General features: G+C 35.0%; 2 protein-coding genes across 2 annotated transcripts; one reads left to right on the top strand and one right to left on the bottom strand.

The window, feature by feature from the left end:
* Positions 1–15,474: 15,474 nt before the first annotated feature.
* Positions 15,475–28,621, bottom strand: LOC127839482 (CUB and sushi domain-containing protein 3-like). The gene is made up of 11 exons (XM_052367877.1): positions 28,612–28,621; positions 27,705–27,893; positions 26,385–26,579; positions 25,816–25,995; positions 21,631–21,804; positions 20,743–20,821; positions 19,622–19,716; positions 17,882–17,966; positions 17,301–17,392; positions 16,214–16,393; positions 15,475–15,836 (listed from the first exon to the last, which is right to left on the bottom strand). Exons 1-11 carry the CDS (start codon positions 28,619–28,621, stop codon positions 15,556–15,558), a joined length of 1,560 nt encoding a protein of 519 aa, XP_052223837.1. The 3' UTR covers positions 15,475–15,555.
* Positions 28,622–38,984: 10,363 nt separating this feature from the next.
* Positions 38,985–64,811, top strand: LOC127838205 (uncharacterized). The gene is made up of 7 exons (XM_052365796.1): positions 38,985–39,180; positions 53,357–53,923; positions 54,671–54,777; positions 56,651–56,729; positions 57,783–57,919; positions 58,967–59,036; positions 62,456–64,811. Exons 1-7 carry the CDS (start codon positions 39,079–39,081, stop codon positions 62,570–62,572), a joined length of 1,179 nt encoding a protein of 392 aa, XP_052221756.1. The 5' UTR covers positions 38,985–39,078; the 3' UTR covers positions 62,573–64,811.
* The last annotated feature ends 7,278 nt before the right edge of the window (positions 64,812–72,089 follow it).

Here is a 72,089-nt window from a genome sequence, read left to right as displayed (position 1 = left end):
ACAATACCAATAATATCAAGACAGAGATTAAATACTTGAAAAGTTGGCTGATAACAACCGTGAAAAAGAGGCCTCAAAAAATATATTCCACCGCCAACAGTCACAGCAAGCAGAAAAAAGGAAATCCTCAAATGTAGAAGAATAAAAGGAGAAAGCACCAGAAATTAGAGAACAAACGATGAAAAACAGCAGACCACCAAAATCTAAACCCAAACAATGCACTTCTGGAGTCCAAACCAAATACATTATTGACCAGCATGAAGAAGCCTCATTAGATGACAGCCAAAACAGCACTTATACAGAGGAAGATTTGTGTTGTGTGTGTCACAAGAGATTCTCAGCAGCGTTGAGAGGTTGTACATCCCTCGTCATTGTAAAATGCTATTAAATTAAATATGACGTTTTGAAAGATAGCAAAAGTTCTGTTCTATTCAACGTTTTCCCAGTTTATATCCCATGCGAAATGCTTTGAAAATGTATGTACACCAAAATACCTTTTGGGACGATTGAACTTTACGGTACGTAAAAAGAATGGAAAAGCGTATAATTTTATTGTTGCTTAGCGCGCAACACATCATCATCCTTTTTATCCTATAATATATTTCTTTAGTATCGGGGGCTATCGCCCCAAACCCCTGCTCTGTCGATAGTGGTAAACAACTGCGTACCGGTAAAGTTCAATCTAGCCTACCTTTTAAGAAATATCTTGTTAATTTAAAACGAAAATAAAATAGTGTTGCAAGAGGAAACTAATTGTCCATACATTTAATTTCAGAATAATTATTATTTCATTAATAGTGTAATATGAAGGCGATATTACTGATAAAGCATAGAAATAATAGTATTTAAACTTAGTATACTAGTATGACGAAAGATGCTTTCTAGAAATTACATGATGCAGGAACACTAGTCACAATTTGCCAGGTCTCGAAATTTTGCAAAATTTACCTGAATAACATTACAGCCACACTGGATCCACTACCGTTGTTTTTAATACAACTCAGAAATACAATAAGGATTGAAAACTTACTTATTGCCATTAGGAATAACATTTGTAATGTGTAAATCCTCCATGATTTCGAATTAGTGTTGCTTTCGGCTCTCATTGTAGCTTGACAATTTTAAAGTTGTAAATTATGTACGCTAAAATATTGAACCTTTCTGTTGTGGTTACATTGCACTATTGTTATTGTCGAAAAAGGGAGCTGAAAATATAAGGGGCTGATTACTTTAAGTATATTTGAATAAACTTAAGCACCAAAACTAAGAATACAATTTCAAAATGGCGTCCACAATTGTCGAAATTTTAGATTCTCATATAAGGTCGAGTTTTACCTGGTTTCTGATTGGCTGAATATCGTATTGGCCGACCTTTTAACGTATTTGCCGTGTATTTTCATATTGGCCGCCCTTTTCTCAAGGCGAGTTTCGAGCTTTATTGGAGAGGCTAAACTTGTATTGGGCGAACACATTGAAATCATTATCGTCTAATAATATAAAGTTAATAAATAAGTGTATATATTACAATACACCGTTAGCGGTCGAGCGCAGAATACTGCACTTGGCCGCTGAAAAAAAAGTGTATTGCATTAAATTCCGATTGTATAAGAAAAAACTGCTATTATATAAATATGTCAAGCACGTACAATTATTAAATGCAGAATTTTGCAAAAGTAAAGCGCTTTATATATAACAATGTTTTATTATTTATTTATGGTTGAGTAAAAACAAAACAAAACAATGTATAACATGTTATGTTTGTAAATAATTTATAAAAAGAAATAAAATGATACACGTGATGTTTTATCATTTTGTTAAGTGCGCGTGCCATTGAACGCTGGGTTAAGCGAGAGATGCGAATTAAATTACACATTATTAAAAACTAATACTATTCTGTCACCTTGATTTATAAATGGTGTTCACTCGCGCCAATATATTCACTGTTTCGTGAAATTGTGTAAAAAATAGGGATGTCAACGAATATCGGAATATCAGAATATTCAGTCCCGCACCGAATATTCGAATACTATTTTCCGAATTTAATATTCGGAAGAAAAAATCGAGTAATTTCAAAGAGTATTAGTAAAATTGGCTTCAAACATTGTTAAAAAAGTTGTTCCTCGTGTCATAGTGTTTATTCCGGTAGGCGCGATAATACGTCGCTATGGTGACGACAGTTACCTGTCATAAACCCCGCTAATTGCCTTCATTGAGGAAACTTTAATTGACCAAAGACAGTCACTTCGCGCCGGCAATTAAAACACCGACCCGCACTTGATATAATGACTCGAATTACATTTAAAATGATCAAAGATTAAATGAGTAAGGGAAAAGCCGACATGGTGCACACAAACAAATAAGAACTTATGCAAAAGATTTTTGATTGACGAAAATCGAGTTCTCCAATCGAAAATGTTTTGTTTGCTCTAATTAAATTGAGTAAATGCGTATCGTATGGTTACAATCACGTTGTCCAATCAAAAAAGCTTTTAGAAAATAATTTTATTTACTCAACCCCTTATGAGTATTTGCCTATTGTATGGTCCAAACTTTAATTTATTCAATCAGGTACTTTACAAAAATAAATGTTTTTGGTATTTCGCCCTCATTTAATGGAAATTATTATCATTGCTACACGAATGAAGTTAATCTCTGTCAAATCAAAATGCTACCCTCACCTTCTGCTGCTTGGAAGTATTTCACGAGATCATCCGATAAGATAAGTAGTCGGCAATGTGTAACTTGTGTGAAGCTAATCTTAAATGGGCGGTACGTACAATCTTCTCAATCATGTGAATACAAAACATCCATCTTCTGCATCTTCGGATTTATTTAAATGTGCTTAGTGGTTGAGGATACCGACAGTTCTCTGATCCCGCGCGTTAAGGAGACAATAAGTGTTGAACTAGATAAACGCTATCAGCCGACTTCAACGGAAACCGCGAAATCAACACCTGTGCTCGCATCTCTTCTAGATCCACGTTACAAGGGTCTCCCGTTCTTGTCACGTGATCAACGTAAGATCGCGGAGGAGACCTTAAAGAGTCGTATGGACGAGGTCACGTTGAGATTGCCGTCGTATATACTATAAAAGCAAAAACGATTAAAATTATGTCAGAAACCCAGCTTTTAACAGTAAATGACCTTTAACATAACGCCAGAAGACCCTAATTAATACACTTCATTACATACAATCAGTTAAATAACAAATACAATAATAAAACAGGGTAAGTCTACACTATGTATTAGCAACCAGCTGGTGCGATCCCTATCTTATCATCTCAATACACCTGGCTATTGTACTGGACAATTTGGATTTACTTCCAAAATAACTGATTTCATTTATTGCTAAATTGTTGTGTACATTTAAAATTAACAACGATAATGGCTTAACATCTAGGTTGCAAATTGTTATTAAGTTCACAGTAATCTGTTCTTTAAATAAAGATAGCCTAATTCACGACGGCGCTAATAAAGAATAAAGTGTGAAGCTGGATATTAGGAAATAAGATCCATTTTCGCATGACACTGGCAGTATAGCATGTAGTCTTATATAAATAAGACAAATTTAAGATATGGATGAAATATAAATAAGACACATTTGAATCTTTCATTTCTTCAAAAAATATGCACGTAGTCACATATAAATAAGATAAATTAAAGACACAGAAATAATATAAATAAGACACATTTGCAACTTTCGTTTTTTAAAAAAGATGTGAATCTGAAGCAATACATTTAAACGTCGACAGACAACATAAGTTCAAAGAGGGAACCACAATTAAATAGGAACCATTTTCGCATGATACTGGTTGTATAGCAAGTAGTCACATATTAATTCTAGTTTGCATTCGTTACAATAATTTTGGTAAGTACGCGTGCCATAGAACGTTGAGTTAAGCGAAAGGCGCGATTTAAATTACACATAATTAAAACCTGATACTATTCTGTCAGCTTGAATTGTGCTTACATCATTAACTCAATAGTGTCAAATCACATAAAATGCGCGTACCATTGCACGTTGAGTGAATACTGCATAAGCGAGATATGCGATTTAAATCTCATAGTATTACAAACTGATATTATTATGGCAGTTTGCATTGTGCTGACATCTTTAACTCTTTAGTATCATCTAATATAAATAAGAGCAGTAGAATCTGACCGGCAGAATATTATTTTACACTGGCTAATGTAGTATTGATCGGTGATAGTTATATCAAAAGTTTACGTGTTTTTTTCGAAGATAGAATAGGTCTACATGTGCCTTATAATACACGCTAGTATGGAAAATGCGGATTGAAAACTGACATAATGGACAACGATCTGTACTGCATGATGCTACAGATAAAAAGCGTAATCGTAGCTGTCGGCGGAAATGACATCACAACATCAAAACCAAAAGAGATTGTGGGAAGAATAACCGAAATTGTCTATAAACTACATCGCAATGGCAGTAAGCACGTTTACGAAGTAACTAAATGAAAACGAAAGTGATTCTTCGCGAAATGTCAGTAAAACTGCTTTATGGACAGTGTTTTAAATTGTCGTGATTGTTATCTTGCTTAGTTTACTGTATGCAAATATGTCACCACATCTAAGACCATTATCGCTATAACTATATAATCGCCGACAAACATCACTATGGGTGGATTATAATGGCATTGTGATATTAAACAGTTACTATATTTGACAATTAATATACCTATTGATTTTTGTAGACCATGTATAAAGTTTTCACTTTATCCACATCAATGTAAAAATGTAAAAATCCGACCGGCCTAACTGACCGACGAACGAACAGCAACTTACCTTCAGAGCGCAGCTTTTGCATCGTAATTCCCGTTGTGAAATGTACATTTCTTACATATGAACGCACATTTACTTTCAGTCCATTATCATCGATCTGCACACACTTTGAATGAGTCCAACATGAACATTTGCTACATTGACTAGTGTCATTTTTGCACTTTAGCCTACACACAACACAGGGATTGGCAGCCATGGTGACTGACGATAAATTCTGTGATTACAATCCTACTTTATATAGGGTGTTGTACAATAGTCGGCAAAAAGGTAAGAATGACTGCGTTTGATCGCTCGGATGTGATTGTCTTTTACACGCCCGGTCAAATTTAAAGCATCGAACGGACAATCTTTTTCAAAACTGAGAAACACATTTTTTTAGGGTGCTGAGTTTCACAGTTGATAATCTGGCCATTGAAAGAAAGTAGGTGCTAATAAAGCATACAACAGTTGTAATTTACACTACCATCGTACTTGCACTATTTTTATGTTGTACAATCAACTGCAATTGTGGCTTATTAATTATTTTCTTTTTCATGAAAATTGAATTGTTTATATTATACATAATGAACCTTATGTCAAGGTCGTCCGCTGTACAATTTCTCGAATCCAAAACGAATTGACCTACTTGTCTTCGCAAGCTAAGCAATTTCAGCCAATCATCGCCATCGATTAAGAAAACAGTCAACCAATAGAAACAATGCTTTCTTAGCAATGCTATATGAAAATATTTGTATTGAGTATTTCGTTTATAACGCTTTTAATATATTTTTAAATGATTAGATTTTTATTAAATCCCCTAATGTATACATGGTTAAGCCCAGTAAAATCGGGCTGGCCACATGGCCGTATGCGACTTTTTTACCGCAGAGTTTTTATTGTGAGCGTTAGAGCATTTTTTGCAAATTAGTATGTGCTTAGAAGCCTTAACTACGCTAAGAACCGTACCTCACTATGCTAGGAACGATTACCGCTGCCTGTCTGCACTACAGACGACGAATGCTTTAGTATACCACTGCAGCGGGTGTATTTACGAGCTTGTAAGACGATATTGGCCAGTCTAGTGTTTATCATTGAAATCTGTACATATTGGCTGCTTTCAGGGAAAACGGGGCTTAATGCATGTCAAATAAGATTAGTCTGTGCAAACTGATTAGCCTGTGCAATGCGCACAATTTAATCAAGGACGACAACAGCGAACAACTTTAGTGCCTTCAGCGCTATGGTTATGTTAAGCAGTGTGCTCGGGCAATGGTTTTTAACCGAAGTCCCGAGGGGGTAAACAACTCCATTAAGTCGAAAGTTGGGACATGAAAAAAAAAGTTTTCAAAATGTACTATATGAAATTTATGTAACCATAATTATTAGATACGAAAGGTAAATTGATTTTACCTAGGGACCGAGCGCAGTTTTCAGCGCTTGATCGCAGATACAGAGTATTACAATATTGTAACGTATTGTAATCTAAGTCAGCCATCTATAACATAGATCGGATGTAAATAATGTTGTCTACACGTTCCTGCATCATTGAATTAGTACACTTTCAGCGTTTCAACAATTCAACAATTAGCACATGTGGATACACACTTATGGCCAATCAAAATTATAGTTAATTTTTTTGCAAATTAACCTGTCAATAAAATGTTCTATCCTTATATCCGCAGTGTTTTGATCAATAATTAATATTAAGGAGATTTCGGGGGATTTTGTGGGATTTCTGTAATTACAGGGATTTCGGTATTTCTACACACCGCTTAAATATTTATAGTGATGATTGGAGATAATAGCATGAGATATGGTGAGTAGTTTTGACAATCATTATGTATATCTGATTCAGTTTGATTACAAGGTTTTGGAAATCGAAAGTAGGTTTGTTTATCAGACTATACCTATAGTAACACAGACAGGCCAAATTTTCTCTTTCATCAAGTGCTATACATCATCGGAAAGTATTTTGTTAGAAAAGTAATACTGTTCAAATTAAGACTGTATCTTACCTCCGCATATTTTTTTTAAAGATTTATTAAAGAGGCCTTTTACAGACTTTGGCATGTATTGAAGTTTGTCAAAACTGCTTTATATTGATAAATGTAAGCATTGGATCTAAAAAGATCCAGAAAAAAACAAGGAAAAATAATAAAGAAAAAAAGTAACCCGCAACTGGATTCGAACCACTGACCTCTAGAGCAAAAGTCTATCGCTTACACCACCCGGCTATCTGTGCTGATACAATAAGTGATGTATGTTATACTTTATATAGGCAATTTTTGTAGTATCACAAAATATAACGACAACAACAGAACTCTCCAAATTATTCAATCGTTTCGCGTTACATCGCTTAATAATTTACAGCTTTTCATTTGAATCGTCAAAAGATGCATATAATTTATATTTTAGAGCATGGTAAATGTTCAGTTTTACTGTTTTCTCACAAATATCATACCAACAGCAAAAATTTGCGAATCTGAAACAATTTTTGTTTATTTTGTCGATTTACCAATACGTGAAATGGCCACTTTAAGGTGTGGTCACCATTTTAGTGAGGTCAAATCTGATCCCGAAAATTTCAGTGATGTAGAAAAAATGTAATTAATGTATGTTTGCAATAAAATGAAAGATTATTTCCATAAAATTTTATCTTTTCTGGTAATATTGAGCTTCACCTTCATGTAATACAAGGTGGCGCTTTTTGCCACCAGTAAAACAAGATGGTTAGGGTATGACATCACATTTTCATGATACTTGGGAATATGCTGGCATTGTTACCAATAGTCTTAGGTAAACATACTCATTTATCGTATGAATATGGACAGTTATAAATTTTTCAAACTACCACAACTACTACAACTACTACTACTACCACTACTACTACTACCACTACTACTACTACCACTACTGCTACTGCTACTGCTACTGCTGCTGCTGCTGCTGCTGCTGCTTCTGCTGCTGCTGCTACTACTATTACTACTACTACTACTACTACTACTACTACTACTACTACTACTACTACTACTACTACTACTACTACTTCTACTACTACTACTACTACTACTACTACTACTACTACTACTACTACTACTACTACTACTACTACTACTACTACTACTACTGCTACTACTACAACTACTGTTACTGCTACTGCTACTGCTCTGCTGCTGCTGCTGCTGCTGATGCTACTACTACTACTACTACTACTACTACTACTACTACTACTACTACTACTACTACTTCTACAACTGCTACTGCTACTGCTACTTTATCATTAAAATCAAAAGTATACCAAACATTTCAAACACTATGTTTCAATTTAAGCGCTAGACAGATAGTACGTTTACACAGCAGTATTAACAGAGTAGTTAATTAATATTGCAATTTCCTTGTAAACATATACTCCGACTTAAAAAAAATTGTTTAAATGTTGGTTTAAAGAACACAAACATGAACGTCATCAATAACCATACAATTTATAAACACTCAAACGAAAGAGTAAAAGGGAATCGTGATGAGTTCTTCCAGTTTTGTATTCATCGACGTTGTGTCTTTAAAAATTGTTAAAATATCGTATATACTTGCTATTCATAAATAATTTTTTAAGTGAACACACACTCTTCAAATAATTCAAAGGCCATTTCTTGCACAGGTGGAAGTAACGTACCCTGCATAGTATTTTTTTTTATTTATTTTTTTTGGAGCCCAATATATTCAAATAAATATATAAAATCATGTTTAATGAGAAAAAAAATGACAAAGAGCCATGAAAAAAAAATCCCCACCCTCTGATATTGGAATCATAACAAGGTCATTAACTAGAATTTATCATAGACCTGTCTTCGCTGGCCGCAAAAATGTCAAAAGTAGCTTTAATCAAAAGCATCCATTGATCCTCCTATGGGCAATTGGACAACCTTTCAAAAAAAGTTAACTTCAAAAATATCTGTCCAGCCGTTAACTCACAGTCGGTCAAAAAACGAGCAATATTTCGAGTCCGTTTGTCAACCCGAATAAATCTTCTACAGACTTTCAAACAATATTTTTGAGTTTTTGCCCCTTAATCGATAGCTCGCGTCCTATTCCTTTGAAACAACGAAGCGTGTCAAATAATGCATTCATATGCAACCACTTACCTCTAAAAACTAATTCCAAAATGTTATATTTTCTTTGCAACAACTGTTTTAACTCTAAATTTGATTTACTTGAAAACGAAAGAAGCCATCGCTCTTGAACCCGGCTTAGCAGTGAATTACACTGACAGAGCCAGGCACATAAATATCCAATCAACAACAACAACGATGTTTTAATAAATGTGAATAAATGGAAATTACTTATCATTCTGATTGTATTGGAATAAGTTTTTAGGGGTGTGTGGTTGCATATGCATGCATTATTTGACACGCTTCGTTGTTTCAAAGGAATAGGACGGGAGCTATCGATTAAGGGACAAAAACTAAAAAATATTGTTTGAAAGTCTGTAGAAGATTTATTCGTGTTGACAAACGGACTCGAAATATTGCTCGGTTTTCGACCGACTGTGAGTTAACGGCTGGACAGATATTTTTGAAGTTAACTTTTTTTGAAAGGTTGTCCAATTGCCCATAGTAGGATCAAGGGATGCTTTGGATTAAAGCTATTTTTGACATTTTTGCGGCCCGCGAAGACAGGTCTATAATAAAGTCTAGTTAATGACCTTGTTATGATTCCAATATCAGAGGGTGGGGATTTTTTTTTCATGGCTCTTTGTCAATTTTTTCTCATTAAACATGATTTTATATATTTATTTGAATACATTGGGCTCCTAAAAATATATATATGAAAAATACTATCCTGGGTACGTTACTTCCACCTGTGATTTCTTGTTGAACATCGCCTATTAAGCAAAATATTATTGTTCACATGAACATCGCCTATTAAGCAATATATAATTGTTCACATTAAACAGTACAAAATGAAGAAAACTATCTCCAATAAAACGGTTAATGCTTCACAAATATTTCTTAATACGAGATTTTTGACGCTTACGTTTTTATCACGATAATTGGTCGTTATCAGCTAGCATTTGGAGTGATTCCGCGTAATGTATGTGCGGGCATCACTCGTTGACAATAATTCGAACATATGGTTTGCTTTAGTCAAATTAAATAATAGAAATAATATATCGTTAAATAAACATATGTTACATATCGCGTTATACCATGGACTAGTTCTACGGATAAACCAAAACTGAAACACATATAAGTATTATAAGGACGATTTGAAACAATATGTTCGGTTTGGCACATTAAATACGCAATGCTTTTTTTTAGGAAATGGCGACCAACTGGCAGTATTCGGAATCCTTCGCCGAAACAAATCTTACAATGCTTGAGAATAAAGCACTTTGTGACGTCATATTCGCTGCCGGAAACGAACAAAAGCAGATAAAATGTCACAAATTCTTTCTCGCAAGTCGAAGTCCAGTTTTTTATGCCATGTTTTGTGGCGGCACCCTGGCCGAATCCAAAGACATCATCTACGTTCCAGATATAGAGTCAACAACCCTAGATCATCTTAAACGGTGGATATAAGAAGAAGGTTATGTTTTAAGCCAGATACAACATGTATTGAGTCAGTATATATTATGTATTTATAACATACACGTATAGTCGTCTCTAGACCGGAATTGTGGTGCTATTCAGCTATTTGCCCTTTATAAACTGCATATTTGAAGCGCTCTTGATTATCTAAGCAATACTATAATATTATATACAATATCACTCGTCGTTTTGTATAGTGTACTGAGAAATATAAGAAATTGATTCACGGTTCAATTGGTTACCAGAGTTGTTTTGTTTATTTATATACTTTTGCATGTTGATTAATAATTAATGTTATTTAACAGATATCTGTACAGTGGCAAGGTCGAAATAAACGCAGACAAAGTCTGCATTGCAAGAAGTGCTTAAACTGGAGACTTTTAGCGCCAATGAGTGCGAACTGTATCTTGGATGTGGGGAAACGAGAAACAGATAAACAGAGAAGACAGGAGTTGGGGGACGGACTTATTGACCTGATTAGGTTCCCGATCATGACGCTGGTAGAGTTCACGGATGCTGTAGCTTCTGGAAACGTACTGAACAAAGATGAGTTGCTCAGCATTTATGGGAGCATTGCAAAACAAGAAAATGCTTCAAAATTCAAGAACAAACCACGACTCGGTTTAACGATCACAAAAGGTTTGTTTGTAAGATGTGTAAACATGGAAACCGATTGGACTTATGACGGGGCACAAGACGGTCTTAGTTTTAAAGTGTCTAAAGACTGTGAACTCAGTTCAGTGGATATGATTTTGCCTGTTTCTGAAATTTCTGTGACAGGCGTATTTGAGCTCTTCGAGGGTACTGCAGTCGTTCATACTAAGAATGTAACGTGTCATTACAATAAATGTAATACTAGTGTGCTCGTTTGTATATAAGCATCTTACTCTTAAATCAACGAAAGAATATTCCATAAGACAAAAATTGAAAGGCTCAAAAGTGTTCGACTGTGGTTCAACCAATACCAATATAACGATGGGAGGTTTGACTATGACGCTCAGTGACTTAAAAAATGGAAAGAGTGATAACCATACACACGCCAAAAATGAACAGTTTTATGGCTTTGAACTTTTGATTCATACAAAGAAATACAATTACATACGATGATGACATCAAACATTTTTGAAAACATATTTCACTTGATTGGACATTATATTATTGTATTAATAGCAAAAGTATTGTTATTTTTTATGTTCTTTATAAATAAAGTTGACAGCAAAAGTGTAGCAAAACAATCGCAAGTATAATAAAACTATCAATATTACTGCTTGTAATAGATGATTTCACTGTAGATACCTTATCGATTATTTGATATGTTTACGTCGATGTTTATTAAGATAATATAATATGGGTGAAACGATGTAATGCTTTTTGTGGTAGAACATGAATAATAATTTGAAATACATTTAAATTATCAACGGTAGTAACTGTGTACATATATAATTAAAGTTGCACATTTGATTTGTAAATGTATGGTATTATTTAAAAAAACAAGTTGCGTTTTTGGATCACTATGTTCTGTTTTCAGATGAGGAATTTCCTTCAAAACGATCTGTATTTGATAGTTTAAGGTATGTGCATCAACAGCAAGGCGTGTTTTGGATTGCACAGATATTTTTATGCAAGGGATATCCCTGGAATTCATTAATACTTCATTAAACTGTATTAAATAGTATTTCACGCGCGTCCGCTAACGACGAGATGGTCGTTTACTATTATATTCTTGACGTTATTCACGTAAGTTCTGCAAATGACCTTTATGGTGTCTTGACATTTAATGCATCGTTAAATCTTATCGATGGAACTTTATATTACTTCGTACGTATGCATAGATTAAATTTTACTGTTTTGCAATAAATATCGTTTAATGGCGCGAAAAAAATACGATAGCTTACCTTTATCTGTTTTTCGGAGCGTATTTTGTGATTCCATTGTGTTGTTAATAATAATGTAAAGCCGTGTTTGTTTAAATAATAAGACATGATTGAATTTGTATAGAAGGCGATGCAATATAAACGAAGATAGAGTATGTTTTTATAGGTGGTATTTATGTACTTTCAGACACTTTGATTCCCGATAAACGACACTTTTAAAGCAGAGACTTTTATCAAATTTGGCACTTTCATAACCGAATTTACCTTCTAACTAAAATGCATTTATGTATATTATGGCTATTCTAACCAAACATTTGGAAGTGCGAATCAACGAAGCCTTTTTTGTAGTCAGCAGGTAATATATGAAGCTCGCAGGCCTTACATGATATTAAATGGGTGTAACAATTAAATAAAGTATTCATTTGAAGTACAACTTACACCCATGAAAACATTTCATTATCAGATGTTTGTGTGTGAGCATCATCGGGACATAATTCAATATGCAATTAATTATATTGATTATGGCAATGGCATCAGAACGTGTTTTCAATCATTTGTTTTTTAATCGAATGGTGTTTACTAGGTAACTTTTGAAACCTAAAATCATTGCAAATACAGTCGTTGTGTATTGAGTGCTGGTGCCTTTATGTGTGAGATTGAAACCATTAACAATATGTTTGGAGAAAGGCGTGAGGCATACATGTTTTACACATATCTCTTGTTCAATTTAGAAATCACGAAGAAGCTGGTAACCATAACGTTGTTCAAATGGAAAACAATACGTCCTGTAGGGTTGACCCTTAAATCATATATGTATTTAATTTAATAGTTTGGAAACTTTAATGCTTTATTAATTAATCTACAATTTATGTGTTAAATAGAAATAATGACATAAACATCAAGTTATAATCAATAACTTTGCGAGCATGTCCTTCGACACACATTTGGTATATAATAAATGTGTATGCTCACGGTTAATTTTAACCTATTGCATGGCCTGCATGTATGTAAAAAAAGATTGACAAAATATGTTTTTATTTAATTAAAGAAATATGATTATTTGAATTGTCTTTGTGATTTAATAATTATCTTACATTAACTGTAAGTGATTATTCAGTGATCATGAGTATTGGGTTATCCTCTTCACCTTTTGGGTTATACTGTATCCATGTTAAGCGTTTGTTAACTTTTCAGATTTGTTCTTTCTCACTTAAATTCTGTGATATACAATTATGTTGCTTAAATATGTTCTGCTCTTAAAAAACGGTATAACCTTGCAATGATGTTCGGGTATACAGATTTATAATGGTGAAAAAGTTCATTAATTAATGTGTTTGAGGTTACAATCAACTAACCTCATGTAGATGCATTGCTATAAATTAGAAGAAATAAATCTCCATATTTATGTATCAATTTGGTTGCCGTATTTAAGGTTGAATGAGTTTGACAGTTAGATTATTTCGTTGTCAACATAAACAAGGCAACAAACAAACAAAAAGAAAAAGTAATGAAATATGCTGGGATAAATATATGCAGTTATAATACGATACAGTTTAATAATGGTTATACAATTAATACAACATGTCAAACACGCCGTTTATGATTCTTTTCTACAAACACAACAACTTGTTGATGGTAGAACAACTAATAATAATGACGCACTTCTCACCTTCAAACTTCAAACCCGGCCCCCGATCCCGGCATGAGTGTTTTACATATCTTCATTTTTGGCGGAGGTCAGGCTTGCGTTTTAAGCCGTTTATAATCACTTGGTCCTTTCTTACGAATAGTTCAAGCCGGCAGTTTCAGGTTAATAACTTTAGTTTGCATATACCTGTCTTGTTTAAACTTAAGATATAATATGCATGCATGAAGACAAAGCTTGGAATTGTATATTGAGCGTTCAATGTTAAAGTAAATATAACGCAAAATAGAAAAAAACAAAGCCTACCTTTTTATTTGCCATAGTAAAATTTTCGCACATGTTTGGATGTTTCGCACCCATGCACTGGGGCCGTATTCCAGGAGCTTCTTAAGTTTTCACTTAAGTTAAGAAATTTGTTAAATAATTTTCTTAAGTTAAATTTGAAATGAAAAAAACAAAATATGAGACGCTTAGTATTTCTCTTTAAGAAATTCCTTTAAGAGTTAAAGGAAGTTAACTTAATTTTAAATATATGAGAAAAAATACACAGATTAAAGAAATGTATTAAGTTTATGAAGCTACCAGAATTTAACTTAAGTGAAAGCTTATGTTTAAAGAAAAAGTGGCGGAGAAAAGAAAAACAATATTGCGCAATATTTCAACTAAAGTTATTTTTTAACTAAAGAAGCTACTAGAATACGTGCCCTGGTCTGGATAATCGCTTTTGAATGATAAAGTGGGACGTGGAGTTGGAGCGTATCAAGGACGTGCCTGAAGAGGCAATGTTCTTCAGTTTGAAGATCCTCGCGGAATACCTTAACGAACAAATACCACCCCGACCACTTATCAATGAACAAAATATCTCGAAAGTAAACATGCTTTTGAAAAATTATAAAATTATAAAATATAATATATTGGCAAGTGTTGTATTTTCTTTGTGAAACAAACGTTTTACTAAAGGTCTTTTGGAATTTTTTAAAACATCTTGTAATATTCAATGTTTGATAAAACATACTCAATAAAAAGCACGGATTTACATTCCGCTTTAGTCTTTGTTTATTTCCTTCGAAGAAGTTTTACTTGTTTCAATCTCTCAAGCTTGAGTTCTTCCTTAGAGTCCTTCTACGCGGCCATATTAACGTCTTCAATTTTTAATCGGTTACTACTACAGGTCAGCACATAAGGTAGTCGTGAAGACGCAGCGATGACCTGTAAATAAACTCTGACATTCACACTCACACACAATCGGTTACTACATCTGGTGTTAAGGGGATAACAAATGATCGTCATTTAAAGCTGGTAACTTGCCTACCACAGTGACCAATCGTAGTCGCCAATATGAATGTCATTTGAACATTTCATACAACTGCCCTCATATAGTCTAATTGTTATATTGTTTTCAATCTCAGTGGTTTATTTGTTAGTGCACTAATGGATTATAACCACGCGATCTCATGTTAATATCATATAACTATCGTTTACGGTAAATGGATGTTTTTACAAGAAATCGCTGTCAAATAAAGTCAAGGCTTTCTATATCAGTAACCGCATTGTCAATCGAAACTTGTCCCTCGGTAAATTGGTTTATTTTTTAATTTTCTATTTTGTGCACATACCATCGTTTTCAACCTTATTTATTATGTTCCTTCTGTGATATTCTTTATCATAATCTCTTATTTCTTATTGGTTTCCAGAGATTTCTGAAAGGTGGATGAATTGCTACAGCACAAATTTCTTCTGAGTCAGCTATCGGTGGCTGCCACACGCCATCTACGCACGTTGCACCTCCCGGACCCTTTAACGTGTATCCCACGTGACATTGAAATACGAGCTTGTGACCATGCTTTATTCGTTTGATATAGGACTCAAATGGTGCAATCAAGGTGTTATCAATTTTCTTCAACACTTTGCCATGCGAAATGCTCCCTGGGTTAGGACAATAATCTGTATGAAATGACCACCAAAATACAATTACATTTTAAATACAAAGAAGATAAATAATTTAAAACAAAGCCATGCAAATATGACGCGTATTATTAATCACATTCTATAAACTGCCCAAATGTTTACTATAGATTTTTGACATTTTCTTTTTCACATATATTTAAATTAAAATTGGTAGAATGTGAACGATAAATTCTTTTAAAATAATTGAACTATTGCTCAACAACATTAATAATACATTTTTCGAATTTTTTTTTTCGAGAGCATTAAATTAATAACAAACGTACGTTTATTATTTCTTAAAGAACAGCTATGGATTGTAAGTTAGAGAAGTTCCAGTACACAAAGATGCATTGAATGATCGCGACAGATCTTACATTCTTCACAATACGGACTTCCTCCGACCCAATGGCCCAAACTGCACGTCAAATATGTGCCATTTATTCCTGCTAATCGGTAACCCGGGAAACAAATATATCTTGCTTGGTCGCCATCTTGGTTTCCAAAGAACACTCGCATACCATTGTGAACGTGCGGTGGTTGTTGACTGCATGGGGCTTGAAAACAAATCAATACAAACTAGTGTGAATCTTCCCTTGGTGCCAGACATCATACACCACGGATCGTTCCTGACTTCAAAGACAATGAAAACAATTACCTGGTAAACACACAGGAGAGGCTGACCAACTTCCATTTTCACAACGCATGCGCAAGTGGTCGTCTTGGGTTCGAAATCCTGTTTTGCAGCGGTATTCCAGTGTAGTGTTATGGTTGACCCAGATGTCAGGTTGAACGTTTAGAATCGTGGCACTAGGGATATCGGGCACCTGGCATTGGTCTGTAAAACAGAGGTGTTGATAGGTCTAAAGGATAAGGTGTACAAGGCCTGTATCCCCTTTGGAAACACATTTAAGAAAATCCTTGAATTCATACAATTACTTTTAAGAAAATAAATAAATTCATAGCATAAATTAAGTTTCTGTGTATTTCGTGTGTAGATATTTACATTTTTTTACAAGTTCTTATTACTAAAACGCGTAACTAGCTTGTTTTTACTCGGTTAAACGTCCAACAATGAGGATTTGACGGTTTTCAGCTTCGACCCTTTGATTATGTTTTTTATGAATTGTACAGACAACCGATCATTTGTGTGCAATTTAAAACTATTGGAACAAAAATATCTGTCTTGATGTTTTTCGTCTTTCAAAATTACAGGTAATAATGACCTAATCTACGACGTTTAAATAATCTGTATCATATCATTTACTATTTTATCAACAAAAAATAATTAAAGATTGTTAGCATAAAGACCATACCTATCTTGCATTACGCATTAAATTCACACCTTTGTTGTGGTGTTTTAACATTGTATCTATTTGCGTTGTTAAAATAAATGTGTTATATACAAAATATGTTATGCAAATACGCTTAACAATGAACAGTAAACAAAGTCAAACTTCTTACTCCAGCAGATTGGTGGAGGGTCTGACCACTGCCCCGTCTCCAGGCAGCGCGTCTGGAATGCGTGACCATCGAACGTGGCGTGCGTCTTGCAGCTGAAAAATAATTAAGAGATGTTGGATCGCCTCGAATTATTTCCTTTCCCGTATTCATGATCGTTTAGAATGTAATATATATTGTTCGTTTTAACCTTTATATTTTAGTTCGATTGCATCGAAAGCCTAAGGCTTATATGAACGCTATCGAGTCTGTTTCCTGGGCCTAGAACCAGTACTTTTGGGGGAAATCTAAAGAACGCTCCCACGGTGAGGAAAATAACATATTGTTGAATATGAAAAGTCTGCGTTAGCAAACTCGTTCGTGCTATTGATAGCAAGAACATTTTACAATGAACCATTTACATATTTCGGTCAATGGATTAAACGAACATATTCCCTAGGTTATTGTTATTGTCATTTACATTTAAGTACTTATAATAAATATTGTACAAGGGTACAATCCATTCATACGGCAAGTTTGGGATTCAATACAAACAATTAATGTGTCATTGATATTGGAACAGTTAAATATTTGAGAGAGACCACCTGTAGAAGATTATTGAGCCAACTTTGGTGTTTCCTCCGATCAGGTACCCGTTGTAAAAGGGCCCTGGCCATCTGCAGTTTATTTCTGCAAAACATATACCGTGTTGTTATCGTTACTATAACAACAATAGTTGATGCACGCACGTCAGCAGCCTCTTTGTCATGTTGTTGGTTTCGCAGTTCGTTGATTGTTATGAGATTTTTAATTTCTTCCTCCACAAACATAGTTTATAGTACATGAAGCATCTCTCTAAAAAACCTTAATAACTAGCTATTATTTGGCTATCAGCACACGCAGGGTCAAAGAAAGTTCTTAACCCCATTTTAGACATAAAGATGAAGAGCATATGTCAGCGTTTGTAAAGGCTAAACGGACTCTTATTTCTAAAAAAGCATTATCATATCAAATCTGCAGTTCACCTGCTTATATGGAAAATAATATAGAGCTAAGACGTGTCCAGTCTTTAACTAGTTTGCATTCAATATGATACAATTGTGTGATTAAGCGGTTTATTTTTTAGACAATAACAGACGGCATAGCTTGGACGGACGTCTATTATCGGCCCGCTGCCGACATAACGGCCCGAGGGCCTTTGGTCATCTCTGCCGTTGGCTATTGTAAGTATGACATTTCATCCTATTGTGTCCCTTCACTTAATTTAATATTTACTTTACTTACTTTTATGTGCATTATATATTGCACAAATCGACGGATTAAAAAAAAAATGAATTAATGTAACTTTTTTTTATTTAAAAAGCAATTCTCTTTAACTTTTGCATATTGACAGATTGCATACATCTCAACCACCTGTCAACATTTTATAAAGATATCTTGTTTTATAATACATGGTTTGTTATTTCAAAACTTTTGAAGCGATTTTATCAAAATCACTTTTGTGGACTTTCGTGCATTAAGAACTAGTGCGACGAACGGATTGTCTTTGTTTTATGAACGGATTGTCTGTGTTTTATGAACGGATTGTCTGTGTTTTATGAACGGATTGTCTGTGTTTTATGAACGGATTGTCTGTGTTTTATGAACGGATTGTCTGTGCTTTATGAACGGATTGTCTGTGTTTTATGAACGGATTGTCTGTGTTTTATGCTAAATTGGAACATTTATGGAATAAAATAAATCTCTCCGACATTTCTTTCGATTTCGTATTGCTTTTTTATCAGAATGGTTAACAAACATTTCCAAAAACAAAGTGTGGCTCAAAATAAAGAGGAAGAACAGAAATTGGAAAAATAAAGCTGCGTATCGTTGTAATTGTATTGTTTTATTCGTTGGATTAAAGTTTTCCTTAAAAAAGATTTTTGTTTACTGAATTTGTTTTGTCATGACTCATGTTAAAGCTAATCTAAAATACAGTTTCAGATGCAATCGATATCTTAATTATCCCAAATGTGTGGTACGTTTAATTATCAATATTTAGACACTTTCGTTGATTGTGTTTTAATTCTATTTATTACTGTTGGCTAGGAATGAACGTGAGCACCATTTGTTCAGATCTATTCAGGTATGAAAATTCGTCCAATGGGCCAATACGAGTATATTGGCCCAATAGACCCAAATAACCGCAGGCTTGTCGCGTCAGTTTCTTGCTAATTACATTAACCGTCTAACGACTATTTATAGTAACGATATTCAATACTTTTTAATACACAAGATAACAGTATAGGCCATGATTTGCAGCGGGGAAGGAAAATAATGTTTTGAAACAACACACATAGAAATACCTTCACATCTTGTGGGAGTTCCACTCCAGGTCCGGTCGGCTTGACAACGCCGTTCGCTCGAACCAACAACCCGGTGTTGTAGATCGCACTCGAATCTGTGGGAATATTGGAAGCATGAATGAAAGATTCATACACAAAATATAGTGTATAGCGTAATGATGTTACGCCCAATATACATCTTATATAATAGGTACAAGCTAGTTTTGTTCCCACAATCGCATCAAGGTCAGATGTGTTTAATCTATAAATTGGAATTATTATATTAACATCAAAGAAGAGAAGCACGCAATTATTATTGTGTAACAAATTTGCAATTTTCTAACTAAGACTAAGCACATTTGCCATAGTAAACAATGTATTTCTGTTGTGTGCTTTTTTAAATATTTTCAAAGATTATACGTTTTGTAATAGTTATTGTTATTTTGTTGAAGATGTTATTGCGTCTTTGAATTCCCCGTCTAAGGATTTGTTGTATTTGATTATGAAATTCAGATCATTACTTGCCGTTTTTGAAAAAATACTGCTGATTTAGAATAAAGCACATGTAAAAGTTTGAATCGTTTTGGTATTCTCAAGATAATTGTATATAGGACATAAGTCTTTTGTTGTTTCCATCAATTTAAAAATCATACGTATTGTCTTATTTCCATCTATTTGCAAAATGTCACTTTGCCACTAAGGTAATTAATATTGTTTATAAACAAAGACGACTTTTCACGCATCCCAGTTAAAGTGTGTATGATTTTATTTAAATCAATCTTCAAATACGGATGTATTTATGATTGTCACACAAATTACCCGCAAAAACTGTGCAAAATACATAACCTGCTAAAGGACACTTTGAATATATCATATACATGTAGTGTCAAATGCGTATGATATATCAATTAATCGCTTGATTTCTTAAGATAATCATACACAATTAAACTATATAATCAACTAAAACGAAAAAGTATTATATATTAATTATATGATATATATAAAACACATTTCGATTTGGAAATGGCATAAACTCATTAAGCATTTCGTCACGAACAGTGTAAGTAGATTCACCGACCGCCGTGATGTAACTGTTAATTAGTGAAAACAAGCGAACAAACAATATAAAGTACTTGCGTTACCTTATAACGGTACCAAACGTGTTCCCGGTGCCGTACATCCTCCCGAGTGTTGGAGCAAACATTTGAGGACAAGAAACCGCTGCAATACATTTAATGAGCAGCTTTTCAGTTTTTTAGGAATTCAGGAGAAACAAAAGGGAACTTGTTAACTGGCTGTTAATTGTATTCAGTTTATGTATGTTTGTCCTTGTCTTTGGTAAATTCATCGTTTATGCAGGTTTTGTTGTAGGTAATTATACGAAGAACGATTACTTAAAGGTTTACATACAATTTTAATTTATTTTGAATAAAATAATGCACACTAAAATGAAGTACGATTTTGCGGTCGCCGTTTTGAAAAGAACAATATTGAAAGATTAAACTAGCTGCTATTTTAAATTCCAGTTTTATAGACAAAGACTCTTGTACTAAATTGTAAACCATACCCTTTAAAGAATGGTAGTTAAGTACTTCGTATCATAGTAAACATATTTCACGATGTTGCCTTCAGTCTATATTAATTACATGTAAGGACCAAATTGTCTGGTGTTATGTTATGTTTGTTTATCAATAGAAGATCCAATCGCAAAGTAATATATACTTCTTTTTCTATTTTGTTCTGAAATGCTTTACTATTAAAGATTTAGCAAAGCATTAACTTGTACAGCGTCCGAATAATAATCATTTTGATGATATTCGTTTACATGATGACATAATGGCGGAAGTGTTTAACTTCAATTTAGTTTCATAAAGAATTCTTTACTGCTCTTAGAGTTAAACCATTAATATGAAATACACGTAAAAAGCATCAGAATTACACGTGTTGAATTATCACAACTTTAGTATATGTTTCTGATCACTAGAGTTATATTCTACACCCTACTGCATGCTTCGTGAATGATAACTCACGTTCACATTTCGGGACCTGTCCCGCCCATGTGCCGTTTGCCTGGCAATCCCGGAAGTTGGCCCCATGTGGAAGGAAACCCTCGTGACAGTAGTAGTTGACCCGGTTTGGATATGTGAAGGCATATCCGGTACGCCAGCCGTTTTCGATATCGCCTGGGTGTCCGCAACTCCTAGCTAAGAACATGCAATTTACAAATAGGATTTCAAGTAAAGAACATAAATATACGGAACTGTATTAATCAGTACTTTCATTCAATGACTTAAGTGTATCTGATACTTTTTCACGTATTGATAAACGTGGCTTCAATATGGGTAATATGGAATAAAAAAATGACTTGGTGAGCACATGTGGCTAAGATTAGAACGTGGAGTATTGTACAAGATCAGCATCTGTGAGAGTATGGAAAATTCTGCTGCGACCCGCTACTTACTATTTAGAATAATAATGTATTATACATATACTATGTTGCAAAACATGTCAATTATGATGTCAGTCTATTTATTGTTTAGTGTATACTGTATTATGCATTTGAATGTCATATATATATACATTTTTATGGTTTTAAATATTCTTTGTTAGAATAACTCGTGACATCTAAATATCTATATCATACAAATGTATACCCTTTTGTGATGTGTTTAATACAAAGTACCAATAACACTTTCAAGATCAATTTCATACCGTCACCACTGACCCGACATTGATCAAATGCATTCGTGTTAAAATTACCGTCATGATGAATCATACTTGTCTCAAGCTAGAATCGACTTAAATATATAAAAGAATATCCCCAATATAGTGTAACTGACCATGAATTTAGGTGACACTTAACACGTGTAAAGTCAATGCTTCAAAACAGATAAGTTTATCATTCTCTTCAGCTGTTGCCAAAATTGCATAATATATCATTATAAAGATTTTCCAGGTATTTGACAATATTGCAGACTTATTCGATGCCATTGGGATTAGTGGACCCATCTATAAATTTCATAAATTATCGGGTAAATGTTGGCGAACCATAAAGATATAACTACAAAACCCTAACGTGTGCACATCAGAGTCAGCTCAAGCCATTCGCCATTTCCGCCGCAAGTTGCGCGCGCATCGCCATCTGCAGAATATCCATGTGCGCATGTGTAAGTCACCTGTGAACCGGAAGTGAATAGAATCTGTTCTGGGTGGCGATCATGGACTGCGTGGTCGACATCTGGTGGCGTTTGGCACATCACTGAAAACGACTATTCCTGAGGCATTTCTTAAAAGAGCAAGTACATAGATAGACTTGGGTATTTCCTCGAGTAAAATAACACTCCTTCTATCTGTTGTTTGAGGATTACTTTCCATTTACAACAAATCCAATATGTAAATACACGCTCGTTGGTAAATCGCAAATACATTATGTATGAGAATAAACATTAAGAGGTACTCCTGGACACGTGCTACTTGGAAATAATACAAACAAAAGTCGCAATCATGCACTTATATACGCAGTCGTCAAAATGCTGGAGATATCCAACAGTGATACTTGCATAGTATTTCATATTTTAAAACATTAGAACCATATCTGGAAAGAGCACGTGCACGTGATTAAATATATCGACTATTGGTATATTGCCTTAAAGGGGCCTTTCACAGATTTTGGCATATTTTGAAGTTTGTCATTAAATGCTTTATATTGATAAATGTAAACATTGGATCTTAAAAGCTCCAGTAAAAAATCAAGAATAAAATTTTAAAAAAAAGGAAAAAAAGTAGCCGGTACCAGGGCTCGAACCAGTGACCCCCGGAGTCCTGGAGTTAGTCTGAAGTAAAAACGCATAAGACCTCTCGGCTATACCGCCGGGTATAAACAGATTAAGTATTTTATACCTAATATAAGCAATCTTCGTAGTTTCGTAAATTTTAACGACAACAACAGAACTCTCCAAATTATTCAATCGTTTCGCGTTGCAACGCTTTATAATTTTTTGGTTTTCAAATCGTCAAAAGATACATATAATGACTATATTGGACTATTGTAAGTGTTCAGCAATACTGTTTCCTCACAAATATCATACATATAACGAAAATTTGCGAATCTTAAACAACTTTTTTCAATTTTGTCAATTTACCAAACCGTGAAAAGATCGCTTTAAATGGCATAGGGCTACAAAAATAGTGTTCTATAGATATAATAGATATATTTGATGATTTTCCTACAATAGAACAAAATTTGCGTCGCATGTTTTCAATAACAATACAAACGATATATGCTACTGATGTTTTTAACGTATTTTTATGTAATGATGATGATGATGATGATGATGATGATGATGATGATGATGATGATGATGATGATGATGATGATGATGATGATGATGAAGACGACGACGACGACGTTGACGATGGTGACGATGGTGACGATGGTGCGACGATGGGGATTCTAATGACGATAATAAAGGTATACAAGAGATAGTCATGTGCAAAACACTGAATATTAAACAGAGCATTATACACGTTTTCTAAATTACAGTCCGAAAACAATTATTTCTGTAAACGACGACGCTTCATCATTCCATCAAAATCTGCAGACCCTGGCTGAAATGTAGGGATACAAGTTAGTGATTATCAAATTAAGGTCCCCACTCGAGTGAACAGTTAATTTCCGGCCTATGTCAAGTGCGCTGATGGCGATCACTAAATTTAATCAGCGCCGAATCGAGGGAGAATTTTGCTGGGAAATAATTGTCGATGAGAAATTATTTTAGAAATATTATTCAAATATTGTCATGGAAATAATTTCCTGAAGGGTTTGAATCGTTAAAGTGTACGTTTTCCCCCATTTTGTGTTTGACTTGATTTCTGCTGTTAGCTGTTCTGCTGCCATAAATAAAGGACCGCATGGTGTAAAATGATTTTTTTCCTGCTGATGTAGCCGACGGTTCATTTTGCATATATTTGGCTAGTACTTTAAGTAATACATTTGTATAGATTCGCATATCAAGAGTCTTCAAGGACATGAATACATGACGTTTACGGAATATTAAATAGTATGTAGATATTAACTTCACACTGAACTGTATATATGTTTAACCTAGTTATGCCTAGCGTCTAGAAAAAAGGCCTTGGCAAACAGCGTAGACCCATATGAGACGCCGCATGATGCGGCGTCTCATCAGGGTCTGCGCTGTTTGCTTATAGGAATTTCTGTAAGAAATATTCTAAATATAGAAATAAATATACTAGACATCCCTAATTTTGGAAATAGATTGATCCAATTGAGAAGGATGGGAGAGTTCACTAGGCATAAATGAGTTAAGAAGGTACCATACCTAGACAATTTTCCGAGAAATATTACATTTATTTATTCGATTTGTTTTAGTTGATTATCATTTATAAATGAGTAAACAAATTAAAAATAAAATTTCCAACAAAAATATATAACAGGTTTTTATAATAAATGTTATAATATGTGATCTTAAGTTTTCAGTTAACAACAAAGCTAGCCTTATCTGCTGAGTTCGGAGTAATGGATAGGCGTAATTGCATAAGAAAAAAGACGTCTTTTACATAATGAAGATTTTAAATAAAACTAATATTATCATAAGGTAGTCCCTCTGATTCACATATGTGTCTTGTTCTGTGAAAGCTGGCCATAAGGCATGTGCGTAAAGTGTCGTCCCAGATTAGCCTGTGCAGTCCGCACAGGCAAATCAGGAACGACGCTTTCCGCCTAAACTTGATTTTCGGTAAGGAGGGACTTCCTTGAAACTAAAAATACCATTAAAGCGGAAAGTGTCGTCCCTGATTAGCCTGTGCGGACTGCGCAGGCTAATCTGGGACGACACTTTACGCACATGAATTAAGCCCAGTTTTCTCAGAACAAGACACATATGTCAATCAAACAGCAAATAACGTAATTACCAGCCTCATTATGGAAAAAATGGTGTTGGGCATGTGCGTAAAGTAGTGTCTGAGATAAGTTTGTGCAGTCCGCACGGTCTCATCAGGGACAACGCTTTCCCCATTTATGGCATTTTTTGTTTATAGGAAGTTTCTTCTTAACAAAAATCACGTCTACTTAGAAAGTGTCGTCACTGATTAGACTGCGAGGACTGCACAGGCTAATATTAAAGCACATGCCTGAAGACCCGTTTCCCAGGACAAAAAGTACGAGCTACAGGAGTTATAAGAAACGCGCTTACCTTTCTCGCAGGTAGGGGGTTCACCGTCCCATTTACCGCGTCCTTGACAAGTGACTTCCGGTCTTCCCGTGAGGAAGTATCCCGGATCGCAATGGAAGGCCGCCCGACTGCCGACGACGTTTTCCGTCGGCTGCTCAACCCGTCCGTTCGCGACATCCGCCATCTGTGGGCATCCGGCGTCTGTAACATTCGGAAGTGATCAAAATGACTGAAAAAATGTTTGAAGATACTTTATTAGATTAAAACGAATTTTTGAAAACACGGTTCTTGCTTCAAATCTTTTTGAACATCCAGTAGAATACTAATGTTTTACATTTTTAGAAAAGGTATTATAGGACAGTAGGTGAAGCAATTAGTTTATATCAATTGTTAAAAAACTTTCCGCTTTTATTATATTTTTCGTTTAAAGAAAGTATCTTTTTATAGAAAACCCACTTAAGTCTGAAAGTTTCGTCCCGGATTAGCCTTTGCGGACTGCAGAGACTAATTTGGGACGACACTTTACGCACATGTATTTAGCACCGTTTTCTCAGAGCGCTGCTTATATAAAATACATGCGGTCCGCTTACTGGAGCATGTCATTGTGGGTCCCACCCACACCCCACCACCCACACACCACGCTCGCACAACTGCGTCCCGGCTTTTGGCGAAGTCGGACAAGCACTCGTACTGAAGCATGGTTCCCAGCTCGTATGACTTCCGGTCCGGATGTCCGTTGTGGACCGCGTTCACGACTTCCGGTGGTTGCCCGCATGCCACTTTTTCTACCAGAACGGCGAAAGGATGTTATTAGAACAACGTTTTAGTTATGGCAACAACTTAAAATATGCTTACTGATTTATTGTTCAGCCAACAACCTACTCGATATTCTTGTCAAAACAGCAATATTTTGAACTGAAAACGGTAAGATTTAATGTGGAAAACATTAAGAATGTTATCATAGTGTACTTCGGTACAACGCCTCAGTCCCCAGCCCGAAATAGTTAAAGAGCAGTATGTAAAGAATGATTGCTTACAAATACACCTAAAACCACGGACCGCGCACAACTATTTAAATTATTTGTCGAACAAAACAAAACACACACGTAATATAAATGACATTCTCGATACATTAGTTTTCTTGAGTTAATATTTTAACGTGAAACATATGTATTTCTCTATGTAACGTGGGAGAAAACCATAAATATTTCATGAGCCTAAACCTAGAATAAAGTATATAAGGAAGTCGAGCTACCGTACGCTCCACTACTTGTCTTAATAGTCAATGAGTCCTTACCTATGTCGTAGTCAATGATTTCTTAACTACGTTACAGGCAATTTGTATTTACTAACATTATTATGGTTGATTCCGAGAACTACCTACCTACCTCCTATAATCGACTGAAATATGAACATCCTTTTGAACTGATAAAAAAAAATCAGGCAGTGCTATATCAGACAGATATAAATGTAGCGGTATGATAAATATAAAATATTATGTGAGTGTTGGATAAAGATCAAGTTTATCATTCGAGGCATAGAACCATCATGGTAGCGCAAGGATTGCATAATATTCTATTCATCCTATTATTTCCTGCCTTTTTCCATTAATACATTGCAAATTAGCATATCGCAGTTTTTGACGATTTTGTTTTCCCGAAGTTGACAAAAACAGATTCTCCAATTTAAAAAAAACAAACAAATCTAATCTAAAATAGCGATAGGATAGAGCTCAAGTTCATACGATCGTTGTTATGCTATCGATTTTCATATGGAAATAGGATAAAAAAGCGTTTACACATTTGTGCTAAGGTCTAAAGACTTTTTCACAGTCACATTAAATAAGGATAGTAGGTTTATTAATATTCAATTACACCAATTCAGTAAAGGCTTAGTCAATGAGTTCTTACCTATGTGATAGTCCAGCAGGCACTGGGGTGCCACTCCGCTCCACTTCTCATCTCCCTGGCACACCCTCGCCTGATCGCCGCGTGGTTTGTAACCGGCCTCGCAGACGTACCGGGCAATAGCGCCGAAATTGACGTTCTCTACGAACACCTTTCCATTAGACACTTCCGGAAGAGGCTCGCACGTTTGGCCTGTCGAAAAATAGACCGATCCGGCTTTTGCCAAGAAAAACTAAATCTCTTCTCAACTATGGTTTCGTTACAAATATGTGACCATTTATTTAAAATCGTTAACATTGCCATAGATAAACAAACACTACGCATAAAATATACTAAATAACACCGTAGTCATTAGTGCTAAAGTATATAGAGAATAACAGGTTACTGCCTGATCTTTTTGCAATATATTATAAGGAGAGGCTTAGAATAATATAAAGGCGAGGCTTGCCGAGCCGTTATATTATTCGTGTCGAGCCTGATATATTACAAAAAGATCAGACAGTAACCTGTTTTTTATTTATCATACTTCTACGTCCCCGATTATAAAAATAAATAATAAATAGAAATCGCCATGACGCTGCATTTTTAGCGGGAATTAATATGATTTTTGTCGTTTGACATGTTACAAACGACGTTATGAGCACGTGCGCTTAATATTTTTAAAACATGTTTTTTGCTTATTGTATTGCTTTTGTGTTTAAAATATATTACATCTTGGCATCTAATTGTTTGTTTTGTTGAATCTAATTCGATTTTACAAAAAAAAGATTAAACGATATGCATGTACCGGGGGGGGGGGGGGGGGGGGGGGTATTTTTACTTTTTTTCAAAGCAATACATAACTAATATTTGTATGGTATGGATATGGTTGTACGGCGATTCTCTTTCCACGTCTATTTTCATGTCTCACTTGTTGGCATATAGTTTCATGTACGCACTAAGTACTGGTAAAGCGACATGGTCGTTTAAGCTTTGATAAAACAAGTTTGAGACAAGTACACTAACCGTCCTTATGTAATAATTAGGGGTAATTAAATAATTCATCATAGCACAATTCGTTTGTACACAAAGTTAAACTTATTATTCAAAACATCCAATTAATGGATGGAGACTTATTAATAAAAATCTTTTCTTTCACTATTTTATTTTGGCAGTTTAAAGCATTATTTGAGTCGCATAATGACGGTTAGTGTACCTATCTCAAACTTGTTAACATGTTAACGTTAATATGCCGTCTGTGTGTATTTAATATTTGTTTTTGTTTGCATAAACTTGAACGTTATGTACCACTGATTCTTGAAAACAGAGCTCTGCATAAATAATACTGACGCGAATATTCGGGGTATGGTTGTTGCTCATGAATATCAAATATAAAACATTTCGAATTATGAATTATACGATAAGACAGTTTTCACGACGGTGTTCGAGCTTAATGCTATACAAGTTTGCACAACTTTCCGAACAACCCTTGATTTTTAGAAGATTTTCTAATAGGAAAAAAATATGAGTCGCGTTCTGAGAAAACTGGGCATAATGCATGTTCGTAAAGTGTCGTCCCAGATTAGCCCGTGTAGTCCGCACAGGCTAATCAGGGACGACACTTTCCGTCTAAATTTGATTTTCAGTAAGGAGGGACTTCCTTAAAACTAAAAATACCATAAAAGCGGAAAGTGTCGTCCCTGACTAGCCTGTGCGGATTGCAAAAGGCTAATCTGGGACGACGCTTTACGCACACGCATTAAGCCCAGTTTTCTCAGAACGCGACTCATATATTGGCAGTTTGGATACTGACCGTGCCGAATGCAGCTTAGGCCACAAACGCCGTCACACAGACACGATTTCCGCTTTGACCGACAGTCACTATCGTCAACACAGGACCTTTGGCACTGTCGGCCCACCGGCAATAGAGAGTGACGCTGCTGACATGGGGCGCTGTTGTACGCTGTAAATGAATAATTGCAACTCCTCTTGACCTATTGTTAAATGATCAAACCGGTTTAAACCCCGAATGCTCTGGAATGGACACTATAAGTGGATGGACGTACGTTTAAAAAAAAAGAATAAAATAAAAGAAAGAAAAAAATGAAATCCTCAATTGGGCTCGAACCACTGATCCTGGAGCCCTGCAGTAAAAAAACAAAACGCTGAGACCACTCGGCGATCCGTGCTCATACAATGAGTGATGTATGTTATACTTTATAAAAGCAATCCTTGTAATATCACAAAATATAACGACAACATATACTCTTCAAATTATTCGACCGTTTCGCGTTGCAACGCTTTCTAATTTTCAGGTTTTTATAGTCAAAAGATGCACACAATGGTTATTTTAGAGCATGGTAAATGTTCAGTAATACTGTTTCCTCACAAATATAATAACTACAAAGGAAATTTGCGAATCTGAAACAATTGTTTTATTTTGTCAATTTACCAAAACTTGAAAAGGCCACTTTAATTAATTGTTTGTGTATTTTACGACTGTAAAATACTATTTGGCTATTGGTCACGTGTCATCCATAGAAGTTCATCATATGGTTTACGCAGGTAAAATTTCATTACGCTTATACTTAATGGAGTTTGTTCCGTGAGTCGAAAATCGCATCCATGATCCCATGGAGTATTCGTTGGAAATATATCAAACAAACTCCACGAGTAATTCTGTATAAAATAAATTAGAGTTACTCGCATTCGAGTTGATTTTGCCGTTGAGGCGGACATTTTTATCTGTGTTCTTAAAAAAGATTTTAGTAATGAGTAATAAGTAAAATGAATGAATAATATAGTATTATTAATTTAAATACGTTAAGGGGTTAGTTAATGCCCATTTGAGAGATAATAATATTGTTGAAAATAAAAATGTGAAGCTTTTTGTATACTACGCTTGTATAATGAACTACGATTTCATAGAAGGTTGTTCAGTTGTAAAATAGTGGGAACTCGATATATTTGTTGTGAATGTTTCACATAATATTCATTTCAAAGATTCACGAAAAGCATGTTTTGGGTTATTTGAAGTTTTTTCTAACGATTATTTTCAAAGTCACGGCGGAACTGTTTTAATACGCGCATCTAGTACTTAGTTACGTAAAATACATAAGCCATTTCCGGTTACAGCTCAATTAAAGGTGAATTTTCGACAGGTGTATAATAATAGTTCATTGGATTCTCCTCGAATCTGTGGACAATTCACCTTACAAAAGGCTTGAAGATGTTTGTTCTTTTACTATCATTGTTGCCCATAAATTTGGTAATAATGGTAAACGCAAGAATCAGATGCTTAATTATAAAAGGGTAAATGAAAATGAGCTGCATATGTATTGCTCGTAAAATCGAATAGGTATAATGGGTATTGAAATGTTTATAAATAATCAATAAAAATAATTAATGCAAATTAAAAATAATAACAAACTGAAACTTCAGCAGCATGCGCAGGAGAGAAACCTTGCAATAACATAAGGTCGTTTGATACGGAAAGGAAACAATTGCTAAACAGTGACATACAAAACAAAGATACTAGACAATAAGAACAAATATTTAACAAACACCCAAAAATGAATTAAACTAAGGTCACCGTCTTGAAAGTTTGGCGCGAAGTTAAGATATAGTGGCAAAGTTACACTTGTTAGGTTCATTAAAACATTGATATCCACAGTATATGTATATGACATTGCAGCTAACTCTAAAAAATATTGCAATTTTATTGGTTAGTTAGTAACCATCACTCTTACGGTCATTGAGGAGGTTTTATTACACACCGAACTGAGATTGAAACTGGCAAAGTTAACTAAAACTGTCCAAAAATGTGTACATATTAAGCGACTTGTTTTGAAATCCCACTCCCAGCGCATCTGATGGTGATAACCATACTAGACAGATAGAGTTTCATCCGGATGATCAGGTTCAACTCATGCCCCTTAACCCGCATAGCTCAAACCACTACGAAAATAGATCACTCTTAAAATTATAATGATAATAATAATAATAATAATAATAATTATTATTATTATTATTATTATTATCATTATTATTATTATTATTATTATTATTATTATTATTATTATTATTATTATTATTATTACAATTATTATTATTATTATTATTATTATTATTATATTATAAATAGTGTTGATTTATCTAATCAAAATCTTGAAATTGCAGCTTTAATTTATTCAAACGTTCGTGCTTTAGTGAGATAATAACTAGGAGTGCTGACACACACTCCAGGGCCTAATATGAGAAAACTGGGCATAATGCATGAGCGTAAAGTGTCGTCCAATATTAACCTGTGTAGTCCACACAGGCTAATCAGGGACGACACTTTCCGCCTAAATTGCATTTTTGCTAAGAAGAGACATCATTTAAACGAAAAATGTCATAAAAGCGGAAAATGACGTCCCTGATTAGCCTGTGCGGTCTGCACGGGCTAATCTGGGTCGACGCTTTACGCACAAGTATTATGCCCAGTTTTCTCAGAATTCGACTCATATACTGATGCCACAGGCGCATAAAAAAACTCGTTAACTTTGAATTCTAACTATTATATAATAACTTATATCCGTGCATGCAAACTTGAAAACCATTGGAATGTAAATATCGATAAGATTGTTTGTATTACGTGTTCACTCGAATGAGTCAAGATTTATAGACAACAATTTGATTTCCTGGAAAAGCTTTTCTTCGTTCGTATCTATGGAGACGCCTAACAAATAATTTGTTCCCATTTAAGGAGTCGTAAAAACGCATTTAGGTTAGAATGGGCTTTCGAAGTCGATGGAAATGATGCTTAAGTACTCAGCGTGAAATAATTAAGCAAGAAATGTCCGCATTTTTTATTTATGTAAGTGTGAACGAATAATACATGTTCTGAATGAACGCACTACATGCGAATACAAAACTGATCCAGATATTATTAAAATAGTAAACAATTAGCATATACCTTAATATATGGTGTGTTTAAGTGTACATAGCTACCGATATATTGGTTTTCATTTCGTAAAACAATTGCAAAATCAATGAAATACTAAACAGTAAATACAATGTGAGTTAATGGTTCTTTTGAAAATAAATGACTGTGTAAACTAACGCAGCAATCATTTTAGTGTTACCGAAAAAATTCAACACCATCGAATATGCAAAAAATTGTAAAAAAATAATAACAACTCAGGGCTGTTAAAACAATGGAGAATCGGTAAATAATATATATGCTTGTTATTAAATAATCATGTGACGATGAACATCTCTTTAAATGAGAAATTAGTTATAGGACGACGATTGGCAACAATTCAAAATTCAAAGTTATGTGATCAATACAGTAAATTGCACGGTACATGTATACTTAATTTAAGTTAATTAAGTTTGTGTTTTGCATCTTAATATACTTAGAAAGTTTGCTTTCAGATAGTTTTTACACATTTCAATATTATAAAAAGCAGCGGAAATATAAATGCGCCAGAACATGAGATGAATTTGATTACCAATATTATATCCTTCATTTATGGAAAGAGACAGAGTGCTAAGTATACGATATTGACAACAACAAACACCCAATTAATCCAGAACCACGATAATCTGAATATTACAACCAAATTAAAGTATAAATAATTAGACTTACCGAATGTTACATCTGCGAGTGTAAGTAACATCCACATTGATGCGAATAGGGGTTCCATTACAAATAAATATCAGCACATCCTTCAAGGGAGCGAGGCATCTAAGACTCATCCAATTTTACCAATTCAATAACCATGTCTAGAACAAAGCGAGCGATGACAGAGCTATCTCAATAAATCTGGTCCTGATTATATCCATTTCATGCAAATATAGTTACAAATAGGAGCTGGCGAGACAATCTGTCACGGTGGCGTTAATTATTCCCATCGTATTACTCTTCTTTCGGAGTAAGTTCCTCTGATTTGGTCTTTGGTGATTTAAAGGATCAATGCTATTTTCGAATTCTGTCATTTTTACAGCTTGTTAATATTTTATGAAATATATGTCCAAGACGCGATCGGTTTATGGCACCTCGGGACGGCAACGATCAGACGGGAGCCATGAAAATTGGGCAGAAATTAATCTCGAGCCATAGGAATCATCCGGAGAGCAAATTTATTGGGAAACGTGGACGAAATGTTTCACGCTTAAAAGGCGACGAATTCTTCGATATAGGAAACCGGTTGTCATATTGAGAGAATTCTGCTAAGATATTTGTTCCTAAGACATAACAGAGATCATTATTTTCTGTTCAGTTTCTGAAATATAGCCGAGCTATTTATTTAATTTTGAAGGTTGTTCAACGGTTATACACTTGAGTATTGTGGAACTCCCACTCATGCGTGCCTATACTCCAAAATTTAATGTCCAACTATTGAAATAAACCCTCATTATGTCATATAAAAAGCAAGAACATATACTGTTTTTTCTAATCTTTTGTTCGAACAAATTATTGTAGAAAAATCTTTATGAAGGTGTTGATTTTTTCATTTGTGAAAATAACAGTAAAAACACGCACATATTCTGTTTGGAATGCGACAAACATATTTATTACAATACATTTGCCTTATTCTGTTATTAACACAATTAAAAAATTAAGACAAGTAATCGAACTTTGGAAATTTTCTGACATTGAATCAATCTGTGTGTGAAGTATATTGGTATCGAGTACATCGGGAATTTTCTATATGGCCACCGCCCTCAGAACATATGGGCCGTGCTCTGTGAAAAATGGAGTTTACTGCATGTGCGTAAAGTGCAGTAGGTACAGGCTAATCAGAGGCGACACTTTCCGCCTTTATGGTATTTTTTGTTTACAGAAAGTTTCTTCTTAGCAAAAATCCAGTTTATGCGGAAAGTGTCGTCCCTGATTAGCCTGTGTGGACTGTACAGGCTAATTAGGGACGACACTTTACGCTCATGCATTTACATGCAACCCCCTTTTCACAGAGCACGGAAAATTTGTTTGTTGGGTTACATGGAATCTTGTGATGATACCTGATTCGCCCTGTTTATAAGACGAATGTGGGTCAACTTAGTGCCCTTTGTGCAACACCTTGTACACTGCACTCCGGGTTACATTCCACATGCGAGCTAGTATAGTGTTTTTTTCCGTTAAATATTTTTTATTATCCTCGTCAATAGGTATGTGAGGGTCGAGCGCATCCCACTCCATACCGTACATAGTTTACAATGTATAAATGCATATTTTAATACATTTTATACGCTCAACCGTCAAAAGCCTTTACATTAAACAATACTTTTTTAAGAGACAGTTAACAATACAATACTTCTTATGTCCCATATCACAAATAACAACTACTTGACACTTGGTAACAAAAGTTCACTTTCTTTTCGTTTGCACGAGGCGTTAAAGTAGTTTATTTCATTTAGAACGTGATGATGAAATGCCATGCACGATTTTGCAGCTTTAAGAGTTCGTATAGTTGGTTGTGGAACAGCTAGACATCGAACCTGCGATCCCACCCGTGTTTATCCTTAGACCAGAGCACCACTGAATCTACAGCCAATGGTGAATATGTATAGCGTTTGGAATAGGAAACTTTCGCCTAGATAGTGGTTCCGATCACCACATGTAATCAATTCTCTGCTTAACAAATTATCGTGATACTGATCCATTAAAATATTTTTAACATTATAAATTCGTATTGCTTTAATTATTTTCTACTCACTAATTCAATTCATGCCAGCAATATTTAAAAGCAGTATCATTACAAATACAATTAAAATGAATCGGACGAAACAAGAATACACCGAAATTACGTAATAAAGTCAACTGTGTAGTTGTTAATGTTATGTTGTTGTTTTATGTTGTTTTTATTCAAATCTATTTTATATACGTACAAGAGACGCAATCGGAACGCCGCATTAGAATATATAACAGTCCCCCTTTCATATGTGACCAGATTGGTACAAGATTTCCCGTTTGGTCAATGTTACATAATAATGACGTCTCCTAGTTCTCCATCTGTAAGTCAACCATATTTATAAAAATGCTCTTAGTAATTCACCAAATAAATAATTGTAATGTTTGTAAAATTTCATTAAAGCCACATAAAAACTAAAAATCAGAGATTATTTAGTAAAATGTTACGTAAAATAAAGATAACCTAAAAAATCAATGTTCCTTATAGAATTAGCCAAACTTTCAACGCTAGATGTGGTATGGTAACATAGATTTAACCAGATACAAATGCTCGTTTTATTTTATTTATTTTTTTTGAAAATGTATTTCATGTGAATTTCTCGCGATGATATACGAACATTCACGAGCGAAGTCTTGATAACTGTGATTTAAAATGATACACCAGTGAATATATTTGTATAATTTTTAAAATGGTATATCTTAAATAATTTACTTAAAAGTTCCCAATGAAGAAATTGATATACTGTCACTAAAGTTTAATAAGGATAAAAATGTATTTGCTTTAAAAGCTATTGGCATAAAAATAAATCACCGGGTAGTAACAGTCTATCAATTGAATTGTACTTGAAATTCTTTGGTTTATTTGGTAAGGCATTGAACATTATTTATAATAATTGTTTTGAACTAGTTTATGTGTCACAATCGCAGAAGTAACTTTATACTACTCTCTTTTGTAAACACAAATTATAGTACAATTGTTAAAAATTATGTGATTATTTCTTTATTAAATGTTGACAGAAAATGTTTTGACATCTTTGAATTTTGCACCTAATTTATTGATTTTTATTAAAGTTATATATACATTTATTAAATCATTCATTATTATAAATCATAATATATTTGAACCATTTTCTTTATCTAGATTTGTGAGACAAGGTTATTCACCTAGTCCCTTATTATATGTTTTATGTTTGGAACCTTTACTTTTGTTAATAAAAATAACATTAATATAAAAGGCGTTCAATCAAAGCTTCCAGCGTTATTGGGAATCATCTTATTTCATGTTGTTGAATTACATTATCAAACATAATTAATCACTTTGTATGTACGCCATATAGAGCTTCTAACTAACTTCTTTTATCAATTGGTTGTTTATTTACATCTAGTCTTTGAGTTATTAGTTTTGTGTATGATACATGTCACGTGTATCAGGTTGTGCTGGGTTTCAGGGCCCGAGGGAAGATTGTGGTTTGTTAACCACGATCTGGCCGAAGCTCCAAATCCAGATCCGCCGTAGACTATGGATGTCAGCGGGCGGTTGGCGGCCTTTGCCGGATGGTGTTGATCGAGCCACGTCATCCGGGAGACGCCGCAAACTTTTTTTTGTTTCGTTATGGACATCATTTTATAATATTGCACCGTTATTTAAGGTACGTTACCTCTTTCCAATCATATTGTATAATTTGATATAATATTAAGGCATCGATATATTTAAGATGGATCAGTAAAGGCTGTGTTGAGACGGTGGGATTTATAAACATGAGATATTTGTGATTGATTAAGAGCTGTGATATCTTTTTTTTATAACGTGCAGACGTGAAAGACTGAAAAAGTGCAAACGTGTCGACGTGAAAGACTGAATTATAAATTCATACGTGCAGACGTCATGGACTGTTTTGTGTTTTTATTATGTCAAAGTTTTGTCCATCATGTATTGTATGAATTTCTTTATTGTCGGGCCCTGGAAAGCTTTACTGTACAGTTACGTAAATGCATAAATTGTTATGAAAAAAATAGAAAAAAGTTGTAATATCGTGATCTTATACCGTAGGATAAGAAACAAAGGAGTTCGAAGCACGATTGCTATCGAAATTTAAAACGGTGGGTCGCTCGAGACGCCTCTATCGACGCTGCCAGATTTGAAACAAGGCGTTGTTCAGTATAAGTACAGAACGTGCAACGAAATATCCTCTAGCTTCTTTGTTTGATATGAGGGAGAGGGGAGAAACAGGATATTTGGTAATGTAGAGAAAAACAGAGTGTCGGAGTTGATTTGACGTACTTTGGGTTTAAACAAAATCTCCTGAAAGATCACGTGGGCAGGTCTGCACTAAAGGAATTCGAAAAGAGGCAGCTAAACCTGTAAATAAACTCCGACGTACACCCCCCCACACACACATACACCGTATTGAGAAACGGCTGGCTAGTTACCGCATTGTTTGGTACGCGCTCTGGTAAGCACGTTAGTTTGTTGGTAGGAGTGCGGGAACACACTCCGGGTCCAAAAATAATGCTGCCTCAGGAGCAAAATGGCCTCATCAACTTCAAAATACACACACGCAAACCCGCACACTGTATTTAGCAAGGAAAATATGATATGTAATCTTCGTACGGTACGTAAGTAATTATGAATGGTTCGTGGTTTTCCGGTTTCCTGACTAGGAGGCGCTCATTGTACTGGTATACTATGTATACCCGTATTGGTGCTGTACATATCACAAAAGAAGAAGCACGAATGATTGTATGTTTTGAACAGATTTCAGCGACGTTGTGTAATAACGTAAGCTTCAATGACCTAACAGTGCTGCATGCCTCTAAATGGCGTTCCAGAACTCGTGGTAGTTTCAGAATAGCATTAAGGTTGTCAGACATTGGCCTGTTTAGTATAGCGGTTTTTATTTAATGGCAATTTTAAGGCTATGAGTTGAAAGCAGTGTGGGCTTCTGAGGCTGGTGAGCTTCAGAGAGAAATCGTTGGGAACAGGTTAAACGTTTGAAGCGACCTGATTATTTTTACTCTCTGTTCACAAAGACATATATATAGATAGGTATAGGTCTTTGCTGTTCATAAGCGAGGCAGCAAAATGAACATTATTTATTGAATTGTTGAGAATTTGTAATGGACCTTCCGATGGCTTCGGAAGGCACGTCGAAAATTGTGAGGCCGCGCACAAAAGCGCTCGGTGGTGTCAGAATCTTGATTTACATTTCTGGCATGTTTTCTTTTTTCAGGCAAACGACGTAACGTCCTTGTATGGCGTTGACGTCACTTACTTTGTTTTCGATTATTGTTGATACTTCTCGAAAGCATGACGTCGAATGCGTATAGTTTAGTACATTAACATTAATTCATTATTAAGGAAACAGAAATAAAATTATTACACGTGTAAATGCTATATATTTACTATTTTTATGAGTGATTTCATTAAAATCATCTCTAGTCTGTTGTAGTCAGCTGTTACACTTTAATATGTTTTAATTAACATGCAATGCATGTGATCGAACGTTATGATGTTAATTTATTTAGATTTAATTCTTTGGACGGCAGAAAATTGATTCGAGATATGCTTGGAACCAGTCCAAGTTCCGTTACAAGGTTGCTGCTTCATAGTTTAGTGGTATGTAACCCACATGTATTCAGTAGTTTGTAGCCGTGAATATATCAACTTCCGGTATAAAAAAAAATCGTCGGTCACATTTGCAAACATTTGACTTGAATGTCATGGCAATGAATTCGCAGTTGCCGTCGTTTCGAATGCGTTTGTCGCAGATAAGTCACTTCCGTCCATATCTGTACGCCATATTCGCTGACACTCGACAGAAGGTAAACACAAGTTACGTAATTTTTGAAGGTCAATTTTTCATATTTTTTAAAGTTTTAGTCACATAATTAGGGGGTTCAGGTCACGTGACGTTATCGTGTAATCGGAGTGGAAATGGCCAGAATTACTGGTGTGAAATAAACCGTTTTTTTTACCGTTTCAAAAATTGTTTCATAGAAATAAAGGGTATCTATTATAAAATTAATATTTGTTTTAACTATAAATGACATTTTTAAACTATAACGAGTTTTAGAAACCTTTTTAAACTTTATCTAGAAATGCGCCGTTTCGACGACGTTCTGCATGTTTAGTGTATTACGGCCGCGGTTTAGTCTGTTCTTTAACAGGTAGTCGTTTTTTGATTGGCTATCCGGGAGCTGTTTGATGACGTATCGCTTTGTAAAGCCAATGAAATAAAAGATAACACTCCAAGCTACATGGTGATATATTTTCGCATGGCGTATGACCTTTAGAAGTTGGTGAAAATGTAAACAGAATAAAGTCATCGGAGAATTTTACGGTAAATAGCTTATATATTCTTATTGAAATGGTTGATTTATCAATTTTAATTATTCCTCTCGTGATTTAAACCAGTATTTTGGTTTTGTAATGAGTAAATCCTTCCGGAATTGGCTTTATTTACATGCATGTTTAGTGACCTTTACGGCCGCTGTCTCTCTGAGCCTGAGGTACGAAATTTCGCACCGCTGTAAATTCGCACTCGTTGTAACGTATGTTATTGGAATATTAGATTTATAAATAAATTGTCTGTGAATTGTTTCCAGTTGTGTATAAAAGTGAAGAAAAATAAATATATTGCAGTTTTTGATTAATTTATTGACGATTTGAATTAATTATTTTTCAGATAAATAAGACCTTTTCAGGGACTTATGTCATGAAGTTATGACTTATGTCAATACTCAATAGACTGTATTATTTGAGTCAAAGATTTGGTGTCTTAAAATGGCTGGGATTTTATTAGGTACATTAAATTCCGCATTTAATTGTTCTTGTTTATCTTTGACTTTGTTTGTTTTGTTTATCTTTGTGTTCAAATATAAATAACAGCAGACTTGTGATGCTCACATTCACAATAAAAGTATAGATCAAGACCTAAATTTATATCGTAAATGATGTCCCGGTAGTGTAATTACGTCGTTAAATATGCTTGATTTTACAAAAGTTAATCGCTACGTATGTAATAACTGTTTTGATCCTCGTGCGCATGCACAAACGTATGCATTTTATATTAGTTTTCAACCCCCAAGTATTCGTGATATAAATAAAAGGTCATATTCGTGGTAATGTAATACGGAAATAAATATATCCTTCTATAGATATAATTAATAATATCATTTTGATGATTTTCTCAACTTATATCCAACCATAATTTCTTTTTAATGTATTAAATGGTATATGTGCTCCTTTGGTGTATCTTTTTGAAATTGACAAGTTTGCTGTTAATTATAATTGCGAGTGAAAGAAAATTGAAAGAGCATGGTTCTTTGTGGTTAATTCTTTTTGTTTCAGTTTCACATGTTGTGGATTGTGACTGTGGGCAGTTGTGACCATGTTCTGTTTTGAAGAGTCGAGTAGTAAAAAACCATGAAGCCATCGTGATGAGCCATGATGTGGATATAAACAGGGCTATTTTTTTAATTTTTTTTCTTCACATTTATAATTTGTATACATGTACTGCTGGTCGGGACATGTAGAAGCATAACTTACAACTTATAATTTAATTCTGAAATTGTAGAAAATTAACAAACTAAATTCCTAAGCCTAGCATGCTAGGCTTTTAGGTTTAACTTACTATTTAACATTTAAGTAGCAGTGATTCACTTAAAAAAAAAATAATTACATAACTTTATTTACATACTTTACCATAAAATATTTACATAACATGCCGTCATGCGTTTAAAAGGCCCAGTTGTTTCTGATTAATACTAGCCCGTGTCTAGCGTGCTATATTTATAACTTTAAAGCCGTCCTGCTATTATGACACAAGGCGTGCCTATATGACAAGACCGCACACACCAGTTTAATATTTAACTTTTTAGCTATTGATGCGTCTATTTTTGCCATTTCAGAATCGCATAACCTTGATACCGGGAAACAGGCCTTGACCAACAAAGATGTTATCACAGCTTTTGAACAATTTTGTTGCGGGAAAATTACTTTTAAATCTTCTTTGTGCGAGTTCAAAGAGAGGTATGGTACTCAGGTTTGTGATCAAACTGAGGCCAGTCTGAGAATGAAGATTAGTAAATTGTACAAAAGGGAAAGAAAACTCGTGCGTGATAAAAAAAATGCAGAGTTGGAAAATTTTAGAGCTGAAGTATTTGTCTTTCCCAAGAGCAATAACTTAAATGTTGATGATGGTGCTGGAAGTGTTAATTCTGATAAGCATGTTGTAACTGAAAACAGAAATTTGAAAAGGGTAATACAAGAAATAGATAATGAGAATGAAAACTTATCTATTCAAGTTAATAGAAGTGAAAGAAAAGTTGACATGTTGCTAGGTTTATTAGAAGTCATAAATAGAAAGTGGCAGTCGGTACTTGTGACAGAGAAAGAAAGATCATGTTTAGAAAAACAGTGTAGTGTATGGGAACAGAAATTTGACAAGATGTCTGATCAGTTAAATATGACATTAGAGGAACTTGAAGAGAAAAAGCAAAAATTAAGTAAACTGAACACCAGGAATGTAAATAAAAAACTGAAGCGTAGAGAAGAAAAAATTGAAAAACAGTCTCAAAAACTTAAAGACCAACAAAATGAGATCAGTCAGCAATTGTGTAAAAAAGTAGAGCATGAAAGTGAAGTTGAACGAATGAAGCGTGAGAAGAGAAATCTTTTAGTTAAAATAAGTCGTAATAATACAAAAGAAAGAGCAGTTGATCAAAATTCCAATCAAATTGCTAGCTTGAAAGATGAAATCAGACAGAAAGAGTTAAAAATCATAGAATTAGAACAGATAAATGAGGCAATTGATGACCCAGTCATTCAAACTTTTTATGATGGTAAATACGCTAATGAAATTAGGGAAACCATTATGACTCTCATTTCAGAATGCGGTGTTAGCCAGTCAAAGGTAAATCGGGTCATGGAAATCGTTGTCCAGAATCTCACAGGTAAGACTTAAGACAGGCTTCCTAGTACTGGGGTCAAGAGCAGGTTAGTTTCCAAAGGAAAGAGAGTCGCACAGAAACAGGTTGCCTTAGCTATGCTAAAAGATATGTCTGAACTTTCCATTTCAGGGAATTGTTTGCATCGAGATGGAACTACCAAATCGCACCGTCATTTTCAATCTTTTCAGGTCACGACAACTGATAAAAGAACTTATAGCCTTGGTCTTAGTGAGGTGAGTGCTGGAGACACAGACACTTTGATGGAAGCCTTCAAGCAACAAATTGATGACCTTGCAAAGGCAGTCAGTAATGGTAATGGAGCAGACTCAGAGACTGTGGCTAAACTAGTTTGTTCCATTACTAGTACTATGTCTGACCAAGGGGCTGTTAATCCAGCATTTAATAGGCAATTAACAGAACTTAAACAAAATTTTCTTCCAGAAGTTTTCACTGCTTGGGACACATTGGATGAAAAAGTAAGAGAAGAAGTCAGCAAAATATCATCATACTTTTGCAAAATGCATATCTTTGTTAATATGGCTTCTGAGGTTGACAAATGTTTGTCTTTATTTGAATCCAACATCAGCAGTGGTAGAAACCCTTATGCCTTCGAGTGGAAAGAAAGTGGTGCTACAAGACTGACTAGGACAATAAACATTGACACTGCAAAAAGTAAGTTGAACGAGTCAAAAAATGCATTAGCCCTAAAGATAAGAGATGGCCAAAACAAAATTTGTGTGCAGCAGCAGGCAGTTCTCCTCCCACAGGTAAGTACAAATCCAAATTTACTTGTTGGTAAAACTTTCAAGCACAAATGTTGTGATCCTGAAACAAATGAAGTCTCCTGGTATTCAGGTATGGTCATAAAAATGTTATTAGAAAAGGGCAGAAAAACAGAATATATTGTAAAGTACGATGACGACGATGATGCTGATGAATGGAGAATGCCACTGATTATTGACATGGAGAAAGGTGATCTGATACTGTCATAATTGAGTCAAAGTATTTTGTTTGTATCCAGGTATGGTTACAAACATATTATTTTAAAAATATATATAATGCTCAAAGGATTTCTTGACTTAAATATTGTGTCAATAGATGACAGTTTTAAAAGGGGAGGACACTGGAGACATTGTTATTTATTTAATCATGATGATGATGATGATGATGATGAAAGAAGTTTTATATATAATAAATATAGTTTTAATTATCGATCTTACATGCGCAAGGTTTTGTGCCTTACAGAGTAATTTCACCACGGCATGAGAATGCTGCTTAAAACTGAAAATTGTTATTTCACTAAAGATGTACCAAAAGAAACTGAAGTATATATTTTAGTCACTGCTCTTTCTTTTTCAGAACTTAGTTTTCACAAAAAGCATGAACAAAATGTCATGTTTTAATCTGAATAATACCTTAATATAAGAAGTGAGAGAGACAAAGGATGTAAGGTTGATTGAAGGGACTTTTTGCGCGTACACTATTGTTAATACACTGTTGTTATTGTACCTCATTAATTTTAAATTGTTGGTTGCTATGGAAACAGCTTTCTGCATGACCTTAAGTTTCACAATATACCATTCTCAGTAAGAGAAGTCATTTGGAAGTACATACTTATGAAACCAATCAAACACTTTTCACAAATACCTTTTTTCGCACTTTTTAAAATTTTTGGGTGTTTTGACTTGTTTCTATGGCAACCCTTTTTCACTATTCTTTGCAAATAGATGCATGTACATGTCATGTGCAGTGATGTATGGTTATCAAATTGATAGTGTTTTGTGCTGATTATGAGTATTGGGATAAGAGTTTTATTGAACCTAAATTATTTACAAATTGCGTAGTTTTATGCTTTCAATTCTTCCTTTTATGCTTTTGATTTTGGTTGCTATGGAGACAGATTCCGTAAAATGTTGCTAAATATTATTAGTCATGGTCTTAACTTTGCAAACCACCATATGTAAAAGTATTTTGTCTTTTAATTGACAAAAAATCTTTAATTTTAGCAATTTTCATATTGTATGCTTTTATTACCCGTTTCCATAGCAACGGTTTTTTCTGTTATATGACTGGATTTTCGTAAAAAAATCTCATAACTTGTTAAAAAATATCACTGATCAAATTACCTTTCTAAAAATGTATACTTTATTATGCATTTACTGAATAAGCTTAGCTGAAATAACATTTAAAGAACAAATTTGCTTTGTTTTGTAGTATTTCGGTGCCATCTACCATAGTACATCCCATTATATAATTGCATAGGAACTGCGCACAAAAATCCCTAAAAACGAGATCTTAAAAATTCCATATCTTAAAAAGTATTTGTGCTATAAAGATGATATTGGTCTTGTTTTGAAGGTAATGATATTCTCTATCCAAATAACGAGAAAAACACAACAGATTCAGTACATAAAAAAATAACCTGAACCCCCTAACATAATCATAAAAAAGGTATTCAAAATGACCGTCGCTATAAAAAAACAAAAAAACAAATGAAACATTGTAATGAAATAAATTGTTCTCATTCCTTACAATATGAACTAAATGTTGTTGTCAACATGTAAGCAACAACTGTAATCAGAGGTAAGAACGGTCTGCCCAGGTTAGCCTAGTTGCCCCAGGCAAGGGGTACTGGTTTATAAGTAATATCCTTGAACTCTGTTCTTCATTCAAAAGAAAATGTAATACAGATTGCTACCAAGTATTTCTATTATTTTAATTTAGTATCCAAAGGTATAATAATTTGTTTTCTAGATGCTTTGTATTTGTGTCAAAGAATGTGCAGAAACAATTAAACCCTTTTGAACATTAATGCCTATGCGCCTAACTAAGATTGTTTCAAGTTTTTAGTTTGTTTTAAAAGAAGTACAATTAATGAGTTAATATATAGGGGAAATGACTAAAATATAAAAGCTGCATGGGACCATAGTTAGGGGTACCATTTTCTGGATACTACTTTAGCCAAATGTACCAGTCTCTGACTTCCTTATTATTCCCGCCGAAACATTTTTCGGAGCCTGAGGGAACATAGTAATTGGTCCTGTCCGTCCATCTGTCCATGCGGCCGAAACTTTGTCCGGAGCATAACTCCAAATCTATTCAATGGATTTACTTTAAAGGCTCTATAAAGGTGAAGACTGAAGATCCGTAATTATTTACCGATTTTTAAATATTTTTTTCGTATTTTATATATCAAGGTTATCAAAAAACAATATGTATATGCTATTGGACATTTCCATAAAAATATGAGCAATGCCACTTGCTTTGAGCTCAAAATACAGTGTGCTCCAAGTCAATCGTGTTTACAAACAATCAGTTTATTTACATCGCTGTTTACTCGGGAAAGTGAAAGTGACTCAGGTCACAAAAAAAATATAACGACTTCGTTGATTTTCAATGTTTTCCGGTATCACTCACAAAGTATGTCTCTTCTAATAATGGTCAAAACATTTGTAGTGATCTAATTAGCTACTTTTTGCTGGTAAAAAGTTGTTTTAAATAGAATTAAAAGTGAATGTTCTTTTGGCTATTTTAGCATACGTCACAGCTTTGGGGCTACACATCACATTATTTGTTAAGTTGTAAACATTTCTTCCAATTATAAAATGGGTATATCTTCAATACTTCTTGACAACGTTGCACCTCAGCTGTGTTATTAGCATTTTTTATGCAAGAGTTATTAAAATCCGGTAAAAATTATGCAAGTTTATGTGCATTATAATTGGATTTGTCATCTTTATAGGGCCTTTAAACTTAGAATATAAACAGATGTCAACTAGGAGAAGTGCGGTGACCAAGAAACATAACTCTATCTACCTTAGTTTTTGAATTATCTCCCCTTTAATATAATTATAAAGTAAATTTTTGTCCGGAGCATAACTCTTAATCTACTGAAGAGATTTACTTGAAACTTGAAATATAAACAGATGGCAAGTAGGAAAATTGCAGTGACTAAGAACCATAACTCTATTTACCTTAGTTTTTGAATTATCTCCCCTTTTATATAACTTAAAAGTAAATTTTGTCCGGAGCATAACTCTAAATCTACTAAAGGGATTTACTTGAAATATAAACATATGGCAACTAGGAGAAGTGCAGTGACCATGAACCATAACTCTATTTACCTTAGTTTTTGAAATATCTCCCCTTTTATATAATTTTTACGTAAGTGTTTGTCCGGAGCATAACTCTAAATCTACAGAAGGGATTTACTTGAAACTTGAAACTTAAACAGATGGCAAGAAGGAGAAGTGCAGTGACTAAGAACCACTACTCTATCTACCTTATTGTTTGAATTTTATCCCTTTATTTAATTTCAAAATACATTTTGGTCCGGAGCATAATGAATTTTTTCTCTTTATTTGTTTTTACAAATATTATTCTACTCACTAAAACAAATGTTGTCATACAAGCGAACACATTTTGGCAGGGATTTGGCACTACTGTGACAAGCTCTTGTTTCTGTTGTTACTGACTTATTTTTCAATAAAGAAAGGTATATCAATTTTATAATATGATGCCACAAGCATTTACCCCAGCATTTCGCGCTCTTTAATAAAAGAATCCATTGATTCTTATCCTGAGCCAGTAATTGTTTTTGCCAAAAACTAACGCCAATATTCTGCGTCTTCCCAATTGCAAACATTGACGTTATTTCCCAAAAATCTGACCAGAATTATAAAAAAAAAGCAAAATTTTCCCGATAAACCCAATAAGATGATAATGTTGTGCAGCGATAATGTCTAAGAATGAGTGCCACCAGAGTGTGTCGAGTTGTCTCCGAACGACAACTGACTTAAGTATCGGTTCTCGAATTTAGCCGAATATATACAATTTTATGTTGCTCTCCACATACATGTATCTCTTTATTGCGGAGGATACCTGAGATAGTAAGAGTATCACAATTGAGCATGTGTTTACATCATCGTCCAAGATGGCGGCAAGCAGAAGAGTAATTACAATTAATGGCAAAAATGACAAATAACAATCAAAATTAACTTTCAAATGTTATGCGTACGTCAAAATTAACGATAAAGACTACGTTTTAGATACAAACAACAAATATTTATTAGAAATCTGCACCATGAATGTGTGTCATGGAAACCAGTGTTGGAAAATCGGGAGTTCAGTCTACTCGCAAAGTGAAAGAAGAGTATCGTTCGACAATGGAAGGAGTCAAACATGATTTGATTTATTTGTTAGTGAATCTGTGAATAATCAGATTCATATGCATATTCTGCTTTATTATGTTTGTCACGCTGTATAGTCTACTGAAATAGCTTTGAACCAAGATATTGAAAGGTAAACAAATTAAATATATTCATTAAGCTCCGTCTAATACATCAATAACACAACAAGAACACCAAAGCGTGTTTGTTAATATTTGTTAATGTTTTTCCAATATAATATTTAATTTAAAAAATCAACTTAATGCACTGAAAGAGGCTATGTTCAAAGGTTGTATTTAAGAATCTATAGATTATTGCAAGTTTACTATGCATGTGAATTTGTGAAAGGATATTAACTAAACATTGGCTTCATTGTAAGAAGTAATTAAAGCAGCACTTTCTAATATAAAAATACTGTCAAACATGCACTTAAAAACAATTTTAGTTCTGTTACTTATAATCAAATTAATAATGCTTCACTCTTCCCCATTTCATGGTTTATCATACTATTTTCCCCAATTTCGTGTTTTTTTTGTATTGCACTAATTTTCCCAATCCAAATGACACCTGCTGTAAAAAAAAAATCAAAAAAATCACTGTAATTGTCCTGAGGATGCTCAGTATTGAGATGGGGGCAACAATAAACAAAAATGGTGTTGACACACTTTGTATTTCCACTGTATTCACAACAGTAGATTTTGCTTAATTGAATAGCCCATTTGCCACGTCCGAATATTCAATTATCTGGAGTATTCAATTATACGGAATCAGTTGTATTTCCAATGTTATCACTAAAAAAGCTGCAAAATTAGCGTGGGTGTATATACACTGTCGAAGGAAAACTTTGAAGCGAGGAGAATGCTGTATCTTTGACGTTACGCTCTTTCAAATTGAAAATTTTGGTTAAGTTTTGTGTTTCGGTCCATTTTATTCCTTAACCCTTACAATGCGGGAACCGAATTTTTAAGGCCTTTGCAAACAGTTTGGATCCAGATGAGACGCCACAGAACGTGGCGTCTCATCAGGATCCAAACTGTTTGCTATTCTGATAGTATTCTTTGAAACAAATCGAAGAAAATGCGAATTTTAGAAATTCAGCAGACGACATTTTAGCAGACGACAAATTTCCCAGCATGCAAAGGGTTAAGTATTAAAGCTATTGCTTTCATACTTGCAACACTTACTAACTATCATAAGGGGACTGTGCAGGCAAAGTTATGTAACTCTGACTGGCATTTTGACAGAATTATGTGCCCTTTTTATACTTAAAAATTGAAAATTTGGTTAAGTTTTGTGTTTAGGTCCACTTTATTCCTACAGTATCAAAGCTATTGCTTTCATACTTGCAACACTTATTAACTATCATAAGGGGACTGTGCAGGCAAAGTTATGTAACTCTGACTGGCATTTGGACGGAATTATGGGCCCTTTATACTTAGAAAATTGAAAATTTGGTTAAGTTTTGTGTTTTGGTCCACTTTACCCCTAAAGTATCATAGATATTGCTTTCATACTTGGAACACTCGCAAACTATCATAAGGGTACTGTAAAAGGACAAGTTGCATAACTCTGGTTGTCATTTTTACGGAATTATGGCCCTTTTTTGACTTAGTAACTTTGAATATATGGTTAAATTTTGTGTTTCGATCCACTTTACTTCTAAAGTATCAAGGCTATTGCTTTCAAACTTCAAATACTTTCATGCTATCATGAGGTTACTGTACCTGGCAAGTTGAATTTTACGTTGACCATTGAATGACCTTGACTCTCAAGGTCAAATTATTAAATTTTGCTAAATTGCCATAACTTCTTTATTTATCATCAGATTTGATTGAAACTTTGACAAAACTACTCTTACCTGACATACCACAATAGACTCCACCCAAACCATCCCCTGTGCCCTCCCCACCTCCCCCCTCCCCCGAATCCTCCCCCCCCCCTAATTTTTTTTTTTAAGATCATCTCACAAATGACCACCACACCCTCACACTTTACCCCCCCCCCCTACCCCACCCCCCAATTTTTTTTTTGAAACGGCTAAAAAACACAAATATTTATTTTTATTATTTTATTTTTGAAAATACCGTTCAACCATCGCACCCAAGAATCCCCTCCCCCCACCCACCCCTCCACCCCAGATTCTTTTTTTTTGCATTTTTGGAAGATAATGTAATAAATGTCCATACCCCCACACTATACACCCCTCTTCACTCCACCCCTCCCTCCTTTGTGATTGAAATTGAGAGTCCCTTCACCTTTAAAAAGAAAATAGATGAGCGGTCTGCACCCTCAAGGCGGTGCTCTTTTTTATTGTTTAACATCATGTTTAGATATGATTTACTGAGACGCAATTTTATCCCATTTTCACCGCGACATTGACGGTATAACACGTTGTGGAATATACTTGCTTGTATTCAACACTGTGGAATATACCTGTCGCGTGCACGGACTACTTTTTAAATGACGTCATGCGATATGCGCTAAAATTAGGTCGATATTGTTTGGTTCATTGATCGAATTTTAAGGTCACCCATGAAAAGAAAATGTGCATATTTTGCAGAAAAAAATATATATGACATATTCACCAAAAGAAATGTTGAAATAAAATATAAAATTACACGATTTTTGTTTTGTTATTTTTTTATTTATATTTACTTTACCACTGAATGATTTTTCATAAGAAACAAAGTCGACAAAACTTGAGCTTCAAAATTATACGACCTTCAACCTTTAAATCTAGTCATATGACATTATTTAGTGTAATGTGCATTGTTTATAACCAAAGCATATACTTTTGACATTTAACTTAAATATTAAGAATGTACAACAAGCCATACACATATCGCACAGTTCATGAATAATCTGCTATGTTTGCTTTCCTATTTAATTCACGTTAGGCATAGAGCTGTGTAAAGTATAAGATGGTAAAAATAGCACCACACTGGAATTGGGAACGTCCCATTTGTACACGGGTATTTTCTACTCATTCATCTGTTGTGTACTTGAATGTTTTCCATTCTTTGTGTATTTATATATTAGATTATTTTTTCGTACAATAAGGGCATTTACCTTAGATAAATAAAACAGTGTGCAAGTTTAAACATAATTATGTTTATATGCAGAAATCTGCAAATGCAACCGAGTTTACCAACGGCTATTATTAGATAAACTGCTCCGGTTCATTTGAACAGCAGTAATGTAGAGTACATGACGTAGCGTGTGACGAAGAAGAAAGTTTATCGCGTTCATAAACTCATTTGAATAAAGTGATAGAATGGCATAAGGGTCTTTGCTAAAATAATTATTAATGACCCTAGATGCAAAATCGTCAATTATTGAGTTAAATGGATTATTAGATGGATTTTAAAGGATAACTAAAGGTAAGATACTAGTTCTTACGTGTTTTGATTTTTGTTTGTACTTTTGTCGTTCCCTGTTCTCGGGGAAATGATTTTAACATGGGCGCCATTGATGCATCGGATCACACACGGCATACCCATAACATTATATAAAAAACACGTTCTGCGCGTCCTTAAATTCATCGTCCGAAGTCGGAAAACGTATTGCCCTGTTTATTTTGTCAAATAAAGTGTCAGTCGCTGCAATTGTCTGTTTACTCGTCAAAATTGTCAAGGTCTTCGATAGCTAAAGAAACTTCAGCGTACAGTTTATTTAGTATTGACAGACCTGTACAAAGTCGCGCCAGTCAAAAATCATAAAAAGCGACATTTATAGTTATGGTAGCCAGAACTAGGTCGTCGATGGTGTACATGTATGTTGACATCGACAGCATTTTGTCAGGAGCAATCGCCGCCATATTGGATTTTGATCATTTTCTTTCGAAAATAAAATAAGTTATAGTAAAGTAAAATCTTTTTTTCGCGGTCGTAATGTGTTAAAATTCGCATACTGCGTAAAATTGAATGTAGGCATATGGTGATATTTTTACTTGTTTTACAGTTTGTGTGTGAATTTTTTAAAGACTATTTTGCGTACCAGAACAAATACATGTATATCACTACGCATGGTTACATTTGTTAGATTTTAAGCGCTTTTATGACTGAATTAAAATTATTGTTAAGGTTATTAGATCTATTTATGTTAAATGTCACGTTGAAAAAATCAAATGGGATAAATAGAATACTAGGATTAGCGTTGAATACAGAGAAGTTTATGTTGCTCGGCTCGAACACCGAAAGCGCTCGCCAAGGCTCGCGCTTCCGGCGTTCTAAGCCTCGCAACATAAACTTCTCTGTATTCAACGCTAACCTAGTATTCTCTATGTGTAGGTTTATATACACAAACTGAAAATATAGTGTAACATTCAATCACCGATTACAAACTGTCAAGCAAGACACGTCAACAGTTTTTTTCTGTACTGGTATCCTGTGTACTCTACTGGGTCCAAAATGCAGTTATTAATGAATAACAACTAAATAAAATGTACAAAAAAACAACACACTCTTCGTCTGTAACATCTAAGTATTTTTTTGTAAATGCTTTTCGAATCAGTAATTTTTCTTCTTTATAAAGTACCTGTAAAAGGCACTTTCCCAATTAACAAAATATTACAAAATACCCTATTGCCATCCACACAAGTCCCAAAAGGAAACAAAGATGCTTAAATTTCTGTTCAAAACTGCATTATGTGGCAGTGCAATTATACAAATAAAACCAGAAATGAAACTGAACATTAAATAATTTAGCAAAAAGGCATGTGAAAGAATATTGAGATGGTTTTGTGCATTTAAGTACCAACCAATTAAAAATTCCCAATCTGAAGATTTCAAAACACGAATTTCCCCCATTTTCGGGTTATTTGCGCTGATTTTTCCCTATAAGCAAGGCACCTGTACATTGCCCAATTGGACAAAATAAAATGCTGAGAAACAAACTAAAAAAATGAACCAAAATACAGACATCAACGCATTAGTTTGACATGGGGGAATGTTTGTGAATTGTATTTCTCTGGATTGCCCCACCTACCACTGCTTTTAGGGTTGTAGTAAACAATCTGTCTGAATCGGTTGAAGCATTTTTATGCCCCAGGATCGAAAGATCGGGGATATATTGTTTTTGGTCTGTATGTGTCCGTGTGTGTCCCAAAACTTTAACTAAAACTTTAACCTTCTTCATAACTTTTGCAATATTGAACGTAGCAACTTGATATTTGGCATGCATGTGTATCACATGGAGCTGCACAATTTAAGTGGTGTAAGGTCAAGGTTATCCTTCAAAGTCAAAGGTAAAAAATTCAAAGCGGCACATTCGGGGGCATTGACAAACACATCTCTTGATATAAATGCTTGCCATGATAGACAGAGCAAGTGTAGGTTTTTTGTCCATTTTCTTTAATTTTATTTCAACAGTCTTTCAGAGGGGGTAATCGTGTGAAAGTCAAGATGGCGACGTCCATGCCGAGACAGTTATTTTTCGCCGTTTTATACCCTTTATTACTTCTGTTTGTTTTTTAAATGATGCTCACTTTCCAGCCATATCAGTAAAAAGGTAATCAGCGTTTATTTCGTATTTAAATTCGCTTTACATCTCGACTTAACTCCCGGCAAATTTTCTTAGTGGAGCCTTAATTAGGTCATCCCGCTAAGAAATTTCGCACCAAGTAAAGTCGAGCGAATATTACTATGAAATAAAAGCAAGTAACGTTCTTCCTAATATGGCTGGAACGTGAGCGGAATAAGAAAAAATAATACAAGTAATAAAGGGTATAAAACGACGAAAACTGCCTGCCTCTGCATAGACGTCGCCATCTTGTCTGTCACATGATTACCCCATCTGTCTTCGAAATTTATTTTATTTCACTCTTTAACTTTAAATTAATGATTAACTGCTGCTAATATCAATTTCTCTTGTTTGTTCAGATTCATGGCATTCAGCAGTCTGGAAATGTTCTCATGGGGCAACAGAGCAGAGGTGCTGGGGCTACAACTGCAATCGAGAGCACGCCCACCTTGAATGAAAAACTTCTCAATCCACAGTACCTACACTCCGGAACAAAATCCAATACCACCCCGGTTGGGTCTGACCTAATAAAACAGTGGGATTGCTTTAGCACAGACCTTGCGACCAGCCTCAATTACATGATGTCGTCCTTGAACACCCAACATTCAAACTCCAGTGGTGTTGATCACCGACGTTTGCATAGATATGTGGATTCAAGCCCGACTCTTACTGATAACTGTATGAAACGATTAGAGATCCAAGAAGTGTCAAGTTTTGTGTCCAATGGAACTGGACTTGCGGTTGACAGTGTATCAAACTCAGTTACTATGGCAGTGAAGCATGCGGTATCGGAACAAAAGGACACAACAAACCATAATATTTCAGTGTCTACCTCTAATAATGAGAAAGGTGCCAGCAGCGAAGACGATAAAAACAAACCCACACATGAGCAGCTGGAATCTGTGAAAAACTATTATCTGGAACATGTAAGAGTCATGTTTTTATAGTCAATTAATACAAATAAGAGGTTTAGATTGAGACAGGAAAATATTTCTCAAGATTTTGAGGTCAATATTCATATTTCTTTTGGCATAAGAAAAAAGTTGCATGGATTCTGTTAAAAAGTACTAACAGGAACATTGATAAAAAAAATTGTATCAACATATGTCTTACAGTAGTTGTATCATTTGGAGCTCCTCCCTGCAAATGAGATTGATTAGCAATTGCACATATTATACTTGTAAATTATTACAGTGTTTAGCTCACTAAAGGATGTGTAACATATTCTTTGTAAATTCAACTGCACATGATTACATCTCATCTGGGCATTCTCTAGTTTTGTTGTTGACATTATTGAAATTTGTTTGGAAACACTTGTATTGACAATGCTTTCTAAGGATAGGTCATTTTTAGCTCAGTTGTTTTCTGAGAAAACCCAATTATTGTCATAGCCAGCTCGTTGTCCGCCGTCAGCCGTCCGCCGGCGTCGTGCTAAAACCTTTACATTGGCTCTAAAATCAAAGTGCTTCCACCTACAACTTTGAAACTTCCTATGTAGATGCACCTTGATGAGTTTTACACCCCACACCCATTTTGGGGTCACAAGGTCAAAGGTCAAGGTCAGTGTGACCTCTTAAAAAAAAATTCTGACAAGCTTGAATTTATTCAAAACTACACCCGCAGCCGAGCGTCGGCACCCGTTATGCAGTGCTCTTGTTATGAATTGTTTTCAGTTGCCCCAGTGCCACAGCAAGCCTTTGCTGGAGGATTTGCGTGCACATTTACACCACAAGAACATTGTGTTTGAGAACCACTTTTTTGAGAAACCAAGAATATCAGTGTAAGTTGGAATGCTTAAGTGTCACATTTTGAAAACATTTCATCAAGAATTCATGAACCTGTTATCTTTCTTTTTTTAAGAGGCAAAATATTGCAAACCTGCCACTTTGCTTATGTAAATCAAGACACAAAAATAAAGCTTTAAAACTGCCTTCGGCAGTGTAGTACTAAAAAATTGTGTGAAATACATAAAAATCCTACTGGGTCCTGGCTTTCAGTTGAGAATATATCCCAATATGGGGAATGATCATAATTCAATATAAACTATAATGGTTTTTGTTGTATTGTAAAAGTGAATCACATTTCTGACTTAATTTGAGTGAAACTTGGTCAGAATGTTTATTGTAACAATATATACCTGAGTTCCAATCTGGGTAACTTAAGTCCAAAAACTACATCGCCAAGCAGGGCCCGAAGTATATTTAATCTGCCGCCGAAATTCGCCGGCAGTCCCCCACCTGAAAAGTATACTTTTTTCTCCTTTTTGGGGGAAAAATTCCCCCTTAAAATATTTTTTTTTTTTTTTAATAGAAAGATGTGTCTCCTGATTATTATATCTTAATTCTATTTCAATTTAATCTTTTCAAACATACTAAATTATGAAAACTGCAATGAATATAGTGCAAACATGTACAAATGTAATAATGAGAGAGTAAGTAAAAAATCCCCCAAAAAGGGAACCGCCGCAAAAATTCCCCCCTAAGGGCTGCAGACCCCTTCCCCCGAAGTAGTCTGAGGGCGCTGCCAAGTCAAATCTTATAAAAGTAAAAATGTTGGTCATGGTATGAGTTGGAATGTGGGTCACATGCTTCCAAAAACTAGATAACAAGGTCAAACGTTAAGAAAACGTTGTTTATTGCTGTAGGGGCCACATTTATGACTCAGTATTAATGGAACTAGGTCAAAACGTTTATCTTAACCATACATTTACATGTATCTAGACCAAGTGAATCTGGGTCAAGTGCATCCCAAAACTAGGTCAACAAGTTAAATCTTAAAAAAATAGGTGTAACCTCTCTAGAGGCCAGATTTATGACTCAATCTTGATGAAACTTCATCAGATTGTTTATCTGGACAAGATCTTAACCAAATTTGATTTTGGGTTATTTGTGTCCAAAAACAAGGTCACCAGGTAAAATCTAAGAAAAACCATGACACTCTAGATGCTATATAATCTCCATCTTAATGAAACTTGGTTATATTATCTAGATCAAGTTCGAATCTGGTTCATTTATGTCCATAAACTAGGTCACCAGGTTATGTTTGTTTTAAAGTGATTATTTCAAATTATAAAGAGGTTTGGTGCACTTTCAAATTTGTTAAAGCCCCTACAGACTTGTGTTTTCCATTCCAATGCAGTGGACCTGCTTAAATTGTTATAGTGATTTATTTTACGTTGAATGTTTTGTCCAGTTTTGTCACTTGCCTTCAATAAAAAGCTTGCATATGTTAACAAGAATGCTTTCAGATGTTTTTTCTAAATTAACATTATTCCTAATATGCATAGAGCTGAGATTTTGTTATTGCCGACATTTGTATTAAACAAAAATACACAAGCAAATCTAGGGTTTAAAATTCAACTAAACTGCTCAGATTGCTGACTTAGTTGTTGTTTCTCCTGGCGAATACTATTTATCTGATTTGGCAACCACATAGTCAGATAAGTCAACGCCTTTATTTGTGGTGTCTATTTTGTAACAAAATGATGAGACTGTGTTGACACCTGACACTTGATAACACTTTGACACTTGATAAGACGTTGACACATGATAACACTTTGACACTTGATACTTGATAACACTTTGACACTTTATACTTGATAACACTTTGACACTTTATACTTGATAACACTTTGATAATACTTTTGATTTTAGTGGGATGAGAAGTTACGCTGCAGAGCTGTTAAAACTGCGGTTGCTTTTGCTGGTTAAATATGTCTCATTCTACTTTACCGTAAGTGTGTTTTTAAAGGTTTTTTCAAGAATTAAGATATGAGCCTTGTTCTGAGAAAAATGGGCTTATCAGGGACGACACTTTCCGCTTTTATGGTATTTTTAGTTTTAAGGAAGTCCTTCCTTACCTAACATCAAGTTTAGGCGGAAAGTGTCATCCCTGATTAGCCTGTGCGGACTGCACAGGCTAATCTGGGATGACACTTTATGCACATGCATAAAGCCCAATTTTCTTAGAACAATACACATATTATGATTTTGTGTATACATTGCATCTGTTTTCAATTAAAGTTGGTATAATTGTTTTGGTCATACAAACTTCATCTGTTCTTTACTATGCATGATGATTGTCTAAATTTGAATTGACCAGTCGCCAAATACGCGATCGCTCCGCCCACTAAGTTGTGTTTTCATAAAATGCTTATTTAATTACTCCGACAGTCTTTGTTTGTCGGACCATGTGGCTGCAATTAACGAAATCTGATTGATTATTACGTGAGTTTGATTGACAGCTGGCGAGTGGTCAATTGCAATATTTGTGCATACAATTTATATTTATTTGTATAAAGTAATTCTTAAGCAATATGATATGGAATGTTAAAGTAAAGAAACCAAAAACACCAGCAAAACAGATAACATTTAAACATGAATTTTTTTCATCAAAGCCCAAGTAGGAATAGGGCAGACATTATAATAAAATCATGATGCCACCGTTATTTTGTACGTATTGAAACAGTTTGAAAACACTGATAATTCCATATGAACCTCATAAAGCCAGAAAAGCATGCGATTATGTTTATGAGCCTACATGTAGCTGTGGGAAAACTGAGTTTGATGCATGTGGGTAAAGTGTCACCCCTGAGTAGCCTGTGCAGTCTACACAGGCTAATCAGAGATGACACATTCTGCCTAGACTGGAATTTTCTTTAAAAGAGATTTTCTTGAAGCCATGAATTCCGAAAAGGGAAAAGTGTCATCCCTGATTAGCCTGCACAGGCTAATCTGGGACGACAATTTATGCACATGCATTAAACCCCTTTGTATTTTTATGAAGCCCAAGACTGCCACTGTGTACCCTGCCGAGGGCTGCGTGCGGATCCACTGGATGCTGAATGCTCAAACTTTCTCTGGTCTGATAAGTTCACTCTCAAAGTTTGAATTTGAATCAGACAACCGATTAAAATACAAAACGTGAGTTCCTTTTACTTGATAATTGGTGAAGTCTCTATTGCTGAAGAAAAAAAAGCCAGTTAGTAGATATACATAAATAATAACAGGTTATTGCCCTATTGTTGTGTAATATATCACCTGTGCCTTAGAATAAATAACAGTAAAGCAACATTATGGTTGTTTCGGAGTAATAAGAATTTCCTTCAAACATTGACTGTTAGAGCAACTTCCTGTTGATGATGTATTAAAAAAATAAGGCAACTTTATATCAGGCAGATATCAATATTGATGTTTGATTAAAAACAAATAGTGGTCCTGATTTTGACAGAAATTCACTAAATAGTATGTAGTTTTTTATGTATATTGCAAACATTTTGTCTGATTATTAGTATCAAAGTATTTTTTAGCTCACCTGAGCACAATATGGTCATGGTGAGCTTTTGTGATCGCCTTTTGTCCGTCGTGCGGCATGCAGCGTAATCAAATGCCTTATTAACACTCTAGATGCCACACTCGAAATAGTCTCATTAATTGTCCAGTCTTCATAACACTTAGAACATTTGTTCTTATGATATCTTGGGGGTGCACTGAGCAGGTCAGGTCCTTTGTTTTAATGATATCTTGGATCAGTTCGAAAATAGTTCCGATCTGTTGAAAGACACGACCACCAAGGGTCAGGGAATTTATCCTATAAATATGACTTTAGTAAAACCTTGTTAGCCCCTTAAAAGTTACACGTATTGTTAACTCTTCATGAAACTTGGTCAGAACATTTGTTCTTATGATATTTTGGGGCTGCACTGAGCAGGACAGTTCCTTTGTACCTCAGGTGAGCAACTGTTGGCTTTTCAGGCCCTCTTGTTTGAATTATCTTGTAAATTGGCCTGTAATTAACTCTTTGTGTAGATGTGTGGTTATAAAATCCATGCAGCTTAATAAAAACTTGTTGTTTATTTTGCCAATTAATTTAATAATAAAAATATCGCCATAAAATATATTTTCTCATGTTCTTATTAATAAATATCTACAATTGTCTACAATGTCGCAATGTTCTATGGTTTGTTGTAGGGAATTTGAAGCGATATCCACTCTGTTTCTGGACAAAGATGGTAAAATAGTCAAGCATCATATAGATAGAGTAAGAACTCAAGCTTATCATCATTACTTTGACATTTGAGAAATGAGGTAACCCTTACCAAACAAAATTATATGTCGCATATAAGCGGTTTAGAAGTTTCGCATATAAGTCGCTTATAAGCGGCATGTTGGGATTGTACATGCAAATGAGATGTAAGCGATGTATAAGCCGCATATAAAAATTGGATACATATAAGCGGGGTATAAGGGAGTTATATGCGATTTATATGCGGTTCATAAGCAGATTGTAAAGTTATCGAGCAGTTTGCATATAAGCCGCTTATAAGCGCCTTATAAGCTATTCATATACCAGCTATAAAGAAATTGAGAAGTTTGCATATAAGCCGCTTATACAGACGGACGCACGGACGTACGTCGGAAACCATGCCATCACATATGTTCTTGCAGCCTTGGGCCAGTAGAGCTAAAAAACGGCATATGCTGGAAAACATTTACCCGTCACAGCAACAGAAATATTTGCTGCTTTATCAGTTTAAGGGTTCATCACACCTGCAAGTGGGTGGGGAACCTTTTAAAATTTGGTTTGTCATAAACTCCATTTATTCAAGTTATCATGCTTTGAATGTTACATAACCAAATAGATAAGCCTTCAACGAGTGTATTGCAACCAATAAAAGTTAAAAATATATTTAGAAAAGAAGTAATAACTTACAATAGCATACGTCACTTAAGGGGCGATCAAACATCACTTTTATCACTTAAGATTTCTTACATGTAAACAACAAATACGTCACACGCGCATTTAGACCGTCTTGAAAACAAAAAAAAATCAAAATCAAGACAACATTTTATTAGAGAGACGGACATCATTTAACTATATATCATTATTTTATCTAATAAAATAGATAAATCTTACCAATTATAATATTGAGTTGAGTTTATGATATTGTTTTCAAGAAAACACTGACCATTACCCCACCCACTTTTGACAAACTGTGACAGGTCTATGCCTAATTAAATACATTATTCATCAAAATGAATGTGTTATTTTGTTAAATTATAATAAAATACACACCATTAACAGTATCTGATTAGAAAGATTTATATATTTACCTCTATATTGGGCATCATTGTTAAAAATCATTAAAAAGACACACACCAGTGTTTGACTGAAAATTTCAAACTTGTTATTGTATTGTGTTGCTCTGATTGGTCAATCTGGGTCATGTGACAAAAATGTCAACTGATTGGTCAGTTTGAGGCTTGGATATAAGCGGTGGCCTAGTGGATAAGGCGTCCCCCTCAGGATCTGGAGGTCGAAGGATCGAGCCCCATGGGGAGCGTTTGTCGAAGGATGGATGTTTGTCATGGGACTTGTTCCGATATGGCCGGCTTGTGAGCCGCAAGCGTTAAACATGAATGGTTACCGACTTCTATCCGCCAGGCGCCTGGCATAGTGATAGGAGTTGGGAGGTACATGGTATACACGCAAAGGTGTCTCATTAGCCAAATTGGCTGGCCCTTTCAATAGGGGTGACACTATAATAAAAAAGACCTTTACCTTTATGAGCGAAAGAAAAAGGTGGATAGTTTGGGCTATGTTCTAAGTGAGTTATATGTAGTCTATAAGCCGCTTATATGCAAAACATTTCTAGACTTACATCTGGCTTTTAACTGCCTTAGACTTATATCTTGCCTATACAAGATATCTGAATGCTTATACGCGACTTATAAGCGGTTTTATAAACCCCATATAACTCCCTTATACATCGCATATAAACCGCATATAAGCCGGAGTTAGTCATTTTGGTAAGGGAATTATATAACTCCTTTATTGCAAGTGTTTTGAAATAAAATTATTCATATTTGTATAGGTAAATTAATATACTTTGTGCAAGCTTTTTAAGCCTTGATTTGAAACCCAAGCACCCTAATTGTTTGTATTGTATCTTTGGTACTGCTACCTTATCAGTGATGAACAATACACAGTGCAGTAAAACCTGATTGGTCATTTTCGGCTTGAGTCATTCTTAAATGTAACCCTGGTACTCTGGTCATTGTTGGCTTGAGTCATACTTAAATGAAACCCCGGGTATGGAAAATATACTAAAACGTACCCTGAAATTCTAATGCTATATTTGTAGTCGGCTTTTTTATGCCCCGGAACGAAAGATTTGCCTGTCTGTCTGTCATTCATTCATTGTGTATGTCCCAAAACTTTAACCTTGGTTTAAGTTTTGCAATAACTTATGCATTACTGAAGATAGCAACTTGATATTTGGCATGCATGTGTATCTCGTGGAGCTTAACATTTTGAGTGGTGAAAGGTCAAGGTCATCCTTCAAGGTCAAAGGTCAAATGTATGGCTTCAAAGGGGCGCAATAGGGGGCATTTTGTTTTTGACAAACACATCTTCAAACTAACAATGTTCATGTCAATATTTTATAAAAATCTCCTCTATATCATTGAAAATCATTCACAAAAAAACATTTCGATGCAGGTTTTGTTCAAAGAGAAATTTTGTTTTGTATTGGGTATCAGGCTTGACAATATTGGATTTTGGGTAGGAATAAAACTCGGGTTACAAGCAAAATTGGCCTGGTGTCCTTTAGTATATTTTTTGTACACAGGGTACATTCAAGCATACTTAAAAATACTCGGGGTACAGTTAAGGAGTACCCGAGCCGACAATGACCAATCTAGCTGCAGTAAACCTTTGATAAGTCTGATCATGAGAGAAAAGATTATAGAGTAATATGTATTTTGGAGCAATACACTAAGTGGAAGACCCATATGGTGTGGCCAAATTTTCTTGAGACTACTGTAGGCCTAAAAGAACCATACCTGTAAATCTATTCCAGACCCAATGGGGGGCTATAATTGAATCTCTCTGTCATTTAAGAAGGCAGGTCACCCTGTAAGTGCCTCCTACTTTTGCTAGATTGGTCATTGTCGGCTCAGGTACTACTTAAATGTACCCCAGGTACTCTTAAGCATACTAACGAGTATCCGAGGTACTTGAGTGTCCTGATGTCTGTCCCAAATCTTGTTTGCTTTGTGACTTCTCCATGGATATTGAAATAACTTTGCACACATGCTCCCCAAAACCTGAATTCATTTGAGCCACGCTCTACGAAAATGGGGCATAATGCATTTGCATAGTGTCGTCCCAAATTAGCCTGTTCCATCAGCACAGGCTAATTTGGGACAACACTTTCTGCCTAAACTGGATTCTCATTTAGAGGAAACTTACAAGAAATTCCATATAACCGGAAAGTTGTGTTGCTGACGAGTCCGTGAGGACTGCACATGTTTAAATGGGATGACACTATGCAAATGCGTTTAGCCCTATTTTATCATTATCAGAGGATGGCTGTTTTCAATTTGTCCATTATAATTATTAGCAAAACAACATGTACTTAGGATGCTTTGTGAATGTTACCCGTGTCTGTTTGCCAGAGAAACCCAGTGGGATGGAAGCAGCCCAGTACGGCAGAGAAGCTCGCTGCAAAGTTGCTGCAATCAAACAAGAGTCTAGCTGCCACTGAGAGAGCAAACTTTAAGCGACCGTGTTGATTACGCCTGTTATAGCCAAAATCACTGTCAGAACCATTGTAGAAAGCCCTTTCATAGACTTGGAAATTAAGATTGGAATTTCGTCCCAAACTAAGTGTTGATACAAATTGTTTAATAGAATTCTTCTTCTGAGTTAATATTTCACCAGGACCTAAGGAAAACTTCGCATCATAGTATGCATATTAATTGGCTTGAGATTTCATATCTGTAATTATCTACATTAATATTCAAAATACTGAAAATTATATTTTTGTGGACGTGGTAAATGTGAAATAAGATTGGCATTAAAACACTTAAGTATGTTTGTTTAATACTCTTTTCGCCTCAAAGCTAAGGATATGCTGGTGAGTGCAAGTGCAAGCATTGCTACTTATTGAAGAGTTGTGAAGAAAGTAGAAAGTGGAAAGTGGAGTGCCCCCCTGCCTCAAAGGCCAACTTAAAAGTGCTTCTAAGATATGAGCCCTGCTCTGGAAAAGGGAGGTTTAATGCTTGTGTGTTAAGGGTCTTCCCAGATTGGCATCAGCCTGTGCAGTCCGCACAGGCTTATCAGGGAAGACACAGCTTTTATGACTTGTTTGGTTGAAACAAATTTTTAATAGCGAAAATCCAGTTAAGTTGTAAAGTGTCATCCCTGATTAGCCTGTGTGTACTGCACAATTAGCCTGTGCACACTGCACAGGCTTATCTGAAAGTTTACGCACATGCATTAAACCCAGTTTTAAAAGAGCAAGGCTAATATTTTTATGAAAAGTGTGCTATTTTTATTTTGTTTTTCTTGTGGATAAATGTTAAATGTTGTAAAAGCTCTTTGTTGCTGTGCATGATTCAGTATGTAGGGTATATAAAACTGTTTTTCATTTTTATGCCCTCGGTAGGGTGGCATATAGCAGTTGAACTGTCAGTCAGTCGGTCCGTCCGAAAATTTTAACATTGGCCATAACTTTTGCAATATTGAAGATAGCAACTTGATATTTGGCATGAATGTGTATCTCATGGAGCTGCACATTTTGAGTCGTGTAAGGTCAAGGTCATCCTTCAAAGTCAAACAAGAAAATCCAAATAACGAGCTTTAAATGGAGATAATTTATATTTATCATTTGGCAGATACAGATCATTTTTACAAGGGAAGTAAAAAAATTTAAAGGGATATAATCAACAACAAAAATTAATCATAGCGGCACAGAAGGGGGCATTGTGTTTCTGACAAACACATCTCTTGTTAGCGAGGCTGTTTTCGAAGAAAACCCGAGGTATTGTCATAGCCTGCTCGTCGTCCGCCGGTGTCGTGCTAAAACCTTTACATTGGCTCTAAAATCTAAGTGCTTCCACCTACAACTTTGAAACTTCATATGTAGATGCACCTTGATGACTTCTACACGCCACACCCATTTTTGGGTCACTAGGTCAAAGGTCAAGGTCACTGTGCCCTTTAAAAAAAAAATAATTGACAAGCTTTCGCAGCTGAGCGTGGCACCCGTTATGCGGTGCTCTTGTTAAATCTTTGGGTGGCCTTAAATTAAAATCTTCAAAAAATTATTGATCAAAAAGAAAATTTTCAGCTTCTAATCAGTAAACTAGATGGATAAACTGTTTATTCATCATGATTTTTTGGATTGTGGAAATATTGAAATGCTTAACTTGTCCATTGACAAGTTCATTTCAGAAATGTACACATCTGTCATAATAAAAATAACGTTTTCGATGTTGTGTTCATGAAAATAATAACGAAAAACTATTTTTAACTTAAATGTACTTGCCTATGTAACATTTACTGCTATTAACTTCCAATAATCTGTTTTAGATCAGAAACTGTGCATTTTATATTGACAAGACAATGTGAACTATTCCTTGCCAGACCTATATAGATGTTATAACATTGAATACCCCATTCCTTGTTGTTCAAAACATACCAAGTGCATAATAATAAACATGATTAATTATGTTTCGCACATGGACTGAAAATCTTCAGTGAACAAAACTCATATGGAACATTATGATTATGACATATAACACACATTTCTTTCATTAAAAACAATAAATTAATATATTTTGATGAAAACAATGACTGTTGGATATTAATTATAAACGTAAACCTAAATCTAACCCATTTTTGATATAACCCATTTTTAGCGGTGTCCTTTTTCCTTGTAGGTAATAGCACCTGTTTAAGCCAATAATCACATTTGTGCTTTGTGAGACAGCCTGTTGTTGTTTTTTCGCAATAAATTTTGATATTCTGTGATATAAGGTTTACTTTTTATATCGATCCGAGTTGTTTCTATGTTATGCGTGGTGTAGTTGATTTTCTATTGTTTATATACCTTTTAATGCACTCACATAGTGTGAGGCATAACCCAGTGTACTTATCGGTACGTACATCCGTAAGTTTGAACGTACCTAAATGGTGACTGATTGTTAACAAGGTACCATACAGAAGATGGACCAAACAGACTCAACAATACCGACCTACGAAAAATCTTAAGACAAAAGCCCTTATGGACAGTGAAAAATAAAATAAATTTATTTCACACTCCACAAACAATGTAAAAAGAACGGCATATTGTAACTATATAAGATAATATATAATAACCTATTTCACTTGATTGATCATTGCTCTTAAGTGGTCCAAATACTGACTCTACTCTTCTTTGACGTTCAATCTTTCAAAGCTGGAGAACCGAGAACCTGTAGCTGAGTGTGAAAGAAAAAAATCTGACTGTGACCATTTTTGACCATATAATGGCCCACTACAACAATATACACTTCCGGTCATTGATTGGGATCGGTACCTAGAGAGCAGATTGTGCTCTTTCAAGTCCCAAGAATAGTGACGTATGTAATATTGAGAGAAGGAAATTAAGCGGCATATAATGACCCTTTAGCATTTACCACACTACTAAATTTATATTTAAAATATTCATTTGTGTAGGCCAAGCAGTGTTTGAAACATCGCCATTTTACGATACTGTTTATCTTATAAGTATAAATCATGTATTAGTGATTTACAAGAAACATTCCTCGTAGCGACACAATAACATAACACTAATTATATCTTACTTCCGAGTACCAATGCATGCACCGGAAACATCATTGGTTACGTGAATATAATCATCAGTACGTTTGTTTTGCCACTTTTGTATTTCCTAATTAGCTGGCACATATATACTGTAGTTCTTGATTATTAAGAAAATACGTATTAATGAGTACACGTGCTATTTGCTGGTCGATGTATCTACGTTGAAATTGTTTATAATACGTAAATATAATGTGTACCCATGAATTGGTGCTAAGCAAATGATAATTGATTAAACATGCTTTAAGAAGACAAATAGAAGCGTAACTTCCCTTGAAATTGTGTTGGTCATTTATTTTATGTTTCCATCGAGCATATTTCTAAATGAGTGTCTTGTTTTAGACGGCTAGTCTATATTCTTCTTTCATTTTAGATTAAGAGACGTACATTGCATATTTCAAAAAGATCTCTTACAAATGTGTCAATATATGAAGAAGTAGCCATATATACAAAGTTCAAGTTGAGTTCACGTTTCAAGCGCACGCGAGATAGACATTTGTCAATACATAAATACTACATTAGCGAACAGAATGTTGGATCGATCAGCACTGACACGTATCGGTCGTTCATCATCAAAGCCAAACACCGTTCAGAGATTGTGCGGTAACCATCTTAGCTGGATCAAATCCCTGCCTTCATAACTAACCACGTGATGATAGCCTAGCAACGCGGTACATTAATTTTACCGTTTTTATTTTTACTTTTTTTTTTAATTAAGGTAATTATTATTTTTTTTTATGAACTTAAACTTTTAGACTATTTGCAAAATGTACAAGAAAATGATGCTACTTTTCATAATATAATACTTAAACCAATAAAATAAAATCCTACCAAATCTGGTAGGAATTTCTTGTGATGGCAGAGATTGTATGTGAAAGCAAGGAACGACAACTCTGCGTGGAGATAGCATCAAAGCCTCGTCACTGGACGTTATTTTCGAATTCATATGTCATTGGTGCGTAATGCGTGTTCAATACAGATGTATGTAAATGATTCTTAAAATAACCAGCTTCCATTGGATTCTTGGCTATCGGTCATGGGGCTGAGTCATTTACCAGAATATTGCTCAGCGTTTTAAGTAAACTGTGAATACTTGACCCCCCCCCCCCCTATTGATTCTACGACTGCTACTGATTTTACCGCGCCGCGAAGTGTTGTGATTGAGTCATTTTTAAAATTAACAATAAGTATTTTGATGAAGTTTTTGCGCGAATTGCGTAAACGGGGACGACAAATGTACATTTACACATCATAAATTACATTGAAAACTGGCGCATGAACAACTTGTTACTTGTTATTAAATTATCCATAGCATTTCCTTTTGCACTTGAGTTTAAAGCATAAACGAATGTGTGTTCATAATTATTATGAACTGTTTATACAGTCAATTTATTATAGTACATGTATCGTGCGCAATACACGATTTACCTTCTTTAAGATATATATAAATAAATATACATATGAGACGCGTTCTGAGAAAACTGGGCATAATGCTTGTGCGTAAAGTGTCATCCAAGATTAGCTTGTGCAGTCCGCACTTTGCGGACTGCACAGGCTAATCTGGGACGACACTTTACGCACATGCATTATGCCCAGTTTTTTCAGAACACGACTATTATATATATATAATACGTATATCTTTATATTTTCTACTGGAATCATGATTCATGATAACTTGCACAAGCTTATACTCTGTGATAACACTTTGATAGTTCAAATTCAATGACAACACTGCTAGAAGTATTTCGTTTTACTTCTGGACTATCGAGCATCACACAGTTAAACATCCCCGGCAATTATTTTAACGGGCAATATTAATATACATACATAAAAATCCTTTGTCTTCGAGGTTCGTAAAAGCCAATGTCCTGTGGTAAAACCTGTCATTAATTTTGGTCATGCTTTGTGTTCATTAGCGGGCCGAACATGATGACTGTTTTACCTCAATCATAAATTAGTAATTACTGAAGACAATTCGTGACTTGTAATTGGCTTTTTACTACATAGATCAATGACACGCTACATATAACTCGGTGATAACTTGTCCCAGTCATTCATTTGTATTTGACGCAGTCAAATAAGTATTTTTACTAATAGATGTCTATATTTTTAAAAGAAGTTGGAAACACGATAGCTAGTGTGATAACATTTATACCTGAAAATACTCAGGTAAGAGATATTTCTTGTTTTTTTGTTACTTTTTTGTCATTACTTATGTAACTTACTTGTCTAATTTTGCATTTGATGAACATATATTTTCGATCAACCGACCGATACCAACGAATTCGAGATTTCATGCTTTGGTAAAACCCCGGAGGCGTTATTTGTTCAATCAAAGAAGACGAATAATTGTTTATTGTCATATATTCAGTGATATTGTAAAATCTATATATATTCTAATATGATTTGAAACTTGTTTTGAAGTTTAAAAGTACCTAGATATTACGTTCTCAAGATTGCTGTGTTAATTGGGAACATTAAACACGATAATTTGGTTTAAAATCAAAAGAAGAATGAGAGAGTATTGTGCATTTATAAAATTTTAATTTCTAGGACCAATGTTAATACTGTGATGTTATTCGTGTTATTAAACAAATTAAAGCGTTTTTACGTAAATATCTTTCGAAAATGAACGTAAGCGGTATTATTTTTTTTACAGTAAACAGAAATGTTTGTTTTTTTAAATTGCAATTTTCTGATTTTTGTTACTCGATCATGTTTAATTCAATTACATTATTCCGCAAGACGGTAGTGCTCATAGAGCGATTCAGATGCGAGTCAGTAGAAGGGAAAACTTGAATACTGCAAGCATACGATTAAGACTACAGCATGCACTCATTGAAGTCTACGAAAATAAATTACTGGGACTACTTCTTGAGACCTAGAATGTGGATGTTAAAACATTCATTTTTGTTCAATAAAATTTTGAAAATAAGTGGCATCTGACATTAAAATAAATGTTTCCAATAAATGTCATTTCTTTAAAAAAAAGGACAAAATAAGAGCATTCAGCTAACCGTATGTGTCCGAAAATGTAATACATGAGAAATTAAGAATATAAAGACATTAAATAACTATTGCTCTAATGGATATTTTTTAACCTTTTACCTCTAAACGTAACATCGGCACTTCAGATAATGCAGTTTCAGACGCGAAATGACTTCAGCCCTCGAGACAACAAAATAACAATTGCTTTAAACATTTCATTGCAGAATGCATCATATGATACATAAGCTTACAACGGTGGCCGCAGTCTTAATGTTGGTGACAACATCAACAATTGCCCTCCACCAATCGTATCGGCGCAATATCATAGCACAATACCCACAGCCCTTCGTGACGTTTCCAAGTCAGTTTTGGCCTCAGGAGTCGTTCCAGTATCAAAGTCCAGTCGCGGACTACTTTGGACGGCGCGGGGGGAGAAATGGTTTGCCGGTGTATGGAGGGGCAGGCATAGGGGAGCGACACGCGAATGGCTTGGACTCAAATGGACGAGGGGCGTATCCGCTTGATGTAAATTAGTGGACGAGAAAGGCCTTTGGTGATTTTTGGTGTTAACATGACGATTGTTTATGAATTCCTTTTAAATAAATCACTGCGTTGTACTTATGTGATGTACTAAGTACACATGCTTCCGAGTTAATATCACATTAAAATAATATAATAACAAATCAACAGTTGTGATTGTATGTTAACGTTATTTAATATCAGACGCCTTGCTTTTGATTATTTTCCTTACATGCTGGTTTGTTTTATTTTAATTATTTTCCCGTTCGTCCGTCCGATTTCTTATCTTGATGGAATAGAGTTTACCTATGTGCATTTTTCGTCATCGTCCGCATGCACAATTTGCGGTTTAGCAAGGTTTCTGCCCGCTGAGGAAGGCTGATCACCGACTGCAACCATTACAGTTCACGACGGTTTCCTTGTCGGTCGAAAACAACAAAACTTTGACTGTCGATTACTCTGACGGGGAACAATATACAACTGGGTATCACTATGGGGAAACGTGGCTTAGGTCATGTAAGAAGAACAGTCGTCCAAGAAAAGCTTGCGTTGTCCGCAGATGATTATCAGGGACGAAATTTTCGTTATTATGTTTTTCGTTTACCGGTAAGTAAGTATCGTCTTAGCGAGTAGCAAGGTTTAGCGGATAGTGTCGTCCCTAATTAGCCTGTGCGCACAGGCTTATCTGTGAGGGCACTTGACGCATGAGCATTAAACCCTTTTTTCACAGAGCGAGGCTCAATTGCAAGTTTGTAAGCACTTCCCCCTTTCTAAGTCTTTGTCTCATCATGTCGGCAACCGCTTGGTGAGCAATACAAAATTCAGATTCAATAACCTTTACTCAGGCTCGATTGGTCATTGACGGCTCAGGTACTAATTAAAAGTATACCGGGGACGGGAAAACAATTACCCCGGAGTATGATCGGGTGCCTTTAAGCGTATTTTCTGCTACCGGGATACATGGTAGAACACTAATGAGTACCCGGCCGGGGTATTTTTAATTAGTATCTGAGCAGACAACGGCCATTCGAGCTTTTCTGAGTCCTGTTATACAGATATATGGTTTGCAACTTGTATGAGTAGCTCGTGATGGAATAAGAACATGGCCTAATTTTTCAAATTCCGCAAACTGAGTGAAAACAAACAACAACATTTAAAAGTGGACGATGAGCGAGTCAGTTAACACGGAAGCGGGTGTGTGGACTCCATGGACAAGAAATCGGGTGAACAAAGGGGACGTAAAAACAATCATGTTATAAGTAGCAATAATATTGTGACACCGAAGCAACATTCGCGGCTGTTTAAATCTTTGTGTTTTAGACACGTTGGGTAAAATGACAGATTGAAGCCGTCTGAAATATTGACACGTTAACTTTATAAAGCCTTTTTTATTCATTCGCCATTGTGAAATTATGCAAAATGACTTATTGCTTACTTTATTTAAGTCGGTAAAACAGTTCTGCATGGCGTTTCAATAAGACACTTTATTTGCAATAGATAAAGTAGGATGTGTATTTAATTTGAAACTTACTGTCGTTGAATTAGAAAGGGGGGAAGGGTACACTATTGGTCGTCAATATTAACACGACACTGACCCTAATGCATGTAGCCATAATCAACGATATTAGCAGAAAACACGTTGACAACGCTTGTATACTTGTCACATGAAGCTCATTGCAGAACATATTCATATCTTGAAATATGTTTAATATAAAGTGGAAGACTTTCAAAATAAATTGAAATACGAATTGATGTTAACTTGTTTTCCGTTTTAGTGTTAACGCTAAATACAATACAGCAAAACGTCACAATGCAAAAAAGCTTTGTGTATCATTGGCGGTGACGTCATCCGTTAGTTTTAATAAGTCCATACTGAGCACGCGCCGTCTATATCTATACAGTGACCGGTGCATATACTCTTGATTGGCGCTATCGTGTTCAACGAACCCGAACCAGTCATATAGATACGGGAGGCGGAAAACTACAACGGGCGAGGCATGGTCAGGGGTGATAACCCAAAAAAAGGGTTAGGGTAAGGGGTCGGGTTAGGGTTAGGGTTGGGTTTAGGCTAACCCAAACCCTAACCCGACCCCTAACACTAACCCAAACCCTAACCCTCTAACCCCCCCTTGCGCAATACCATACCATGCCTCGCCCGTTGTCGTTTTCCGCCTCCCTATAGCACGGCCGTTAATCACGCGCGCCATCTCTTTTTTGCGATGCATTAATAAATGAGCCAATGTAACTTCCGAGGTGGCGCTCAGGCCCGGATGTTTTGAAATTTCATGGACAACTTTACAGAGTGATTAGGTTTAATATGTTTGTACAATATATTTCGCAGTATTTTTAAAATCGGGCAATGTAGTGCGATTCAGCGAAGATTGAGTCGTCTAAAAATGTTCAGACACGTGCATTCTCAACCCATTTAAAAACGTGAGAACCTTTATAAGCTGTGGCATGGTGGAGTTTAAAAAGCATTCCGATGAGTTTTTCATGTGTTACGAGGAAATATTCACCCAATTAAATCGCCAACGGCATCAAACGATTGCGTGCAACATACATTAGATGCTGCATCCACAAACATATTGGCTTCTTGCCGACGTAGTAGATAATTTTGCAGTTTTCCAAAAGAGATGGAGCCAATGCTTAGGAGGTGGCGCTAATGATAGGAGGTGGCGCCAATGCAGGATGTTATCAATTAACAGTCGTATCGCAATGACATTATCACATGACGTAGATTTGATGGATAATGATATTTGTTATATTAAATTTATTTTTCAACGTACATACGAAGGCCCAAATCTTTACAGAACATAAACACAATATGTAATAAATATAATGTAGTATTTTCAATATATAAGTGATCAACTCAATTAAGAAGTCACCAACACGAATGAAACATATTGTACGGTGTATACCAACAATTTGTAATACTCA

This window comes from Dreissena polymorpha, chromosome 7 (genome assembly GCF_020536995.1).
Source record: "Dreissena polymorpha isolate Duluth1 chromosome 7, UMN_Dpol_1.0, whole genome shotgun sequence".
Lineage (NCBI taxonomy): Eukaryota > Metazoa > Mollusca > Bivalvia > Myida > Dreissenidae > Dreissena > Dreissena polymorpha.
Note: the sequence above shows the minus strand (reverse complement) of the source record. Positions and strands in the feature narration are given on the sequence as shown.

Coding starts and splice junctions, on each gene's coding strand:
- LOC127838205 (XM_052365796.1), top strand. CDS start 39,079: ATGGCAATGAATTCGCAGTTGCCGTCGTTTCGAATGCGTTTGTCGCAG. Junction 53,924..54,670: donor AAAACTATTATCTGGAACAT/GTAAGAGTCATG, acceptor AATTGTTTTCAG/TTGCCCCAGTGCCACAGCAA. Junction 56,730..57,782: donor ATGTCTCATTCTACTTTACC/GTAAGTGTGTTT, acceptor ATTTTTATGAAG/CCCAAGACTGCCACTGTGTA.
- LOC127839482 (XM_052367877.1), bottom strand. Junction 20,822..21,630: donor ACAGGTCCCGAAATGTGAAC/GTGAGTTATCAT, acceptor AATGTATTGCAG/CGGTTTCTTGTCCTCAAATG. Junction 15,837..16,213: donor AAGTCCGTATTGTGAAGAAT/GTAAGATCTGTC, acceptor CATTTCATACAG/ATTATTGTCCTAACCCAGGG.